Source organism: Mercenaria mercenaria, chromosome 5 (assembly GCF_021730395.1).
Source record: "Mercenaria mercenaria strain notata chromosome 5, MADL_Memer_1, whole genome shotgun sequence".
NCBI classification, from domain to species: domain Eukaryota; kingdom Metazoa; phylum Mollusca; class Bivalvia; order Venerida; family Veneridae; genus Mercenaria; species Mercenaria mercenaria.
The window spans coordinates 9,071,354-9,143,442 of record NC_069365.1 but is presented as its reverse complement, the minus strand read 5'-3'; the positions used below and the strand labels follow the sequence as shown (position 1 = coordinate 9,143,442).

The following is a 72,089-nucleotide window of genomic DNA, read 5'->3' as shown; positions in this document are numbered from 1 at the left end:
TATACCTTCATGCGTAACGTCAATTGTTCGCTTTATTACGCTCCATTTAACGCTGGCACACATATCAGTTTACATCATCTACCCAATGTGACCCATTCGTACAACCAGTTTGAAACGTAATTAGATGTACGTTTATTTGTTATAAAATGGTAAACGCATGGTTTGAGCAAAATCAAAGATTTTAAACAGTTTCTAAAGCTACAGTCACACATACGGATATGTCCGTGCGTTGAGGCACGGTGCGGATGGGATTGGTCTGTGATGACCCCGGACACGGATAAATACGGAACAGTAGGTCTTAGTACTGGAAAAATGGTGATAAACGGGGTACAAATAATACAGGGCGCGAATAGGTACTACTCTGAACTACGTTTTACTGCGCCTGGCAACTTGCCCAGTGTGTGGACAGGTCTGCCGTGAACTACGTTGAACTACTCTTAAGTACGGGCAGTCTCGGGTAACTATGGTCAGCTATGGATCAATAAGGCAAGGTACGTTTCAGCACGGACAACTAAGTTTTAGTACGTTTAACTACGGATGAATAAGTTTCAACCAAGTTGGACTAAGGTCACGCTCAAATGGCTACGGATCGCTCAAACTTTTGTGCATGTTCAAAAGTTGGAGAAACTTGCAAGTTTGGCATAAGTCTTGAATACGTTTTTACAAAGTGTTGGTACGGATTGGTACGGATTACTACTTTAAGGTACGGCTTAGGTACGGATCGATACGGATTACTACGTTTCTATCCATGGCTGGACGCAGCTACCCGTGCCGTATTTGTGACTGGGGTGTAATGCGCGTGACTTAGTCCAACTTGGTCGAAACTTATTCATCCGTAGTTCAACGTATCAAACGTAGTTATCCGTACTTAAACGTACCTTGTCGTAGTTTGACATGATGTAAAAGATAATCGTAATGAAAACGCTGGCTACACGTGGCCTATTTATATGAAACTTAGCGACCCGTTACTAAACCTTAATGCAAACGTAGTCATGCGTATTGATCCGTAGCTTAACGTAGTTATCCGAGGCTGTCCGTACTTAAGCGTAGTTCAACGTAGTTCACCGTAGATCCGTCAACGCGCTGGGCAAGTTGTCAGGCGCAGTAAAACGTAGTTCAACGTAGTACGCCGTACCTATCCGTACTTATTCGCGTCCTGTATGGTATCTTTTTGTTCCCCGTTTCTCACCATTATTCCCGTACTAAGGCGTACTGCTCCGTACTTATCGGTGTCTACTCCCCCACAGATCAATCCGATCCGCACCGTACCTCAACGCACGAACATTTCCGTATGTGTGACTGTAGCTTAATACCCCAGTCACACATACGGCGCGGATAGCTACGTCTAGCTACGGACAGAAACGTAGTAATCCGTATCGATCCGTACCTGAGCCGTACCTCAGAGTAGTCATTCGTATTAATCCGTACCAAAACGTGGTAAAAACGTATTCAAAACTTATTCCAAACTTGCAAGTTTCTCCAACATGCACAAACGTTTGAGCGAACCGTAGCCATTTGAGCGTGACTTTAGTCCAACTTGGCTGAAACTTATTCATCCGTAGTTAAACGTACTTAAACGTAGTTATCCGTGCTTTTACGTACCTCGCCGTAGCTGAACGTAGCTATCCGAGGCTGCTCGTACTTAAGCGTAGTTTACCGCAGACCAGTCCGTGCGCTGGGCAAGTTGCAAGGCGCAGTGAAACGTAATTCAACGTAGTACCTCGTACCTATCCGTACTTATTCGCGTCCTGTATTGTTTTTTTTTTGTTTCCTGTTTCTCACCATTTTTCCCGTACTAAGACGTACTGCTCCGTAGTTATACACGCACAGACTAATCCTATCCGCACCGTACCTCAACGCACGGACATATCCGTATGTGTGACTGTAGCTTTAAGCATGTATGTAATTCAAGTGATATGGTTAATGAGCAATAAGTATCTAAAGAAAAATACTGTAATAAAGACGAGTAACCACTAATATTTCAAAATGAAAGAACTTGTTGACGTGCAAAGCAATAAAGTTTTCATCGTTTTTCTTGAAATTTTATTGCTTGTCGAAATTCAAGTCCGTTATTGAATGTTGCTTCTAAAAAGGTTCATAATGCCTTTGTAAAACATGGGTGTTAAGTGCTGTGTGGCGGCCGTAAAAAGTCGCCCCGACTTCATCTCAGTGTTGTTATATCTTCTGGTCTTCGGGATCATTGATTTCAACTCATTTGTATTTGAAGATTGAATACTGATTAAGCCGGTGCTATTGGGGGTGTGGGCAGTGTTGCATTATCCATTACTGCTTATGAACAGACTCAATCAAAACGAGTCTGCAATTTTCACTGTTTGCCTTGTTCTCGGTGATTCCGAGGGATCAACTTTCCAGGTTTTATTCCATATATTCTGCTATGAACATAAAATATAAAGTTATGTTACATCCTATTTCAGATAATTGTTTTCTCTAATATTTGTCAAAGGTTTGAATTCTGATGAACATAATACAAAGATTGATTTGAATATGCTATTTTCGATTACCTCCCTTTAAGTCTCAAACTGTAAACATCCATGTGCAGTATTAAAAGTAGCACATTTTTAATCACGTAATTACGAATAACTTCTATTTGGAAAACTGTTTCATCCGTTTTTAACATAAGATTTAAAGCCTTATGGAACTTTAAACGTTAACCAGAACACGGTTGCAAAACTGAAATGTTTAAGTTGTTAAACGTTTTGTTTTTTATTTCATGTAAATAAATATTAAATGTAGTCTCGGCACGTTTCTCAATGATTTATCAGACCTATCCTAACACTTTTCACTAAATGTAAATTGTGGTTTAATCAATTGCATCATCGCTCTTAGGAGTTGTTGAAGGGTGTTAACTTAAACAAGTGCAAACTTATTACTCACGCGGTTTTGTTTTTTTTTAAATTTAAGATTATATTTGTTTCTTTCAAATAATATAGTCAAAGGTAGTATTCATTGTTGCAAGCTTATTACTCACGCGGTTTTGTTTTTTACATTTTAAGATGATATTTGTTTCTTTCAAATAATAAAGTCAAAGGTAGTATTCATTGTTGAAAACTTGAAGTTAGGATTAATACTATCATCCAGTTTCAGTTCTTTATAAAATGCTCTATACTGCTCAATTTGTCGTTGTACATGTGTGTATGCTATAGTTATACCTTTTTCCATTAAAACAATTACTCAGCTTGCAAATGCAGAATTTCAAAGTTACAGACTGAAACATCCAGAGGTTTTCTTAGTCGTAAATCAAAAAAGTATCAAAATGCCACATCAAAGAAATTTTGTTCATTTACTTGCTTCTTATTACGTAAACGTTGATTCAAGCATAAAAACAAAACTGCCAGAATCACCGATATTTGGTAATGTTAAACAAAAGCTTGAAAGTAGGACTTTCTTACTTGTGTTTAAAGTTTATTTTTCTTCTTTATTTAAACATATTTATCCAGTCTTGTATTTTCTCAAACTTATTAATTGCGAATAACAGGCTACTGTCTTTTGTGGTGAGATTTACAGAACCCATTCCGTCCATATCTGCCGAGCCTGATAACATTTGGTATGTTACAAAAGCAATGGATCGAGTAGTAAGCTAATAAGCTTTTTAAAAGACACTTTTCCGAAAAACAGGTACATACAGTGACAACAATTAATTGCAAAATAAGTGCATGTTTGAAGTCAATTCTTTTTATAAAACGTTCAAGTTTGAAGTATTTTTAAAAGTTCTGATATTAGAGTTGACTGTATACTAAGTCAATTGCGGACATGAAATAGAAATGTGATATTTAATACGTTTTGGACTGTTTGGAAATTACCGATGAATGATTAAGTTAAATGAACATTACTGATAGAGAGAGAGAGAGAGAGAGAGAGTTTGGATGCTTTTGGGGTGGGGTTACTTGTGGGATATCAAGGATTGGTGTTTGCAAGTCTTAAATAAATCTCCTGGTTTGAGTATATGTATTCTTGAACGTGAGACAGGACAGACATATTGATTTGAAGACTATTTGCATCACCAAGTAGGAGGAGTGGTAATGTAATGTTTGTGATAGGGCTAATTTTATCTTGTAACTGTGTTCGCTGCCTCTGGTATCGAGGACACTTCTTAGTCTGTAAGCAGTAGAGTTCCCAACGAGATTAGGTACTAATGATGATATATAAGATGGAGCGAGATTGTTCGACAATTTATAGAAAAGAGTAAGCATCTGTTTCCTTCTCCGTTCTTTCAGATGTTGGAAGCAGGTTTTTTGTACAAATTGTAGAAGGAGACTAGTTTTGTGGTCCCTGATGTGACTCCAGTTGTATTATTCCTTGATCAAATTCCTCCTAGGTAGCAATGTTGTCCCAGACAACATTAGAGTACTCGACAAGGGGTCTATTGAAAGCAGTGTAGATAGTTTCCAATGATTTTTTACCCAGAACAAATGTAAAAAAGCAAGGAAGAATATCCAACAGCGCCTCATGATGTTTACCCTCTGCCATGCCTTGATGCTTTCAATATGCTCATGTTAAGTGGTAAATGAAAAGGTTTGTGAACTTTACGAGATAGTAATAGAGATTCTGATAACATTGACATCAAAAGATCGTAGTCTGTTATTCTATTTATCATGTAAGTCATATAGGAACCTGTCTAGGATAACATATTTCCTGATCTTATTTCGTAACAAATTAATTTTTGAAGCAAAATTAACCTTATTTAAATTTTACGGATTTGAAAAGTCATCTGCTTCTGTTATATCTGACAGTCAAGTTTAATCCTGCATAGTGCATCTTTCTGACATTCTTATCAAACTCACAATGAAATATTCTCTAATAAAAACATCATCCCATTGAATCATTCAGAAAATGCTTTATTTCCACATTTTAAGGAGGTAGGTTACCTTAATATTTGTATGTGCGCATGTCCAACCGGAAGCTAACGTGATGTCTTACGACGACGTTTACGACAAACTAAATGTGTTTGTATATCCATTCTTCTGAAAAAAAAATCATGAACCTGCCTCCGATCAGATGCTTAATGGTTTAATAATGCAGAAATTATGAATAAATTGCCGCAGAAACGCTTCAAAACATTGTTGCCTTAAAATGACGTCATTAACGTCATGACGTTACGTATCAGTTACCGCGCAAAATTAATAGGTTTTATTTTGAAAGTACGTAATTCTGTGCATTTTCTTTATCTGAACTATTTTTAAACAGCCATTATTTGCTGAAATATTTTTTATGAGTCTTTCGCTCTGAATAATGATCAATATTTTGCTTCTTTTATGTAGTTATATTGAAATGTTATGCGGAATGTAAGAAAATGGATGATGGTAACTGATGTTATTGGGAATATAGCTGGGTGAAAGGTTACTTATTACGGCCATTTTCAAATACAAATTGGGCAGTTTGATTTGTAATACCTATTTTCCAGTTTCCGTTGATAATTTGTTACTTATATACTAAAACTAAGCTCTAAAATTGTTCAAATTTCAGTAAAAAATTGTGGTTTCTTGAATTAAATTGATGTTACCATGGAAACGAAGCCCGTGACCTATATATCTAAATGTAAAATTCAAAAGCGTTGACACTGGTCTATTTAAGGAACACAGCTTCGGCTTTTTATTTGCATTTCAACAATATCCATGAGAATAATAGCAGCATGCAGAACGATTGTCATACGAGGGTACTGCTGTAAGTATTTCAAGCTGTGAAATTTGTTTAAATAAATGCAAATAACACGAAAATATTACTTACGTTAGAAATAAGATGTTTTAAAGCTACATTAACAAGAAAGATAATTCTATTTAATATTTTTTATAAGAAATTACGATAAAAAGCAAGATATAAGCTATTTTAAACATCTCTGTTGCCATGGTTACTTTAAAATTTAAGAAAAATAGGGTACCATGTAAAGTGCTTGGTATTTTGCTAATTATATTACCCAAATATTCTATGTTGGTCATTAACAGAATGGCACTGAAGCCGTCGAAAACCCCGTTTTAATACATAGTTGTTTAAAAATGAGAGAAAATGCGTTACCATGGAAACACGAGCCCCGCGACATATACATTTTAAGCTTATATTAGACTGCTAACGCGCATACTAGTAAAATTATCAATTATGCAGACTTCTACGGATAGCAATGAAACCAAAATACACTGAAAAGTGTTAAATATCCGTATTTTCCTTCTTCTTTCAATATAAAATACCTTTGGAGGGTCATGTACTTCAAACCTGGATAAAAATTGTACTTGAAGGGACAGAGATAAACGAAATTGAGATTGTAGCAGTTAAAACATTAAATTACACGAAATACAAAAAAAAATGCTGCTGTTCAACTAATTTGAATTTACCCTGGTAACAAGGTAACCTACCTCCTTAATACAAACTCAGTCAGACAGCTACATGTCCTAATGTTCCAAGCGCTGAAAATTGCACTTCCAGACTAAGTCAGTTTTATCTCCAAATTTACAGTTTCAAAATGATAATACACATAAATAATTTTGCATCTACTTAATCAAATTAAGCCTTTAAATAGGTATAAATCAATAATGCCAAAAATATAGTGTTGGACATTGTCATTTCTTGCCTACCCAGTTTGGAAAGCGATGTTGCTCATTGCGGACCTGGAGCGGTCTTCCGCGTATGTCCGAAAGTGATTAGCAATTGGAGCGCACGGCAAAATACGCAAATTATTGCATGTCCTCACGCATTTAGTGTATAATATGTATGATATACTGACTAAAGTTTAGGGTTAGTATTACCATGGTTACAAAATATAAAAATATATCTATACATTAAAGATACTTATCATTCAAATCGCTTCAATCCGGTATATACCGGGTGTCAGTAAATTATCACCGGCGCTCCAGGTCTGCAGTGAGTCACAGTCTAATATACATCTGTCCGATCACGTGCCATTGACAGATATCCCTGTCTTTCCCTAGGGAATAACCTTGTCTAAAATAGTATTTAAGTGACGTCATATAGTACAAACATAATTATGACGTCATAACCTATATACATACTTCCATGATATACACACATGTATTACTCATCTCGATTTTATTTTAACGTGATAGGCAAGAAAAATGTTCTTACATGCCAGCCTGTGAATGCCAGCTGTTTCCCAATCCTCGGGACATCATTCAGCACCGTCCCACGGGTTGGGCTTAATTCTGTATTTAATATGTTTATTTGTTTCTCTTGTTTAAATATTGTTATCGTAAAAAGCCATTGTTTTTTAAGTTGAAACCGCTAAGCGGTTCAACGTATTATAACTGTATTCTGGAGACTGCAAAAATATCAATAATGACAACTTTCATTGAAGCAGATTAATCCGCCGTTCTATGTCCGCACTACTGTTATTGATTAATTACCGACCGCTTATCATTCTACATATAAATTTTTTGGTAAAAGTTCCTGGTAAAGGTTTAACAATCGTTTCAATGCACATGACAAGTCCAGTGGTTTATCACGGCCAGAAATTTGTACAAACCGGACAGAAGTTGCGAAATTGTCATTTGTGCAGGAAAGAAGCGTTTACCATAATGTCCAGTTCTGGACAGGTATAGTGACCATGCACGGACACAGCCAATTTTCTCAGAGGGGGTCCGATCCCCTGGCTCCCCCCCTCCCCCCCTGGAAATTTTGAAATTTAGCACTTCATTTTTTGCATTCTGGGGCAGTTTTATGGACTAACCTGTTACATTTGGGAAAAATGATAAAATCAAGCTTTCTTGAAGGTAAAATTCTTAGTTTCTTTTAGATAAATAATATGAATTATGTCGGGGTCGTATGTAGCAGCAGCCGCATATACTTTACATGCAGTCCTAATGTTGCCTTTTTCGAAAAACATTTTCTTTCCTTCTTGTCTTCTTTCCTTTTATAAAGATTTTCCAGAGGGAAACCCCCGGTCCCCCCCCCTCCTCTGGATCCGCGCATGGTGACATATCACGCTTTCTGTTTATGCAGGTAAACTTGTGTTTGGTTAAATTTCAACAGAGCACAATTGTCTGAACAGTGTACAAACTCATTACTGTTTTTTCAGGCAAGGGTGGAAAAAAGTGGTAGAAAATGAAAGCAGTAACATTTTTATTAAAAAAAAAATAAACAATGAGACAAACATTTCCAACATCTTTGGACGGTTCAAAAATCCCATGTTAAACATACGATAAAGCCCGAAACGCGTGAAAATGTTCCGAATGTAAATCGGGTGAAGTAAGTGCTCTATGCGTCTAGATTAATTAAACTGGGCGAGTCTACTTACTTGTTACTTGAGGATGAAAAAAAACGTGTTTTTTAAATGTTGCTCTTAAACAAGGGTGGCGGTTGAACTACTAAAAGTACAACAACAGTTAATTCACAACAAATCGTACGGTATGTTTTATAATCAGTAGAAGCTAGTCGTATTTACGCTTATGAGACCTGTTTCACCCACAAGTAAAGAATTCACAGGTCCATCATGAAATATTTTCCCCAGCACGTATATACTTGTCCTATTCAAAATGATCGCGATCAATAAAAGAAAATATATGTAATTATACATCTTCGAAAATCTCGGATCGCAAGCTTTCTTACAGTGTATATCTTTAGAAAGAGAAACTATGACACACTGGGAGTTTAAAAATAGCATTTTCTATGGATTTTTAGCGAAAAGTAACGTTTATATCTTTCAAACTATTAAATGTTAAAGGGGTATATGGTCGCATACCATATAACTGAGTGCAATTAAATATCTTCAGAAACCATGTGTAAATGAATCACTGAATCAAAAAGAACAAATAAAAGAAACATCCAACATCACCAAGCAGTATACTTAAAAATCACGACACATACGGCGCCGCAGCAGCAAGCGAATTCGCTGCGGAAACCACGCTTTTTTACCTTCTTTCTTGATTATTTTACACGCACCTGTATTTATTCATAAGACAACATCAACACTCAAAATTTCAGCTAAACATTCAAGCAATAATAAGTGAATTAAAGTTTTACTATTTATTAAGTTGTTGTTGTACAATTTTGGGTGGATAGCAATTTATTATAGACAGACGCTATATAGGTGATTATTCGCCCAAAACGGAATAGTTCGATATATGTTCTTGTTGAAAAATGTGATAAGTTCTTCATTTATGTATGTCAAGCCCATAATATACGGTTGTAAAATTTTAATCTGCTAGATGTGGGGCTTGGCTCTTTATTAAGCTGAAGATGAAGGGTTGCATTGCCCAGCTCGTCAGTGTGTTTCAAGACACGTGATGGTCAGAGAAGAATTTCTAATATATAGTGTAACATTGATGCAAATGGTTTGAGTGTTACTTGAACTGTTACAGTCGGGTGGTTTATTGCACATTAAATGTGGGTTTCAACCTTTCTGTGCTTTTAGTGCTTTGATTTTGTCTTGTGCTGATCTTGTGATTTTTTTCTTTTTAAATGTTTTCTGTAAAGCACTTTTGAATGTGTGCATGTGCATGGAAAGATTGCTATATTAATGTGGTATAATAACAATAATAACAATAATAATATGCGGATGTTTGACTGAAACGCAAACATAATTTTAAACACAAGTTTACTTTTCGTCAGCTATCATTAACATAGACTTCACGTATGGTAACTCGGAAATGTGTCTAATTCAGAAATGTCGAGATATGATCGACGGTATGTGTCCCATTTGGACTTGCATATTGTGTTGTTTTAGTCAGTATTTTTGATACTGCATATTGATGTGGCTCCGCGTGTCAGCTGTTGTTGATCATTTATCTTTAGTTCCCAGTATAACTAGCAAATCATGAGCCTTGTAAGACTGAAACAATAATTCACTGTGTTAAATCAACAGTGACATTCAATTCATTTTCGGTAGCGGTTAAGTTATTTGTGCTGTCCTAAACCGCTACCGAAAATATTTGAAATTTTAATATTTTCTATTGCTCAAACAGCTTGCATGCATTTACCTCTCAAATCAATCAAGTATAAACTGACTAAGTGATGCACGAACTACTTTGAGGTATAAAACACCTTTGATAAAAGAACAGTTTTGTCTTTAAGATATGGATTTAATTGCACGTATTGATTCTTGCAAATATGTGGGAAATTTGCAAATGGAAGGAAATGTTAAACTTTTTTATGATTAAATATATTTCAGCATGGTTCAAAGCTGTTCAAGCAATGGAGACGCTTGGATTGATTGGGCTGATAATCACTGGAATTATTTCTCTGTCTCTGTTGTGTTACAAACAGACAATGACAACGAAAAACATAAACATTTTCCTCCTTGCAGTTTCAGGTATACCATTTCAGTTGGCTTTTCAACCAACAATCTAATCATTTTTGATAATTTACTTCATTTTTACGCGCATAGCAACATTACTGTAAAAATATGCAGCAAACGACAGCTATCTCAAGACAGAACTAAGACAGGGACCTTATTTGCTCCACTTACGCGGATGTGGTCTTAACCGTTATACAATCCGCTAGTTTATCAATTCTTTTGCGTTGATGCAAGACAAGAAGAAGGTTTTAGAAACATAGTTTTATGTGTAGACAGAAATTTAATTCATAAAAATAAAAATTTATTTTGACGTACATATTTTAGAAAGTGACAGTTGCAAAAACATAAATCTAATATTGTTTGTTACTGTTTTTTAGGTATTTGCATTGTGATTGGATTGATAATATTTGGAGTGGAGAACACAAAAGATTTTAAGGACGTGTTTACCATTTTTGATGCAGTCAACAGTGTAGATTCAAACGGAACCCTGAATACTTCCTTTATTCTGTGCGCAATCGCTGCTGGCCTTTGCCTCTTCGTGTGTCTTCCTGTATTTGCGGTTGACAAACGCACACCTTTACCAACAGCGCAACAGCAAGTGTTTCAGGCACCTGTTCAATATTCGAATCAAGGCCAAGTTATATTTCCGCCTTCGGGTCAGGCACAAGTTTATATCGGCACAGCCGGTCAGCAACCAATTGGTTACATGCCAACGTACACGTATGGACAATATGGTTCGCCACCGGCATACGTACCACAAACATCCGAAGGGCAATATGAAACACCCTTTCCACAGCAGACAGATGGCATACCACACAAAGCGTAAATCTTAGATATGATGTACCAGTTTAAGACCAAAGTACAATTGTCATTTAAAAAGCTTGCCAAATGGCCGTTCAAATTATCACACGGCATAGAATATTATATTTATCAGAAAAAAATCATTATCCTTTAATATATTTATCAAATGGCATTCAACAGTCATAACCAAACGTACTCGAGGTACATGTTATATTACCTTCAAGTGGAAAGTCTTAAAAACCTTATAACATCTTAAGTATTCTCCAGTTTGGTTATTCAGGTCAAGCTATAAAATATTTTTACAAACGTTAAGATTAGAACACAGAAAGTATGAGAGATATGTTTGAGATGGATATTGAAATGTGCAGTGATGTTCTAACGAAAATAATGCGAGATAGGCTTTAAAACTGAGCTGCTGGCTAGCTCGGAGTTATACTTCTCTTACTGCAGTGGGACTTCAAAGGTCATCTCCCATGCAGCACTTACATCTGTTTTATATTACAGTGCCAGATCATTATTTTATTGCTTTTTTTAACCTGGTATATTGTTTTGAATTATTCATTGTGTCTTTCAGTTAAGCTATTCATACTTTGTTGAAACCAGTTAGATGTGTTTTGTTTTTCTTTTCGTTTCGATTATATTAACATAATATTTTCGATTAAAATCAGCTGAGTCATTACCTTTTACGCTTTCTTGTCTTGTCAGACTAGGTTCTTATGAAAAATTACGAAAGTGGTCACGGTGAGTACCGGATATGTGACTTCCAAGTTAAGCTGCTTAAGCCTTAACCGCTTTGAATTTCCACTCTTTGTTTGCATTTCTTTTTCATTTTTCTTTCTTTTTTTCATTTTCTTTAGCAAAGGACTTGTGATAAAAATGAATAAATTGTGGATGTATAATGTACTTGCAACATATTTTGTACATAATTTGTGATACATACAGAGCTTTGGGAAAATATGAAATATCCAGATAATACACAAACAAATATATTGGACTGGAAAAAACAGGCAATATCTACACAATGCACCACTAAATATATAAGACTGGTCCGCAATCATCCGAGTAAGCTGATAGATTTACCTTGTTAAACTTACTAGCTGAGCTAGTCAGTTACTATTAGCAACTAGTAGTTAATTAGACTATTAAATACGGTTGAAACAATGTGATTATTTGCTCAATGTCGTCAATGCTTTATATACTTCATTCGTCACCTTTTCAGACAACATTTTGGCCTCTGTAAACATTTTGACAAAAAATTACAATCAAAACAATTTTTTGAGTCGGTTCGACGATTCATTGCTTTCGCCCAAATTCTCATTAACTGACCGAACAGCACAGTACTGTGACGTAGTTCCTTTGAAATGTCTCAAACATGAAAGAGTTTACCGCATTAACGAAATTAAATTAAATGTCAGATTTGATATGATCAGGAAACGATAAGAATGAATTAATTGTGGATATATAATGTACTTGCAACATATTTTGAAAATAAATTGAGTTACATACAGAGCTTTGGGAAAATATGAAATATCTAGATAATACACAAACAAATATATTGGACTGGAAAAAACAGGCAATATTTAGGCAATGCACCACTAAACATATAAGACTGGTCCGCAATCATCCTAGTAAGCTGATAGATTTACCTTGTTAAACTTACTAGCTGAGCTAGTCAGTTACTATTAGCAACTAGTAGTTAATTAGACTATTAAATACGGTTGAAACAACGCGATTATTTGCTCAATGACGGTAGTGATTTATATACTTCATTCGTCACCTTTTCAAACAACATTTTGGCATCTGTAAACATTTTGACAACAAGTTACAATCAAAACAATTTGTAAACAATAGCATTTGCGTCATTTATGGACGACTGCGGTTAATTACAGCAACATTGCACATTTTGTTATATACAGTAGTTAAAGGGAATCAACCATTTGTTAGAAGAGGAAGAACTCGTTGTAAAATACTATGTTTGATTTTGGACCAATCAAATACAAGCTCTAAATAACAACAGTCAAAGCGCACTTCAGATAGGTAGACGGATGGCATTGAGGTCATTCTGTATCTAGCGATCTATGTAAATAGATCGAGGATTTATCCCTTGACAATACCTTGATAGGAGAACTACTGCAGTTGGATAAATTATATAACAGAAAACGTTTTGAGACTAAAGAAAATTTGCAATATCGGAACTAGATTCCGAGCTTTAGGCCCAGTGCATGGAAGTTAAACCTTTACAGTATAGAATACAGGTTGAGCATCGGAAAGCTGAGACAGAGACATACGGTTTGAGACAGTAGGAGAGGTCTAGCTTACAGACGAGGTTCAATGTGATTGGCAAGATACAGCCAAGAAATTGGGGTCATACCTATATGGCAGTTTAATGCTACACGTTATAGCATATAGGCGCTGAACATCAAGGGGTCGGAGCAATCATATTGAGTTGCAGCTTCAATTAAGAGGATATAGTCGCCATTGTTGAGTTATTTCAACGACCAAAATAGTTGCAACCTTGGAGCATTTATTTTCATTTGCTTCCAGCTAATAGAGCATTTTATAATCCATATGACATTAGTCTTGGTAACAACGAACGGATGAATTAAGTATTCATAGCAACATGTTCTTTGTTAATTACCATAAAACAATTGAATATCAACCTAGATGGAAGGCAACAGCATAATGTAAGCGATCTTTTGACAGCAAATATATTCTTTTTTATTTTCATTAAATTCAAGCTGATTTCATTAGTGCTTAGTCCGTTTTTCATGGTCATTGAATGACAATACAATTGCATCACTTAGAAACAAGCGGCGCGACGAGGATGTCGCGACTAATCAGCCATTCAAAAGCTTCTACAAATACAATACAATCACATTCGTGTAAGCTATAACAAATACTATTTTTACCTTTTCAATATTTTATCGAATGTTAAATTGATTAGTTTCAAATCTTGTTTACTTTCGATTTGCCGATCGACTTCAGAAAAGTTGCTCCCTTTATGTTTTGAACTAAAACAACAAAACGTTCCGATTTTCCCAAAATAAATCAAAATGAACTATAATGTGTATTTAATGATTGTTGTTGGCATGCAGATATTTGGCCATATCTGTTTGGGTTGAAAAATGACAGAGCACGGAACGAAGGGCGCCGTAAAGTGCAACACTTTGACAATTGAATAATTCTTTTCGGTCAACATATGGTAAACGGGTGTTCAATTTATTTTGGAGTCCTTGACTGCATATTGATGTTTTACCACAGTTGCCAAATTCGTATGGCATCAGCTAAATAAAATGATAAAGTGGAGATAAAATGTAATGAATATGAAAACGTGAATATCCTTACTGCATACTTGCACTTGCAAACATCAACAAAACCAAAATAATAAAGTGACAATGAAATTTAACGTCACTCTAATCACCGGACAACTTGTTCTGTAGATTCTCAATAACACTTGTTCTAAACCTATGCTCAATGTATGCATGTATGAAAACAAAGAAAAATATCAAACAGGGAATGCCACGCACCAAAAGCGCAGCCTCCTCAAAACGAACCCCCCAGCACGCGAACGCGTGCACCACACACACACACACACAAAGCTTACACATCAGGACAAAACGAACGACACACACACACACACTCAAAGCCAACACATAAGGACAAGACGAACAATAAGCATACACACACGCGCGCACACAAAGTCAACACACAAGGACAAAACGAACAAACTATGGAACACAGTGGGGCACCGTCTTGGAACGGCCAGTGGCAAAAACACCACTGGGGAGCTTAAACCGGTTTATGGTGCGCACCCAACCTCGCTCTTACCCCCACCAGGTTCCAAAGACATGGGACAGTGTAAATAAAAGTAATCCCCTCCAGGTGAATCTCTAACACAGGTAATTGAAACAAAAAGGCATGGCATGTAAAACACAAAAATGCTCGTGTATAAATATATAAAAAGCAAACCCTAAGAACCAAAAACGTATGTACTCAATGCCTTTTCAGAAGACAGAGCAACAAGAGAAACACCCTTAAGGGCCCGACGAAACGGGTCAGAAGACAAATATCAAAACAGTTAAGTCCTGGTAGGATTTAAAAACTGCTCATCATAGAGTCCTCCCCCTCTTCCGTCAGACGCAATCAAAGAGGGAAGCGTAGTGTCTAACTGTAAACGGGTTGAACACTAAACATGCGGTATGTCTCAAAACAGTTGGGTTGTAACCTCTTTTAATAAAACGTTTGATAATCTTTCCAAATACTTTGGAAAATTACCATGACCCAAGACCTTACGAAGTTTGTAAACCACATCCCCATAAAAAACGGGTTTAGAAATACCTTCTCGCAGAAGTGTCTTTAATTACTATTGAATTTTAAAACTAAATCAGAATTACGATAATAAAATTTAGTAAAATATTTACGCAATTTGTAATAACGGTAGCCTTGCTGAAGAAGTTTACTTGTAATTATTGATTACGTTCATTGAAATGCTTGACATGACTACACGCTCTGGCAAACCGAATTAATTGAGAAATATATACCCATAAGATGTAGCCTGAGGTACATCCCATCCAAATGGGGAAAATTTACAATACTAAAATTAAAATCATCCCTCTTGTCATAAATTTTGGTATGTAAATATTGTCATAAATAGAGAGATGTAAATCTAAAATGAAGCATCAGTATCCGAATTGTTAGTTTTAATTAACTGAAGCTCCCTAGGATAAATAGTACCCACTAAATGACCAAAAAAACGGATTATCCATATTAAGAATATCATCCAGATAGTGTGATGTATTATTAAATGCAGTTATAATATCTGCTTGCGTACTGGAAAAAGGCTCAACATAAAGTCTCTTTCATAACAATATAAAAACAAATCTGCGACAAGGGAGTGCACAATTTGTTCCCATGGGAATCCAACAACTTGTCTAAAAACTGCATTCCCAAACCTGATGTAAATGTTTATCCAATAAAAAGGAAAGGGCTTTACAAACTTCGTCACAGGTCCACATAGTATAATGTTTAAAAATATGCTAGTAAAAAATGCTTTATCAAAATTGCAAGCGATAAATGTAGCATTCTCTCTGGCAAAGTCTTTTGAAATAGGGCAGTTAATTTGTCATTTATTAAGTTATGTGGTAAAGTGGTATACAAAGTAGAAAAATCGTATGTATGACTGTAGATACCTTTTAAATATTAATTTTCAACTTATCCAGGATTTCGCCAGAATTTTTAATCGACCAAAATAAGTGTTTACCAGAGTTTTCGTATACTTTATCGCAGTATCTTTCCACGTGGGCTTTCACAGCAGTTAGACATGATGTTAATAGTTTTGAAATATTTGTAGTTGTACAAGAGCTTGAATTAGCGATAAAGCGAGCTTTATATGGTTGTTTATGCAATTTAGGAATCCAGTACATGGTCGGTAGTTTAATTTGAAGACACATAATTGAGACAAGTAATGTTCTATGCAAATGTGTACATTAAAGATGGCAAGGACAACTTACATTACAAATCTGGAAATCTGACCTGCTACCTTTGAGGGTCTTCACAAGCTTCTTATCCAAATAAAACGAGCAATTCCATGTTTTTTTTTGCATTTTAAGAAAGGCTGGAAATTTTACGCGGTTTGCTTAGATTAAAGTAAATGTCTTTGCGGAACGTTTTCACTACATTTACGTTCTATCTTTGTCTTTGGATATTGCATTGATCATGCGATTTTTTTTATTCTATACCTAAGTTTGGGGTTAATTAGGTGTTTATTTTACAAGAAGTTCTTGATAAGTACACATCTTGCTTTACTTTTTAATGTTTCAATTTTTGTCACACATAAATAATTCATTTTAAGTTATGTACAAACGAAATTTAGACTGTGTAGATGTGTAGCCATCATGGTATTTCATGTGCGATATTTCACATGTAAAAAGTATTACACGTAAAGCAAGAGCTATCAGTATGACAGCGAGATCTAACTAACTGTTCTCGGTAAAACAAAACCGTTTGTATAATCACAGAGGAAACAATCTTGATATACAGTTAGACAGACTTCCAATATAACAATAACGTTAGAGTTATTATACTAAAGATAAATAAAGATAATTAAGGTTGGCGAGAAATTTAAAGAAATCGCGTTTACCGTGACCTTTAAGATAATTGTTGAAGCCACTACACTTACCTTTTTGTTTATGTCAATTTACATTAAGATTGCAGCAATAGTAGGACACAGCTTTCAAGAGTACTTTTAATGAGTGTTTTCTTTGGTTTGTGGAATAGCATCATCTTCTTTTAGATGTTTCCCGATTTTGTACCGTTTTGGGATCTTTTTGTTAAAAAAAGCATAAATAGAAATAAGAAAGTTAACATTTTGGCGAAAACAAACCTTGTAGACGACGAAAGTACTGGCGATGTTTATCTACAAGTGAAATGAAATGACATTTTTGAGTTTTAAGTTCGCTGTTTAAACTCCGGTTTCTCGCTCCCTAGCCTAAATGTCGAGTCATGAATCAACTTGGGAGTGAAGTTCAGTCGTAAGCTAGAAATAAGGTCTTTAGCGAATAGACTTACAATATTTCTTAACTTATATTTTAAGTTTATAATGTTATTCTTATATATTCCGTGAATTTTGCCCCTGAATACCAATATTTCCTCTGTGGGTGGATGGTAGCGACTTTAAGGTGAGCAAATGTAATTATCAAACTTTTCTGAATATAGCCGTTAGAATATATTATACATAACAAGAAGCCATGGGCAAGGCGATCATTGCAAAATCTTTCGCTCCGTATCAGTTAGATAGGTAAGCCAGTCATTTTGCAATTTAAACACTGCTAGGCCGGTGTTTTGTGGAGAGGACAAAGCTGCTTAAAAGTACTGTTAGTGACAAGTCTGAATTCTCTCTTTCGGAATGTAAACATGTGCTTCAATAGCTTTCCTACCATTGACAGATCATGCATATTAAGTAAGATTTAGAAGCTAAGTTAAAGCGAAAAGTTCATGACATAATAATTAACAACAACAACTTATTATCATTAATAATCATTAGTAAAACAAGTGCGAATAAGATGAATTTGTTGATGATTTTATCAATAAAATAATGGTCTTGACTTTTTATGGGTATACCATGTTCTGAGTGGAAAGCAAAATTTTAACTTTGATGTTTGATTGTTATTACAAAATATTGTTGGAATATGTTGCACATGTACATACGTTTAATCAGTTCTTTGTTTCATGAACATCAACCGATCATTGTTTAAAATATTGAAAACTTTAAATAAAGATTATACATTAAAACCTCGGTAGCCTAGTGGTAGAGCGTCCCCTGCGAGTGCGGAAGGTCGTGGGTTCGATCCCCAGCCGCGTCATACCAAAGACGTTTTAAAAAAATGGTACTAGCAGCTTCCTCGCTTGGGGCTCAGCATTAAGGGGATAGTGTTAGGACTGGTCAGTCCGGTCAGTATAATGTGAATGGGAGGGGTATCATGCCACGTGTCTACGGCGTGATATTCCAATGAGGCACCACTATAAAGTTAGGCATTGTGCTCACTGCTACAAGTAGACACCGTCGTTTATATGACTAAAAAATTAATAAAAAGACGTTAAACCCGAACACACACACACAAACTAAAAAATAAAGTAATGTATGCTGCACTGTTTAGGACATCATAAAAATGCATCCTCTAGATTTTTTGATATTAATCCAAAACAAATCGAGAAATCGAGAAATCGTAAAATCATTAAACTGAGAAATTGTGATGTAAAATTGAGAAATCGTAAATAAAAATGGGGAAATCGTGAAATAGTTAATTTGTGAAATTGCGAAGTAAAAATTGTGAAATCGAGAAATCGTGAATTTGAAATGTCATCACCGGTCTTTCGTAATAACCTATTCTGAGTTTCATTGATGTCGCAATTTTTTTTTTTTTAATTCCGAACTTTTGCATTGTGAAACCGCTTTTTTTATCGTACGAAATGCGTACAAAGTTCGTACGAAAGTAAAACCGCTTTCATACGAAGTTTTGTGAAACAGACACCTGATGTGTCTACGTGGGTCATATGACAACTTTCAATTAAACATACCTGTATAAGTTGAAACCAGCGGTAGAGTTATTATCATTTTATTCCATGTGATTTCTTAAAAAGGAATCAATGACAATATATTGATAAGATGCACCGACAAGATAATGGACTGTGTATTTGAAAGCAAAAGGAATCTTTTTGTGGTATAGGATGAGTTAAGCGTTGGAAATATTCATAACAGTAAAAACTAACATTAGTTTTCACGGTTGTGCTATGTATAAATAAAAGAAAATGAAAGACCAAAACGTTAATAAATGAAGCATTATTATCATATCGCCCTTAACATAAAATAGCCAAACTTCAAATCTTTCAAACAAATGGAAATGAAATGATATTTTACCGACAGTTAAGTATATAAAAGTTGAATTAGCGAGTTCATTATCCTGTTCGTTTGATCTCGTCTATGTAACGCATGAGGCGACATAATCTCATTAATTAAAATCATTTGAGCCTGCATACTGCATGTAAGTGGATATACCATCTCTTGAAATTTACTTAAAATATGGCTGTCAGGAACAGTGGATTTTCGGCGACTTCGGTTTATTTTAAAATCGGCACATTAGTTCTGTTGGTAAGCTTTATACTTCATGTTGTGGGCTTTTCGACTGCTAGATGGGATATCATCAACCATTCCTATTCCGGTACTATTAAAATTCAAAGTTTTCATTACGCTGGATTATGGAAGCATTGCGGATGTGTAGAATTTGGCGTTGAAACATGTGTGTGTCATTCCAGAAGCGGAGATCCAGGTATTAATTTCTCGTCCAGTTTATTTCTTTAACTGTGCAATAAGGACATATTCTAACTATATATCTACAGAATTAAAGCAATATCATCATCATCAACATACATGTATATTCAGTTATGAAATCTATTCTGATTAAGTTTGCATAGAATTACAGTATACCTTCATGCGTAACGTCAATTGTTCGCTTTATTACACTGTAGTTACAGCTTAATTACGCTGGCATACGATCAGTTTACATCATCCACCCAATGTGACCTATACGCACGTAATAAGTTTAGTTTATTTGTTATCAAATTGCAAACGCATGGTTGGAGCAAAATCAAAGATTTTTAACAGTTTCTAAAGCATGTAATTCAAGTGATATGTTAATGTGCCAGCCTAATATGTATCTAAAGAAAAAAGACTGTAATGAAGACGAATAACCACTAATTATTCAAAATGAAAGAACGCTGCAGAGTTTTCATATTTTTACTTCAAATGCTTGTCGAAATTCAGGTCAAGTCTGTTATTGAATGTTCATAATGCCTTTGTTAAAATGTGGCTACCATATTTTCTGTTATGAAAATAAAATATATTAATTTTAAGTACATCCTATTTATGATCATTGTTTTCTCTAATATTTGTCAAAGGTTTAATCCTGTTGAACATAGTGGAAAGTTTAATCTGAATATTCTGGTTTTGATTATTTCCCTTTATGTCTCAAACTGTAAATATCCCTATGCAGTATCAAAATTAGTGCATATCTAAAAGCGTTAAACGTTAACCAGGTATATGGCTGTAAGTATAAATGTTTAAGTTGTTAAACGTTTTTCCTTTCATGTAAATGAATTATTATTGTAGTCTCGGCACGTTTCCCAATGATTTATCAGAACTTAATTAACACTTTTTCACTAAATATGAACTGTGGTTTATCCATTGTATCATCGCTATTGACAGAGAAGTTAAAACAGAAGGGCGTTAAATTAAAAATGTGCAAACGCAACAATATGGTCAGTGGTATTATTAATTTAAGTTGAAATTAGGGTTAATACTATCACCCACTTTCAGATCTTTCAAATGCCTCTGCACTGCTCAGTCTTAGAGTATTTTGTCGTTGCATATGCTATAGTTATACTATTTTCCATTAGAACAATAATCAACTTGCAAATGCAGGATTTCCAAGTTACAGAATGAAACATCCAGAAGTTTTCTAACTCGTATATCAAATATTTACGTTTGAAAATGCCACATTACAAGATATTAAACATGACAAATTTAGTTCATTTATTTGCTTTTTTAGGTAAACGTTGATTCTAGAAATAAATCAAAATTGCATGAATCACCGATATTTGACGATGAGAAACAAGAGCCTGACAAAAAAAGAAAGTAAGGCATCCGTACTTTCGTTTAAAGTTTATTTTTCTTACTTACCATTCAAATCGCTTGAATCCGGAATATACCGGAGTCTGTAATTTATCAAAGGCACACCAGGTCGGCAGTGAGTCACAATCCAAAATCACATTTGTCCGATCACGTGCCATGCATAGATATTCCTGACTTTCCCTACGAAAAACCTTGTCTAAAAAATAGTACTTAAATGACGTCACATAGTACAGGCATAATTATTACGTCATAATCTATACTTCCATGATATACACAAATGCATTACTCATCTCGACCATTTTTAATTTGATAGGCAAGGAAAAAATGCTTACATGTATGCCTGTGAATATCAGCTGTTTTCCCATCCTTGGAATAGAATAAATGTAAAAAAAAAACACGCTAACGCTATGTGTTTCATTCAACACCGTCCCTAGGGTTGGGAAAAACCTGTCTTACACGGACAGGCATGCAAGCATGTAAAATCGTTATTGCCATGATGAAAGTAACACACTGACGTTATTAGGTACTTTTATCTTAAAACTCGGAAATGTGTCTAATTCAGAAATGTCGAGATATGATTGACGAAATGTGTCCAATTTGGACATAAATACTTGGTTATTTTTAGTAAGGATTTTTATACTGCATATCGATATTGCTCCGCGTGTCAACTTTTGTTGATCATCTACAATTGAATCTATAACGCTAAACTTTCTTACTTCGTCCTCAGTATAACTAGTATAACTAGCAAATCGTGAGCCTTGTAACTTTGAAACAGTAATTCATTGTGTTCAAACGACAGTGACATTCATTTTATTTTCGGTAGCGGTTAAGTTATTTTTGCTGTCCTTAAACACGCTACCGAAAATATTTGAAACTATAATATTTTCTATCACTCAAAAAGCTTACATGCATTTAAATCTAAAATCAATCAAGTATGAACTGATTAAGTGATGCACTAACTGCTGTAATCATCTTATGTTTTAAATGTACTATGAGATTTAAAAGACCTTCGGTAAAAGAAAAAGTAGATGTATAGGATTGAAGTTCGCCAGTTAATTATTAATCAAACTTTAGTTATGAACGAAGGCACAATATTTTCGAAATATTGCATTACTTTGAACGCGCAAGATACTTAGGTAGAGCCAACGGTCTTCCTGGATCTGGCCTAATAATCTGAATCAATTACAAAAATAACAAGGCCATCAACTGCATTGACCGCCCGGCAATCTACAACCCTTGCTAGTAAAATTTCTACATAAATTATTATAGTAATATAAAAGTTATCAAGTTACAACTGTTCCATTTTAAAATTTTAAATATATTAGTTAAAATTAAGGATAACATTTAAATTTGTTTTTCTTATATTGAATCACTATTCAATATCATTAAATGTTCAAACAGTTTTGTCTTTAAGATATCAATTTAATTTTACATATTGATTCTTGCGTAGAAAGTTGCAAATGGGAGGAATAATTATGTTAAACTTTGTTTATGATTAAATTTCTTTCAGCATGGTTCAAAGCTGTTCAAGCAATGGAGACGCTTGGATTAATTGGGCTGATAATCACTGGAATTATTTCTCTGTCTCTGTTGTTTTACAAACAGACAATGACAGTGAAAAACATCAACATTTTCCTGCTTGCATTTTCAGGTATACCATTGCTGTTGTCTTTTCAACTAACAGTCTAACCATTATTGATAGTTCACTTCATTTTTACGCGCATAGCAACATTACTGTAAAATATCACATCTGTCAGAATGAGTAGTTTATTTCATATAACCAGATTGAAGTGGTCGAACCTACTTTTTGAGCCAATCCGCAGACAAACATTTACAAAAGAAATCATGATTTTCCAGCAATCTCGTACCTCTTTCTCTTCATTCAAATCAGCTCTATGAAATTTGTTTACTTTCAGAAGCTCAGGCAAACATATCTATCATGAAATTTTAGACCTCTTTTGTCTCGGATACACTTCCTATACGCAGGTAACTGTACCTAGCATGCATTTCCACTACCGTCCATGAACAGGCTCAATCAAACCGAGCCTGCAACATTTTCGTTTTTGTCGTGTTGAGCAACCTGTGAAGTTTCAACTTTTCTCTATTTTATTATCACAGCAGCGTTGTTTGTGCCGTGTGGCGGCCGTAAAATGTCTCCCCGTACATTCAATCAGGGCTGTGATATTTCGATCTTCTCAGATCGTTCAGCACGACTTTTATGTCGTGTTATTGGTACTGTTTAGTTTCTCAACATGACCATTTTTGCCTGGGTGGTTCCAATACTCCCGCTTTTATAGCCTTCGGTATTGTATAATCACCCCTTGGATATGGTGGGTGCTTTTTGATTTTGTCTTTTGACAGTTCCTGTGATACGCAGGCTCCATAACCTCAGATCCCCTTCCTAAATTCCAGTTTGTTTGGTTCTGCCCATTGTTTTCTCGTTTGAGGCAAACCCTTTACTTTATCTGGATACCAAACGCAGCTTTTCATGGTATCATTGAAGGTTCCATGTTCACCGCCGTTTGAATACATTTGCGGATGTCTCTAAATTGCTTTTTGTACTTTTAGCATTTGTAAATGTTGAGTTCTGCTCAACCCGGGGCTAGAGGGCGTGGATGGTAGCATGCATTTCCACTACCGTCCATGAACAGGCTCAATCAAACCGAGCCTGCAACATTTTCGTTTTTGTCGTGTTGAGCGACCTGTGAAGTTTCCACTTTTCTCTATTTTATTACCTATTTGGACCTACTATTAACTTTAAAATAAATATTGTTTTACCAGTACAATGTCAATTATATTATAAATTGAAACTGAAAGTTCTATCTTTGTTGATCTGTGCATTAAAATTTGATAGCTTTCAATCCAACATATGGATGCGGTCAAATCTAAGTGACAAACTTTTTGCAGAATCTTCAGATGGAAAACGCAAAATTCTATAAATCTTTTGTTTGATGAATTTTTTATCCGAAATAAAAAAGAGAATATTTTCTTACCATAAACCTATCCAAAGTAAGAGCTAGTACAAATCTAATTACAAAGTCATTTCAGATTTTTATGTAAATTATTTATTATAACCAAAATACTTCGTCTGCTCAATCAAAGATAAAGTTTGACCTAAGAGCTTACTAAAAGCTTATGAGCCTCTCTGGAATGAATATTCCACCCAAATCTTACCGTTTAAAGACATTTAGTACAAACGGTACAAACAAACATTTGCATAACATGACCATTATCAAAAGCAATCCCTCTGTATATAAGGAATGATTTAAATGTTCAACACTGCATACAGAATGTTTCAAAGAGGCTAAATTTCTGTGTAATAAATAGAAATATCAACCTGGGAAACTACAATTGGTTCTCCTAACTTTTCCAGTAACGGGTGTAAATTCCCCGAGACCTGAGACCATTCTGGGATTCAAACAGCAACTTGTGTAAGAATGAAAGGCCTGTGGCCCTACATCATCTGAAAGATGATGGAAGCTAGTAATAATATCTCAGATTAAATACCAAAGAAGTTTAAATGTTAACATGTATGTGCAAAATATGCCTCTAAGCAATCTGACAGCCAATAAACTACGAAATATAAAACAACGCCCCTCATAGCAACTTTTCCATGAACGTTATATCACGATTCTCCTTTCCCTCACACTGAAAGTGTCAAAATGTGGTATAAAACTTCTATACCAACTCATATATATGTAAATTGTGCCATAATTTAGAGTTAAAATAACAAATATATTAATGACAAAGCAGTTTGTTCATATTCCTTGCTAACTGGCCTGAAGGTCTAAAGAAATGTATAGTGTCATCAAGCTAAATCAACTATAATCTCAACTGAATATCCTCACAGGGAATACAACTTAGTGCACCAACTTTGACGATTTAAATTATGTTAGATTTGATGGTTATTGTTAATAAATGTAACCTTCCTTCCTAACTTGCTTCCAGAACTGTCATTGTGGTAAAACTAGTTGAAATAATCGTATTCTACTATAATTGTGGTTTGAGCCTGTTTTCGCATTCCGTTGCAAAAATATCTATAATTTTGAATGTTCGTAGATTTAATTATTGATAAAATCATTATACCTCAATTGATAATGTTAAGAACAATGTACAATTATAGTTTAGATTTTACTAAATCTATGAAATAGTCATGTCATTTACCCATTCGCGATACCGAACTGTCTTCGGTCAAAACTTAGAAGCGGTAGACTTATATATACAAAGGCGGCCATTTCCCACCTATGCGGCAAACTACTCATTGTCCGAGGGCTCTCAATTCAGTTTTTTTTTGCATACTAATAATGTTAGAAATCCAACAGAATTTGATAACGAAACGATGCAGGACTTCAGATTTGATTATCTATACTCAATTATAGGTAAAGGCAGTCAAAATGCAAGTGTTATGCGTGGCCTTCTCATTCAAAATTAGTTCAAATATGCCATTTTCAGGCAAATACGTTCAGTTTTCAAACCCTTTAATAGAATATTTTGCACCATATTATTAAAATACATATTCCTCCATACAAACTGTGTGTACTGTGTTTATTCGAATAACCAAGGGAGCAATTTCATGTTAACAAGAAGAAAAAAAATACTTATGTCTGTCGGCTTGGCCTAAATCTATAAAAATACGAGTACAATATATATAAAAATATCAAATGCCGTTATTTCTTAAACATCGTTCTGTTTTTTACATACCGGTTAGAAACATAGAACTTTATAAAGCATAAAACTTGTCAATATGCATTTTATGCACAAACACCTGCAAATATAGAAAATTTCCAGTGGATGTATGCATGTTACCCAAACTGAAGCAAATGCAATGATTTAATCAAGTATTTACCACATTTCTAAGCCATATTAATTCTTAATCACAGTCATATGGAATGAAAATGAAAAAGAAAACATATTGACAAAAGACTTTTTGAGTTATCCGTCCATATCAGGACCCAAAGTACAATTAATTTTCTGTAGAGTAACATACAAATACATCAATGGAATACTTTCACACAATGTCCTGGAGACAAAAGCAATTATCTTTTCTTAAAACATCTATCTGAAAGAAATATAAAATCCCTATTAAGTTATATGTTGACCTGCTTCTTTACTCCTAACCTGTGCCAGAATTGATAGTGTATTGCATTTAGCCAGAGTGGAGCGGTCAAGCCTTCTTTTTGTACAAATCCGCAGACAGTCATTTGTAAAAGAAATCATGATTTCCAGAAATTTATTTCTTACCCCTTTCTCTTCATTCACATCAGCTCTATAAAAATTGGTTGATTTCAATAGCTCAGGACATCTGTTTTTAAAGAAATCTATGATGAAATATTAGACCTCTTTTCTCTCTAATACACTTCCTGTACTTATGTAACGAGGGGCAAGTAACTGTTCCTTATTACATATTCTTTCGCGTTTATACAAGAAGACAGTTTTGGAAACTGCACATGTCAAGCAATGATTTATGTATAGAAAGAAAAGTAATGCATAAAATTACAAAAATTACCTTGACATACACATTAGAGAAAGTGACAGTTGCAAAAACATAGATGTAACATTGTTTATTTCTGTTTTAGGTGTCTGCATTATGATTGGATTGATAATATTTGGAGTGGAGAACACAAAAGATTTTAAAGACGTGTTTGCCATTTTTAACGCAATCGACAATGTACATTCACACGGAACCCTGAGTACTTCCTTCATTCTGTGCTCAATCGCTGCTGGCCTTTGCATCTTCTTGTGTCTTCCTTTATTTGCGGTAGAGAAACGCACACCTATACCGACCCCTTTACCAAGAGCGCAACAGCAAATGTTCCAGGCAGTTGTTCAATATTCGAATCAAGGTCAAGTTATAGTTCCGCCTCCGGGTCAAGCACAAGTATATATCGGTACAGCTGGTCAACAACCAGTTGGTTACATGCCAACGTATACGTATGGACAATATGGTTCGCCACCGGCATACGCACCACAAACATCTGTAGGGCAATGTCAAACACCCTCTCCACAGCAGACAGATGGCATTCCGTACAAAGTGTAAATCTTAGATATGGTATACTGGTTAAAGCCCAAAGAACAATTGTCACGCTTCATTTATCAAAACTTGTCAAATGGCCGTTCAAAATATCACGCGGCAGAGAATATTATGTTATTTATCAGAAAAAAAAATCTTTATGTTTTGATATATTTATCCAATGACATTCACTAGTCATAAAAATATTACTTGAGGTAGATGTATTATTACCTTCAAAAGGAAAGTCTTTAAAATGTTATGCCATCTTATTAATAAGTATTCTCCATATTTTTATTATTCAGGTCAAGTTATAAAATATTTTTACAAACGTTTAGAAAGTATGAAAGATATACCTGAGCTAGATGTAATTCTAACGAAAATAATGCGACATAGGCTTTAAAACTGAGCTGCTGGCTAGCTCAGAGTCATATTTCTCTTAGTGCAGTGGGACTTTAAAAAATGACCACAATACTGATTTAATTAATGTTTCTGTTATTTTATATACATTATATTTTCTTTTTTCACTTGTTTTTATAACTATTGATAAGAAACACTTTACAAACCTAAGGCGTAAATGGATTTTTATTTTACTGAGTGGGATTTTTCGGAAATTATTTCCGTGACAAAAATGAAAACAATACAAAAAGGGGGTTTGCCTTAGTTGATTTCTAACACCGCAGACCATGTTAAAAGAGCATAAAAAGTGCAGTTTGCAACGCTTAGTTAAAAAGTTGAAAAGATTTCTCCAAGGGTATAAAAACATGTAGTATCGGGCCAAAAATTTAGGGTAAATTAGGATACCGGAAACATTTTTTTTTAATAGCCTTTATAATATACATTTATTTCTTTTTTTACTTGTTTTTCTTATAAGTATTGATAAGAAAGACTTTACAAACTCAATAGCCTTTATAAGGCCTTTTATAAAGCCTGTATTTAATACGGGCGAAAAAAGCATTTATTAGGAGCTGTTCTAGAACCGCCACGAAAACTGTCGTTTGGTAACCACTGATTTCCAGAAAGAGCTCCATTGAAAATAAAATGACTGTTTTATTGTGAATGAAATAAGAAGAATCTGTTTCCTATAGCAATATATATGTGATATCAAGATATGACATTCAACGCCAAGTAAGACACTTTGCTCAACATTAATACGTATCTTACCGTATATATAAGATAAAGATGGTAATTTTCAAACAATTCGAGTTTTGTATTCCTTTATATAGCCGTACCTACTTTTGAAATGTCTCAAACAAAGGGTTTACCGCATTAACGAAATATGATTAAATGTCAGATTTGATATGATCAGGAAACGATATGCATTGTCGAATCTCGTATATTTGTGCCATACGTGATAAAAAGCAAATATTTTCTTCCATGAGACATAAAATATCGGTGAATCCTGATCGCTTGGTAGTATTTTCAATTATCATGACGTCAGTTCTTACATTGCCACGTACACGTGAGTATCAAAGGCGAATAAATGATGGTTTTTACTGAAAAAGAACTACATTACTTATTATATTTGTAACGATGAAAAGGGAAACAGCGGTTATCATTCTGTGACACTTCCAAATTAGGTTGCTGACAAATAGATTTAGTGGCTATCTTTATAAACAGACACTGGGTTCAGATAGCCTTGAGTTACTTCACTTAGCTTCGAAGTCCGTGTAAGCATTCATCATAGTAACCTTTACATATTTTTAAACCCAACTTTTGTATGATTAAACAATACCTAAGAGGTATTATATAAATCCGTACAAATTATTTGCGGATGAAAATAGAAATTACTATAAAACAATTCAACTAATGCCTTGAAGGTACATTTCGATATTTTTATATATAATCATACATTAACTAAACTTGAAAGTTATGCACATGGAATGATTGTAAAGAAACAAGTTGAGCAAGAGGTTTCATAGGGTTCAGAGCTTGTCAGAATAATATATATTTGACATACAATGTATTATAACGTAACAAATAAGGAAAGATAGTGCTTGACTCATTTTAGTTCTATAATTGCTATAATTATAGTTGAATTGTCATAAATAATATGAGTTTGTCATTTATGGACCATTGGGGTTAATTTAAGTAATAGTTTGAAACCAGCATCGCACTTTATGTTATATACAATACTAAAAGTGAACCAACTTTTTGTTAGAGCAAGTACTCCTTGTCAAATTCTATATTCAAATTTGACTAATCAGAAACAAGCTCTATAAATAGCATAAATCAAAGCGCAGTTCTGCATGGGTATAGATAAGTAGACGGATGATATTAAAGTCATTCTTTATCCAGCGATAGAAGTTAACACATTCAGGATTTATCCCTTAATATTACCTTGATAAGTGAACTATTGCGACTACACTCTTAGGGCGGATAAACCATATCAAAGAAGACGTTTGAGACTAAAGACGAATTTTAGTATTGGAACTAGGTTTCGAGCTTTAGGGCCAGAGTCAGAGGCATATGGTTTGAGATAGCAGTAGAGTTCCAGCATACAGACGAGCACATAGGTGCTGAACATCTAGGAGTCGGAGCAATCAAAATGATTTGCAGCTTCAAGAGGACATAAGCTGAACATCAATGCGATAGAACTTGTATGTTGTTTATTCAAAGACATCGTCTGACGGGAACTTAAACAAAAGAACCAGTCAAGTATATTATCTCCAGTCCATAGGAGTCCGAGTTGATTATCATTAATCGAAGGTTGTTAGTTTGAAACAACGAATGATTTGCCTGATCTCTGAAGTTATCTGAAGTTATCTAAGAATCATTTAGGCGAGGTAGCCCATAATATATATATATATATATCATATATTAGATTTTAATATATATATATCATTTTAATAGATCTCAAGTCTGCGTTACATACTCCTCGTTGACAGCTAGTCGAATAGTCACCTAGCGATGCCTTACTAAAGGCGTAGGCACTTACACAGGTCATATAACTTGTATCTTGACATAATGTATCGGTGATATCACGGGATTGGTTATATTGTGTATTTATCAGAGAACGTAAGTGAAATTATGGTTTTTCTGAGTCACGGCATTGTTTACCTGCTATTTTGCATGGTTTTCTGGAATGATTGAGAGAAGTGATCAGATTGGCTGGAAAACAAATAGCAACGAGTAATGCTCGGAGCACATCTTGCGCTGTATGCCGTTCTTGACAATAGTTTCTAAATAACAGAAAAATACAATTCTCTTACCCTAAATCACCAAAGCCGATCTATTTCGTCCAAGATAATGCGTTACTGATCCGATTTTTCAAAGTAATGTTTGGTCGCGGTGAATAACAAGTTTTATCACTGACTTACTTTACAACTCCAGAAACATCGGTCATTTATTCCAGAGCTTGTTAGGTTAAAATTTTTACTATTTCTGTTAAATTTCCTGACAACTAGCGAGTCCTATTTATTCCACATGACCATCCAATATGATTTCTTTATTGGCAGATCTTTTTCGTATTGAACGGTTAAAATGGAATAATCGCATGTTTAATCAATGAAAAATAGTTGATCTATAAAAGTATCCGCATGACGCCATTGTGGGGTTATTCCAACTACCAACATAGTTGCAACCTTGAACCATTTGTTTTCTTTCCAGCAAATAGAGCATTCTATAACAAACATGACATTAGGCTTTCTAAAAAAACGAAGTGATGAAAAAAAATAGTATTTAATCATATATAGCAACACGTTCATAGTTAATTAGCATAAGAGATCAAATATCACACTAGAGGTAAGAAACAGCACAATGTGTGCGATCTTTTGCAAGCACATATATTCTTCTTTTTCATTTTCTTTTACACTTCAAGCTGTTTTCGTTAGTTCTTAGTTAGTTTCTTGCGGTCATTGAATGGCAATACAATTGCATCACTTAGAAGAGGATGCCATGACTACTCAGCCATTCAAAAGCTTCTACAAATACAATACAACCGCGTGCGTGTAAGCTATAAAAAATACTTAATATTTATCAAGCATTTTTACCTTGCACATTTTTATCGAATGTAAAATTAATTTGTTTCAAATCTTGTTCACTTTCGTTTTGCCGACCGCCGTTTCATTAGAATTGCTCCCTTAATGTTTTTGAACTGAAACAACAAAACGTTCCGATTGTCACAAAATAAATTAAAATGTAAAATTTTAATATTTAAAATAAACTGCGTTCACAAGGTGCATGCCAAACATTGCTTATTTGTATTTGTTATAACTTACACACACATAGTTGTATTTTATGAATGGATGTTTAGTCGTGACATTCGCATCGCCAATATCGTTTCTGACTCATGCAATTGTCAATGTTTGTCAATATCTCAGAAATGAGCACCGACATGTGAATGATCTATATGTATATTAGTGTTGTAGTAGTTTCAAAAGATTCCCTTATAGATTGTTTTGGGGTTGCTTTTATAAGCGATTATCTAGATTTTATATTTGATAATCTAATTAATCAACTTACGAAGTTCCTTTTAGATACTTAAAAGAAGTGTCTTTTCAACAGAAGATATGTTTTGCGGCATAGATCGCATCAGCTCCCTTTTCCGGTTTAATGCGTAAACAAAACATAATAGGCTTCTTTTAAAAAAGAAACCTTGGAGAGGTCCAGTGTTGCTGCTTTTAAAGTTATATCAGGGACATAGATAACAATTGTTATCTCTGTCTCTGGTTATATGATAGGTTGTGCTATATACGAAAAACAGTTTTCCTGACGCAGATCACTGTGAACTATTAGGAGTCATCAATCTGTTGATGATGGCCAACCTTCGTGTCAAGTAGAGAGATCCTGGGCCTAAGCTTTCTTGGGTTATAGACTTGAAACTGTTTCTTTGTACAGGTCACTGTAACCACGACCTAATGACCTCAGAATTAATAAATCATCTTCAGATTATGATCAACCTCCGCCAGTCCGAGGACTGTAGACCCAAACATTTCTTATATACTGAATTTCATTTTCATTCATGCTCAAAAGCTACCACAGCAATAATTGCACGCTGAAGTCTTTGGCTCCAAGTCCGAAGTTGGTCCTGGTAAAAGCTGCCCAATTGGCATCTTACCATTTTGCGATAACCTCACCTGATAAGCTTATTTCACGGTCAACTGCCCCGTTCCTTTGGGCCCCTGAGAATAGCTTCCGAGAAGCTATATAAAAGCTTGGAAGAAAATCGCAATCTGACGGGCGTCTGTCGGAAGTGAAAAAATATATCATTCTTTTCTAAATGTTTTTTTTTTCAGAGATTTGTATTGTTAATGTGCTATTTGAAAAAGAAATTTTATTTGTTCTAGTTTATTACTCAGTTTGTAAGTTTGATATACCGTATTGCTGTCTTGTTTTGCTACCTTTTCCTACTATCCGGTGGAAGACACAGAATATCTTCTAAACATAGAAGACGCACAATCGAACATCTCGGAAGAGCTCTTCTCATTCCGGCACATCTTCCATGGCCCAAACGAACGGGGCAAACGAACCGCCAGTTTAAAAATAAATTTATCTAATTAGACGAAATATATTTAACGTGATTCTATGCATATGCATATCTTTGAATACTGCGAACAAAGATATTTTTTATATTTTGCTATTAATAACTGAACTGTTTCCAAGATTTGTAACAATAGCATAATCCTATGTTTCTTTATTTTAAACGAATAATTATTTTTGTCTTAGATTATTTCGAAACGTACGTGTGCGCAAGCGCATTGGGCCATTTTAGACTGGCTCACCCTTATTTGCACCAGAAAAGTGAAATATAGCGCGGTAAAATTAGTAGATTAGTCTAAATTTTCCAAGTTTGAAAGCCAACATTACGGAGAGGTCTTGATAGAACTTTCCAATGAATAGCTGTTTAACTTGAAAAATAATCGACAAATTGCTCGTGCAATTAGGTCAAATACTCGCTGCACCACTAGTCATCCGTTCAAGGAAAATGGACCCAAAGAAGAGGTAACATTTGGTTCAGCAAAATGAACAGAAATAGGGCCTTAAAACTCTGGTGATGAACAACACTAGTGAAGACTCGGGTAATGTATTGGATATCCGGTAACTGTATGTAATTTTTCCCGATTTTCCATCACGAGATAATAACAAAGAGGAACTTAGTATGCCAAATGAAATAACTTGCTGTTTAAATGCCGGTCACAAAAAAAGAAAAACTGAAAATGTTATTATCCCCAATTCCTATATCTAGAGAGTTGAGGTCACCAAAGTACGTAAGCATAACACATGGTATTTTAATCCATAACAAGAGGGCCAAAATGGCCCTAGGTCGCTCACCTGAGAAAAACACCATAACAGTGTAAACATGATTGACCTAGTAATTTTATGGAAACAATTTTCATTAGGATTGGTCCAAAAATATGGTCTCTTGAGTTAAAACAAGTATTTTCTCTGATATGACCTAGCGACCTAATTTTTGACCCCAGATGACCTATATTCGAACTTAACCTAGATTACATAAAGACAATCATTCTGACCAATATACATGAAGAGCAATTGAAAAATACAGCCTCAATCACATACACAAGGTTTTTCTTTAATTTGACCTAGTGACCTAATTATTGATTCAAGATGACCGATATTCAAACTCAACCTGGATTTCATCAAGGCAATTATTCTGATAAAATATCATGAAGATCAATTGAAAAATACAGCCTCTACTGTATACACAAGGTTTTTTCTTTGATTTGACCTACTGATCTACTTTTTAACCCAAGAGAAACCATATTCAAACTCATCCTAGATTTTATCGAGGCAATTCTTATGACCAGTTCTTAAGAAGATCAGTTGGAAAATACAGCTACACAAGGTTTTTCTTTGGTTTGCCCTAATGACCTAGTTTTTGACCTCAGATGACCAACTTTGAAATTCGACCTACAGTTAATCTAGGCAATCATTCTGACTAAATTTCATGAAGATCAATTGAAAAATACAGCCTCTATCAAATTGCATGAAGATCAATTGCTCAGGTGAGCTAAAAACATATATTTTGCCTTTAATCCACAGATATTATATGCCTTTCATAAGAAAATGTGCACCTGCTCGCAAATAAACCAATAACAATCCAAATATAAGTTATATATAGATATCCAATTGTTCTGGTGACCTATTTAATTGACGTGTAAAAACTTTCAATTCTGAATGTGTGAAGAAACATGGATGTAAAGATTAAACTTTATGTTTGTTTTCTTTTCGGTATCATTTCAGCTTATACAGAGTCCTATACAATGTGTTTTTGTAGGTTCTACCATAGAAAAAAGCCAAAGAGACCCTTTGGGTCTACATTCTTTAAAGAAGCACTTTTATCAGCATATTCTGCTGAAAAAGAATTGGCTTGTAGTAAAACAGCAGTATGACTATTTAGAGTGCCTGTTCAAACACTTAGATAAGGGTACATTTTCCCTAAAAACTAACAAGTCAATATAATCTGGAAAGTAGATCCCTGTGAAAATTGCAGACTCGGTTTCATTGAGTCTGTTGATGAGCAGTAATGGAAAATGCAACACTGCCCATGTCCCCTAGCACCGGCTTAAGCAGTATTCAATCTTCTAATCTGAATGAGTTGAAATCAATGATCCCGAAGGACCAGAAAATATAACAACACTGAGATGAAGTCGGGGCGACGTTTTAAGGCCGCCACACAAGTCAAGTCAAGTAATACTTATTTAAGTTGGATAGTAACAACATATAACTGTAACTTGGTCCCGACACTATGCTTTAGCATGAGGAAGATCTAACCCTTCTTAAACATGTAGAAACAATATCATAGCTTGGATTATAAGGTCAAAATGCTTATTAAAACTGTTAACAATGTTTATAATTGTGTTCTGAGGTTACTGTTATCATTTTCAGCTGCTTCCATATCATTTTAAATATAAAGCATTTACAAAAATGAAGTAAAATTGCTACTACCATTATGATGATTTAACGGTAGAATCATTACATTGTGTATTGATTAATATAAATTAATATGACAGATTACGGATTTTCTCACTCAACCATCGTTGCCTTCAAGCCATCCTCGGCCACTCGAAGATCAAGATTTGCATGTCATTATCTTACTGCAGTGTCTGCTTTATAAGTTTATAAATTTGAGTTGGTGTTTGCAAAAATCTCTACATAACTAAGCAAATGTCTAATTATCTATAAGAGCCGATCACTTAACATGTCTTTTCAATTGACATTGCTCACTTACTTTAAACTTTCGGTGAATTACAAATATATATCTCACATTTCACTATACATGGGATTTTCATATTAATTTAGTGAGGAAATTACAACGACACATATTAGAAACAAATATTTTGCCATTTCAGATATGACATTGTATTTATCACTCAGCTACACTCCTAATGTACAAATCATTTAGTTACACCAAAAATTTATAAAACATTAAGCTACACAAACAAATATCATTTTACAAGATTTATATGCCCTAACCTTACTGCGGCTTCTGTTTATAAATTTGAGCTGTTGTTTGAAAAAATCTCTGTATAACTAAGCAAATGTCTAATTATCTATAAGAGCCAATCACTTAACATGCCTTATCAATTGCAATGCTCACTTAGTTTAAACTTTCGGTGTATGTCGCCTTGGCGTGGGGCTGCTATCAGGTCAACAGGTGGACTTTCAGTCGGATTCAAATCTGGGCAGACAAAAATAGTACTCTGCCAGTTGTGCGTAGATACGGTAAATATAACGTTCGTTCTACGCGCTTCGCATGTCAGCAAAAAGTTTACAAAAATGTATGCTCAAAGATTGCGAATTACAAGTACCGTATATATCTTACATTTCACTATACACAACAGGCGGCATTTACTACAAGCAGTGATTCTCTTTTTATTATATGTTAAATTGAACTATACGGCAATTGAAATAATGTAAAATAGCTATGTAAGGAATATGTATTTCATGGGTAGACTGTATTAAAATATTCACTCACAAGCATTTATAGTGTTCAAAAACTAATATATAACAATACACATGTAACACATTCGGATATGTATATAAGTGTCGAACAAAACTTCCGGGTATCATATTAAATTAGTGTAATAGATACTATCCTTAATTCAGAAAAAACACAAAGGCATTGATCGAATTACTCTAGTTTCGCAACTATACATTTAATAAAATCGGCGTAAACTTTAACTGTATACTGAATTCTCATATCGAAGTGAACTATGACAAGCAGATTATCAGGATGCTCGACGTCTTCTGTTTGTTTTATAATAGGTGGTGCCGTTCTACTTTTAGGATTTATAGTTCATGTTGTAGGATTTTCAATAGCAAGATGGGCTATATTTTATGGTACTAACAATACTGGTAACAACCACAATTTTGGATTATGGAAGCGGTGTATATGTGCGCCACTCAATGAGAGGGACGTGTGTACATGTGTATCCAGAAGTGGTGATCCAGGTATTCATTTAATTTGAATTATGCGTGTCTACATAGCTTAGTAGGATCTATTGCGTCTGTCATTCTACCAGATCGAATATCTGATCATAGTATGTAAGTGCAAAATTAAATATTTATTAGATATTTAATGTTACACATGCGTTGTGAGACTTTTTAATGAAATTAATAAAATAGGTTTGCATGCTCGGATAATTATTGTTATTATTATTGTTGTCTAGTGCATCAATAAGTTCATAAACATACACCCATCTAGATATAAAAAAAATCTTTTCCGCTGGAAGTTCACTGTACCGCTTTAACTTTACTAACAAGATATACCATTGAAATGCACAAGAAAGCATACTTAGACAGGTTTATGTATAAATTTTATTTCATTTTAATAATGAGATCAATGCATCATTCAAAGCTCCACATTAACTTCGCTAGCAAGCTATACCTTTTAACTACACTGGAAAACATATTTACACTGTATATGTGTAAATCTTACATCATTTTAACGATGAGATCAAAAACATCATTCACTTCATCTTCAGTGATGAGAATTCATGTACATGGTAAGTTATTTACCATTTGACTGCAGAGCCAAAGCACATTTACCCTAGTATATGTATAATAAAATCTGTAAAAGGATCCTTAAAACTTATATCAATTCATAAGATCAAAACAAAATCATTCATTTGATGAAAATGTATGAGATTTTCATATTAATTTAGTGAGGAAATTACAACGACACATTTTAGAAACAAATGTTTTGCCATTTCAGTTATGAATTGTATTTATCATTCAGCTACACAGCCACTGTACGAATCATTTACTAGTAGTTACACAAAAAATTTATAAAACATTAAGCTACACAGATGGTGTAATGTGCCTATATATTTTTGGTAGTGCACAGTAATCGGATACATTTTCATTGTTAAGAATATAGAAAGTCAACTTAAAAGACAACTTCAACTGTCAATATATCACAATACGCATTTTGTACGCCATGATTTACCTCATTTTTACATTACCTTTTGTTTGGATTGTAATAATGTTACAAGAAGAGCTACTTGATTGATTCCATTATTATTATTATTCGTACAATGTACAGTAATTATTATCATCATTTCTACTAAACTGGAATCTTATTACATTGTTATTCAATTTCTTCCAGCATGGTTCAAAGTCGTCCAGGTGATGGAAACGCTTGGGTTGATAGGACTGATTTGTTCTTGGATTATTTCGTTGGTTATTGTGTGTTACAGGCAAACAAAGAGGATAGCAATAGCCAACATAGTCCTCATTGTCTGTTCAGGTAGTATCATTGTGTTTGCTTATATAGAAATAAGACATTACGAAATTGAAAAAAAAACACGTTTCAGATATCAGTGATATAGGCCTAAATAGTAGTGTGAAATCCAGAGTACCGATTACGTCCCGGGACGTAAAACACATCGGGACGTAAACCGCATAGAGGCTGCAAATTTCCTCCGGGACGTAAAACACATCAGGGCCCGTATTCATAAAGCACCTTAGGATTTAAGTAAGGAATTTTTCCCCTTAACTAAATTCTCCTTAGGGAAGAAATTCCTTAAAATTCTTATTCATAAAACACCTTAAGTTTTTCCTTAGGCAAGAATATCCTTAAACTCAAATTTTCTCCTTAGGCCAAAATTATGCATTTAAGGAAAATCTTAATATCGCAACTTCGGAATCCCGGACATCCCTAGCGCTCAAAATAGTAACAGTGACGTCACTCGCGTGACCGAAATGGTGGATTAACTCAGCTTCCTGCTTGGATGCAGCGAAAATTTTCATTTCCTAACGATAAGCGGAAAAGTATAGACAGCGAGGTTTGCGGTTATGGTATGATATGAAGCTGAATTTTATATTGCTCATGATTCAGTTTCATTTGCATACCTTGTTCGTCGACATTGCCCTTCACGACCACATTCATGTTCAAAAATAGAAAACGAAAGTACGGTTTGACGGCAGGTAAACTCGAGAAACAAAGCAGGCTCCAAAATTTACGGCTCAGGAACACGGGTATTTGGCGCGGGGTATTTGATACTTTTTTTTTGCTTTGACAGTAGCTGAAATAATGTTGTGTTCTCAAATTAAGCCAGAAAAGAAACATTAAAAAGTAAAAATTGTTTAACAAATGGAGAAAAGTACGGTGGCATAGAGGGGACATAGGAAATATTTTATTTATCACGTGCGCACGTGTTAGCTCCAAAATTTACGGCTCAGGAACATGGGTATTTGGCGCGGGGTATTTGATACTTTTTTTTTTTTTGCTTTGACAGTTGCTGAAGTAATGTTGTGTTCTCAAATTAAGCCAGAAAAGAAACATTAAAAAGTAAAAATTGTTTAACAAATGGAGAAAAGTACGGTGGCATAGAGGGGACATAGGAAATATTTTATTTATCACGTGATAACTATCAAGTGCGCACATGTTAGCTATCACGTTCGCATGTGGTAGCTAACACGTGCGCACGTGTTAAATAAAATATTTCCTATACGAACGTGATAGCTATCACGTGCGAACGTGTTAGCTACTACGTGTGAACGTGATAGTTTTCACGTGCGCACGTGTTAATTAACACGTTCGCACGTGGAAGCTAACACGTGCGCACGTGATAAATGAAATATTTCCTGTGTCCCCTCTATGCTACTGTAGAAAAGGGAACCTTTAGGAAAGAAAGTAAGAATGAATGCAAATCAAAAGCTGTGGCATACAGATAAAATTTAAAGAAAGTGAAATTGAACTGTGCTGGAAATATATACAGTAAATTCTTCTTATAACGATTCCCCTGGTCAGTGGGACTTTCAAAGTGTTTGTTGTATACACATATATAACAAAATATTTCTCAGATATATATGTAAACTGAAAAAAGGAATAAAACAAACAAGAATTATAAGTAAGTTAAATGTAATAAAATTTGCGACCACCAGTTTCAAATTTATTTTCCAATGTTGTAGTTTTATATTTTCATTCCATGATCTATTTTTTATTTATGACTAAATAATTGAACACAGTGACTGTCTTAATTATATTAGTATTAGTTAAAGGAAGTTGATTATCTCTTACTTGTGTTGTAGACTTGTGGTATGTATATATATTTGGATTCATGGTGAACTCAACAATGTTGTAGATATATTCCCATTTATTGGACCAGTGTAGTACAAGAAAAACATAAAACGGTAAAATCAGGAACATGAAACAATACAAATTGTAATACAACAATAACAAATGTGGGAATATGCAGATTTCACAAAGTACATCTCGCACAGCTATCACTAAAAGAAAAAATGCCAAATGAAATAGCTTACAAGATACGTCTATGAATGGTACACTTAACAGGGTTGCCAGTTGCCACTTAGTTGAGAAAATGAAATTCCCTGACTTTTTCCTGACTTTTCCCTGACTAAACCATACTTTTCACTGACTAATACCACCATATTTTTCGGCCTCCTACTACCCTACAGCTGTCCAATCCACCCTTTTATATTTATTTTATTTCAGATATAACAATTTAAACTTTCATTTTCAAATACCAAGATTCAAAAGTTAACATAAAAATCGATTGATTCAAACTCATTTAAATTATGTTCATAAACAATTACACAAAAATGTGTTTTGAAATTAACTTATAAAATTTAATACTGCTTGAAGACTGCCATAGCCACTGAACATTGACCAAGATTTTCATTTTTCCCAGACTTTTCACTGACTTTTCTAAAATTTTATTTTTCACTGACCATGCATTATCAAGATTTCCGTTACACAATTCACTGACCTTGTAAAAAAATCATTTATCACTGACTTTTCAAGGTATTAGTGGCAACCCTGCTTAAATTTAATAAAAAAGTAAGTTGTCCAAAGGTAAGGACTGTTTACTAAAAAGTAGTTCTAAATAAATGTGTTCACTCGTAAATGATTCTAAAAAACGATGTATAGAGGGCCATGCAGATGTTAGTTCGCGCCAAAAAGTTGTTATTCATGCATAAAGCATAGCTGACCAATCAAAACGTATTCTATCTTACAAAACATGTTCATACGCAAGGGTGGACACATGAATGGATATGAAAAAAACTAACACGGCGTACAACATATTACAATGGAACACAAAGTACAGACCTGATACAACAGAATATGGAGTACTGATACAACGGCTTTAAGGACATAATTATACATACAAATATAATAATTAAATTATTTCATATAAGTAATTGCTACACTTGTCTTAGCTGGAAAACCATATTTTGAAGTAAAAAAAAAATGATTTCTGATCACATGGTAAGGTAACTATATCCTTGAAAAGGGAATTGAATCTATCCACATACATATTAGGTGTATGATATAACATTAAATAAAGAAGGATTAGAATCAGGCCAAACAAACAGTCGTTATAAGCAGTGTTTACTGTACAATGTAAGAGTGCTTATAAGTACATAATTTTTTTTTATTGTGTACATTGTGGAATCATAATGCGTTTGAGGTCAGTGAATTAGACCACACGTAACGTTGTGACAGTTTGCAAGTTTTTAGTTCTCATTTGTTGAATTTAAAGTAGTACCGGTATGCTCCACATGTAAGACTAACAAGAGCTGTCTGTAAGACAGCCAGTGCTCGAATATTCAGACTGTTGTCCCAGAAACAAGAGTTTTATTATAAAATGTTAAAATATCTATAGAGTTTCAATCAAGTATGAGATAGTAACTTGCATGCAAAACTTAACCAGTAGGATTAAGTTAAAAAGGGGCATAATTTTGAAAATTTCATGTCAGAGTTATGGGACTTGACCAAGTTTTATAATCCCTAAGAAATGTGTGAAGTTTCAGTTCAATATCTGCATTAGTTTTGGAGATAGTAACTTGCATACAGAACTTTAACCAGGATTATCTAAGTAAGTTCAAATGAAAATTTGGCCAAAATACATGTCAGAGTTATGGGACTTGACCCAGTGAAATTGGTAATTGACCTAAAAATGAAGAAAAAAATATGTTTCAAAGCAATATGCCTTTGAATGATAGCCATATGTACTTCGCATGCAAAACTTTAACCAAGGTGTGAGTAGAATAGCTAAACCATTCTTTGAATAGTTGAGCTAAAAAGGCAATTAAAATGTATCTTAAAAAACAACAACAACAACAGTAACATGAATACTAGGGGTACTGCTAGCTGCATTAAAGATTAATAGTCATGTTGAAATGTTTTATTATGACAATTCTTTTTAACCTAATGAAAAATTTCATTTTAAATCTTCCTTGTGGTATAAGCTTCTGGACAAAAAAGATCATATCTGGCAATTTACTTTAAATTATTAAAGAACATTTAACAGTAGGTTGTGCAAAAGTATCACTGTACCACTGTACAATGAATATCTTAAAAGCAACATTTTTACCTTATTGAAAAATGTCCCAACACTAAATTTACTAATATTTTTGGAGGATTCCATCATTTTGCCTTTTTTTCCTAGGAAAGTAAACAAATGTACATGTATATAATTATTTTGATTGTTGTATTGATTAATTGTTCCCTAAAGTTATGTTAGAGACACTAAAATGTGAATAATGGTGTTTTTAAGCCTTTTGTTATTAGTGAGCTTACAACATTCAATATTTTCTTGATAAATACAATACATTATAATAACATGTGTAGCAATAATACACAGTAGGGGAAACTTCCCGTTCGGGAAATCAATTTATGTTTTCTTCTACTTCACAAACAGAATTTTTTTCTAAATACAGTAATTTGTTTCCTGTTGGGGAAGCAAAATTATCATTTTTTGACTTGTTTCCATCAAAAGGCATGAGTATACATAGTGTCATTAAATGAAACTTACTTTATCTAAACTTCTACCATTCAGATTTTTTTTATATTTAATTGACAGGCTTCAGTCAGTTCACATTTCCTTGTAGTAAATTTTATTTTAAAGAAAGTATTTTTTGTCCTGTCTACAACTTTTTAATAGTAAGATACTCTCCACTGGGACTTGAACCCAGACCTCTTCCTACATGGAGTAAGAAGCATTCTTACATTGAACTATGGAGAGGAAAGCTAAATGTTTTAAAACTGGAAAATACAATGGTTTTGGTATATTCTGAATTTCATTTGTAATCAGAATAAATTTAAATATATTAGTGAACAATTTATGTTTTTGCCTATTTTCCTTGAACAATAATTCTATTTAAAGAACTTGAAAATATTGAAATTAATCCAGAAATATAAATTCTTAAACCAACATCAAGTATATGAAATTATTCATGAAATTATCTTAAAGAGGATGAGAATATTATTTCTTCATAAATACTTTAAATCAATGTTGTGCAGCATTGTTCAAACATTTTTGAGAACAGGCACTTGTTGTAGTAGGAAATTAGTTCAGTTGCAAAATCATGTTACACAGGTGAAATTGAGTTGTTACTTGTAAGAACAAACAAACTGGACACTTTGTTCGTTTTTGTTTTTTTTGTTTTTTTTTTTGCAATAAGGAACAGATGAAAAAAGCAGTCAACTGTAGTGTATCAAATGTGAATAAATTTTTCCATTATAGTGCAAAGTAGTTTGGAACTTCTTAGATAAATTTAAAATTAAATGTTTTCATAAGTTTTTTATTGTTGATTATGCATACCTAAAATAACTACCAGGAATAATATAAGCATTTTAACATATATTCCAAACAAGTAATTCTGATTTTTAGCTCACCTGAGCAATGCTCAGGTGAGTTTTTCTGATCGCTCGATGTCCGGCGTCCGTCGTCTGTCGTCCGTCGTCTGTCGTCTGTCAACATTTAGCTTGTGTATGCGATAGAGGCTGTATTTTTCAATTAATCTTCATGAATATTGGTCAGAATGATAACCTTGATGAAATCTAGGCCGAGTTCGAAATGGGTCATCTCGGGTCAAAAACTAGGTCAATATGTCAAATCAAAGAAAAACCTTGTTGCTGTATTTTTCATTTAATCTTCATGAATATTGGTCAGAATGATAACCTTGATGAAATCTAGGCCGAGTTCGAAAATGGGTCATCTCGGGTCAAAAACTAGGTCACTAGGTCAAATCAAAGAAAAACCTTGTGTATGCGATAGAGGCGGTATTTTTCAATTAATCTTCATGAATATTGGTCAAAATGATAATCTTGATGAAATCTAAGCCGAGTTCGAAAGTGGGTCATCTGGGGTCAAAAACTAGGTCACTAGGTCAAATCAAAGAAAAACCTTGTGTATGCGATAGAGGCTGTATTTTTCAATTGATCTTCATGAATTTTGGTCAGAATGATTGCCTTGATGAAATCTAGGCCGAGTTCGAAAATGGGTCATCTCGGGTCAAAAACTAGGTCACTAGGTCAAATCAAAGAAAAACCTTGTGTATGCGATAAAGGCGGTATTTTTCAATTGATCTTCATGAATTTTGGTCAGAATGATTACCTTGATGAAATCTAGGCCGAGTTCGAAAATGGGTCATCTGGGTTCAAAAACTAGGTCACTAGGTCATATCACGTAAAAACCTTGTGTATGCGATAGAGGCTGTATTTTTCAATTGATCTTCATGAATTTTGGTCAGAATGATTACCTTGATGAAATTTAGACCCAGTTCGAAAATGGGTCATCTTGGGTCAAAAACTAGGTCACTAGGTCAAATCAAATAAAAACATTGTGTATGCAATAGAGGCGGTATTTTTCAACTGATCTTCATGAAATTTAGCCAGAATGATTACCTTGATAAAATCTAGGCCGAGTTCGAAAGTGGGTCATCTGGGGTCAAAAACTAGGTCACTAGGTCAAATCAAAGAAAAACATTGTGTATGCAATAGAGGATGTATTTTTCAATTGATCTTCATGAAATTTGGTCAGAGTGATTGCCTTGATGAAATCTAGATCGATTTTGAATATGGGTTATCTGAGGTCAAAAACTAGGTCACTGGTTCAAATTAAAGAAAAATCTTGTGTATGCGATAGAGACTGTTTTTTTCAATTGATTTTTATGAAATTTGGTCAGGTTGATTGCCTTAATGAAATCTAGGTCGAATTTGAATATGGGTCATCTGAGGTCAAAAACTAGGTCACTTGGTCAAATCAAAGAAAAACTTCTGTATGTGATAGAGGCTGTATTTTTCAGTTGATCTTCATGAATTTTGGTCAGAATGATTGCCTTGATAAAATCTAGGTCGAGTTTGAACATGGGTCATCTAGGGTCAAAATATCTAAGAAAATGCTTGTTTTATCGCAAGAGACCAATTTTTTGGTCCAATCTTAATGAAAATTGGTCAGAATATTTGTTTCCATGAAATCACTAGGTCAAACATGTTTTACACTGTTATGGAGTGTTTCTTAGGTGAGCGACCTAGGGCCATCTTGGCCCTCTTGTTATAATGAACTTGTGCAGATGTTTGTATTGTAGTTAGCTATGGATGGAATCCTCAAGTCTAAATTTATTCAGTCTAAACATTGTACAGTTGTGATCTTTTAAGATCCCTACTGGAAGGGCTTTGCCTAGTAAATAGGTGATAAATCAAACTGCTATTTCATCTGATGATCTAAAAAACATCATATATACACTGGAGTGTAATTGTATATTTCTTAAAGTGTTACCTAATTTAAATTTTTGAAGGATGATTGAACTGTCCATATCATTAGACAGGTAAAACATGAATGTCATTGTATGATGAACATTATATGCAAGGATTTTTCCCTTATTAAAGAGCCACCTGTAAACTGAAAAGTCACCTTGGTTGGTCTTGAAGTGACGTGATATTTTACAGTTCATTTTCTTTAATTTACTTCAGTTTAACATTTTCGTTTATGTCGTGTTGAGCAACCTGTAGTTTTCCATTTTTAGCTCGACTATTCGAAGTATAGGCGAGCTATCCTACTCGCCCCGGCGTCGGCGTGAGCATGGGCGTCACACAAATGTTAAAGTTTGCGTACCACCCCAAATATTTTCAAAGTCCATTGACATATTGCTTTCATATTTTGCATACTTGTTTATCATCATGACCCCAGTCTGTAAAAAGGAGGAGGCAACTCTATCAAGCATTTTGACTGAATTATGGCCCTTTTTCGACTCAGAATAAATGTTAAAAGTTTGTGTACCACCCCAAATATTTTCAAAGTCCATTGAGATATTGCTTTCATAATTTGCATACTTGATTACCATCATGACCCCAGTCTGTAAAAAAAAAGGAGGAGGCAACTCTATCAAGCATTTTGAATGAATTATGGCCCATTTTCGACTGAGAATATGCTTATTGTAATGTTAAAGTTTTACTCATTGCTTATATTATACTATCAAGCACTGAGAATAGTTGAGCGCGCTGTCCACTGACAGCTCTAGTTATGTCTCCCCCAGGAGACATATTGTTTTTGCCCTGTCCATCCGTCCGTATGTCACACTTCATTTCCGAGCAATAACTGGAGAACCATTTGACTTAGAACCTTCAAACTTCATAGGGTTGTAGGGCTGCTGGAGTAGACGACCCCTATTGTTTTTGGGGTCACTCTGTCAAAGGTCACAGGGGCCTGAACATTGAAAACCATTTCCGATCAATAACTAGAGAACCTCTTGACCCAGAATGTTGAAACTTAATAGGATGATTGGTCATGAAGAGTAGATGACCCCTATTGATTTTGGGGTCACTCCGCCAAAGGTCAAGGTCACAGTGGCCTGAACATTGAAAACCATTTCCGATCAATAACTAGAGAACCACTTGACCCAGAATGTTGAAACTTCATAGGATGATTGATCATGAAGAGTAGATGACCCCTATTGATTTTGGGGTCACTCTGTCAAAGGTCAAGGTCACAGGGGCCTGAACATTGAAAACCATTTCCGATCAATAACTAGAGAACCACTTGACCCAGAATGTAGACACTTCATAGGATGATTGTACATGCAAAGTAGATGACCCCTATCGATTTTGGGGTCACTCCATTAAAGGTCAAGGTCACAGGGGCCTGAACATTGAAAATTATTTCCGGTCAGTAACTTGAGAACCACTTGACCCAGAATGTTGACACTTAATAGGATGATTGGTCATGCGGAGTAGATGACCCCTAACGATTTTGGGTTCACTCTGTGAAAGGTCAAGGTCACAGGGGCCCGAACATTGAAAACCATTTCTGGTCAGTAACTTGAGAACCACTTGACCCAGAATGATGAAACTTCATAGGGTGATTGGTCATGCAGATTAGATGACCCCTAACAATTTTAGGGTCACTCTGTTAAAGGTCAAGGCCACAGGGGCCTGAACATGGAAAACCATTTCCAATCAATAACTTGAGAACCTCTCGACCCAGAATGTTGGAACTTCATAGGATGATTGTTCATGCAGAGTAAATGACCCCTATTGTTTTTGGGGTCACTCCGTTAAAGGTCAAGGTCACAGGGGCCTGAACATTGATAACCAGTTCCGATGAATAATTTGAGAACCACATGACCAAGAAAGTTGAAACTTCATAGGATGATTGAACATGCAGAGTAGATGACCCCTATTGATTTTGGGGTCAGTCTATTAAAGGTCAAGGTCACAGTGGCCTGTTCATGTAAAATCATTTTTTGGAAATAACTTGAGAACCACTTGACCTACAATGTTGAAACTTAATAGGATGATTGGACATGCAGAGTAGATGACCCCTATTTATTTTGAGGTCACTTGATCAAGGTCACAGGAGCCTGAACAGTGACTTGAGAACCACTAGGCCAAGAGTGTTGAAATTTAGCGGGATGTCTGGACATGCCAAGTAGATGATCCTATTTGCAGCCAACCATCAGTGTCTTTTTGACTTTCGCTCCTGCCCCTTATTGACTTCTTGCCTATAGGACTTTGCATTGGGGGAGACATGCGCTTTTTTACAAAAGCATTTTCTAGTTTATTTGAGTGATTGGTTAAACTTACCATGCCTAAGAATGATTTCTTGTAATTTCTGGACAGTCAAAAAAGTTATGTAATCTTTTTAACAAAGGCAAACTAAAACTACATATTTGCTTATTTGGCACAGTACAACATCAAGAATATGTTTAGGTTTGTACATACTTTCTAGTTTCTTAAAATGGGTGGTTGTTGCTACTGGGCTAAACGAGGCTTTAACAGGTCTAGGATTTTGTCCTTTTTACAAAAATTACAGGCGCGGAGATACGCAGCTGTGTAAAGAAAACCTGGCAAGCATGCACAATTAATTCGGCTAATCTGAAGCATTTGTATCTATTTGGTTACAGTAAGGAGCCTATATCATTTAACGAAGGATGTTGTAGGCAACTCGTTACATGTATGTCTAAATGTTTCAGGATTTTCATCTAAATATATGCGTCTTTGTATGTATACCGGTGTGAAGTGTTTTTCAGGGTTGTGCGCCGTATGCTTCTGGGCTGTAATGTCCACCATTGAGCTTTGTGTTCACGCGAGCACGAGCACATTAAATTCGGGTTGTTAAAAAATTAGGAGTAACCTAATAACCATAGTAACTCGCTATTGTCTTAAATTTGAACAAATCAACAGACTGAAATGAAATAACATTACATGTAATATATGCAACAGGACATCACAACATCTCTTCAAATCTTGTTCGGTCTTTAGCTTTGTTTTCATAAGAACGTCTGTAGAAACCTGATTAAACCATTAAATAATGCATAGAAATTTTCGAACTACTGAAAATAACGAGGGTTATTGCAGGCTCATCATGAAAGTGAACATAAAAGCAAAAATTCTAAAGGAACACTTAGAAAATTTTCAATATCACCCCTTGGATGTTTTTATGATTTATACTTTTATACTGAGGTTATGACAAAAGTCTGCGGTGTTTTTTAGCTGATGTATTTAGAGATGAGACCGTTTACTTTGTTGGTATTGTATTCGCACTATAAGCAGCCCGATAGCTCAGTCGATATTGTATTCGCACTGCAAGCAGCCCGATAGCTCAGTTGGTATTGTATTTGCACTGTAAGCAGCTCGATAGCTCAGTCGGTATTGTATTCGCACTGTAAGTAGCCCGATAGCTCAGTTGGTATTGTATTTGCACTGTAAGCAGCCCGATAGCTCAGTTGGTATTGTATTCGCACTATAAGCAGCCCGATAGCTCAGTTGGTATTGTATTCGCACTATAAGCAGCCCGATAGCTCAGTCGATATTGTATTCGCACTGCAAGCAGCCCGATAGCTCAGTTGGTATTGTATTTGCACTGTAAGCAGCTCGATAGCTCAGTCGGTATTGTATTCGCACTGTAAGTAGCCCGATAGCTCAGCTGGTATTGTATTTGCACTGTAAGCAGCCCGATAGCTCAGTTGGTATTGTATTCGCACTATAAGCAGCCCGATAGCCCAGTCGGTATTGTATTCGCACTGTAAGCAGCCCGATAGCTCAGTCGATATTGTATTCGCACTGCAAGCAGCCCGATAGCTCAGTTGGTATTGTATTTGCACTGTAAGCAGCTCGATAGCTCAGTCAGTATGTATTCCACTGTTAGCAGTCTGATAGCTCAGTCGGTATTGTATTCGCACTGTAAGTAGCCCGATGGCTCAGTCCGTATTGTATTCGCACTGTAAGCAGCCCGATAGCTCAGTCGGTAAGTATTCGCACTGTAAGCAGTCCGATAGCTCCGTCGGTATTGTATTTGCACTGTATGCAGCCCGATCGCTCAGTCAGTATGTATTCACACTGTAAGCAGTCTGATAGCACTCAGTCGGTATTGTATTTGCACTGTAAGCACTAAGCAGTCCGATAGCTTAGTCGGTATTGTATTCACATTGTAAGCAGCCCTTTAGCAGTCGGTATTGTATTCGCACTGTAAGCAGTCCGATAGCTCTGTCGGTATTGTATTCGCACTGTAAGCAGCCCGATGGCTCAGTCCGTATTGTATTGGCACTCTAAGCAGCCCGATAGCTCAGTCGGTAAGTATTTGCACAGTAAGCAGTCCAATAGCTCCGTCGGTACTGTAATTGCACTGTAAGCAGTCGGATAGCTCAGTCGGTATTGTATTCACACTGTAAGCAGCCCTTTAGCAGTCGGTGTTGTATTCGCACTGTAAGCAGTCCGATAGCTGTCGGTATTGTATATGCACTGTAAGCAGCCCTTTAGCAGTCGGTATTGTATTCGCACTGTAAGCAGTCCGATAGCTGTCGGTATTGTATATGCACTGTAAGCAGCCCGATAGCTCTGTCGGTATTGTATTCACACTGTAAGCAGCCCGATAGCTCAGTCAGTATTGTATTTACACTGTAAGCAAAATGTCCACCAATAGGGGCTCCTAAGCCCAGGTATGGCTACACATTTTTTCATACTGTGACACTGGCAGTACTTACCCAGTACTGATCAAAGTGCTCGGAAATAGTTGTGACTGTGACAGATATAAATTCTGAATTGACCTACCTTACCACAGTAGTCAGTACATACGATACCTTTTGTTAGTCCCATTTTGATCTGGATTTTCTAGCTATTATGATATTTTAATGTATAAATTTATGACGAAATTTACACATTCTTCTATCCGTAGCATTGTAGATAATTTCTGGCAGCATTTTCTACGCTTAAAATGACTGCAAAATCTTGGTGGATCTTTGTCCTGCTTTCGTCGAAAATTCACCGGAAGTTTACATACATGTACGCGGTCCGATACGATTATAACTGCTGTGATATTTGTAAATCAATGTGCTTAAGGTCATAGGCTACAATTTTCTTAAGAATCTTACCACAAATATCTTGTTTTTATATCGAAAAGAAAGGAGTCGGCTGCTAATCCGCCATTTTTGTTTCCCCTTAACTTTGTCCTCAAAAGTTAAGGTACCTCTGTAGGTACCTTACTTTTTAAGGGAAAAAATCTTCAACTTAAGGAAAAAATGATCGACTTAAGGAGTTTTTTAAACTAAGGTGCTTTATGAATAACACTTAAGATATTTCCTAACAACTAAGGAGAAAATGCAGAAAACTAAGGCAAATCTCAATAACTAAGGAATAGTTTTTCCTTAGGTGCTTTATGAATACGGGCCCTGGGGTCTGCAAGTACACGAAGACATTAAACGATCCAAATGTTAAAGTAGTCTGAAGCGTGAAGTACGCCGTGACGAATTTTATTGTTTAGATTACAGCCACATATACCATAATGTTGAATAAATTGCTTTATAATGCTACATGTCTCATTACATGTTTGTATTTATTTTGTAAAATCAAAATGACTGAAGAAATTCTTTTTCAACAATACACCACGGAGGTATTTAGAATAGAGGGACGAATTCTGTACAGGCTATTCCTATGTACAAACTTAGGATTTAAATTAAATGGTAAGCGAAGACATATGAAACAATATTAAAGACATGTGACTGCACTATTTGTTTAAATGTAAATCATAAATATTTCGTACTATGAGTTTGATAATGGAGTCATAACATTTCTGATGATTGGAGACATTATATAAACTTATCCTTATATACACTACAATTTAATAGTGTACAGTATTTACTGGTAAAAAATAGTTCAAAAGTACCATGAACAGTTACTGGTAATTTCATGTTTGTAATAACTAGAGATTAAAAATTCGTTTAAAAGCCTGCAGGATGTACCTCTGATGGTGTTGTTTATTTCTGAGCCCTGTATATAGGCATAGGAAATAGAGATCAATATAATTGCACCTTTACTAATCCTACCAGGTGTTCTGTATTACAAAAGTGCTTCTATTGGGACATTTTGATACTAGCAAAACTGTATTATCTGCACTATTAATTCCTTACTGGTACTTCAATTTATTATTGGCTTGTTAAAAGTTAATTTTTTTACCATATGTAAGTTGACAGAATCGTAGGAACCATGTTTTGAGGGGTAAATCAAACACAAATGAATAAATCCTAAATGCTTTTGTTGTGCAAAAAAGTATGATATTTTGTCTAAAACAGTTTTCATTTTCCACTCAATTGTGTAATTGCAAGGGAAGTAAACTAATAAATCTCTTTGCTTGTAAGTACTAGCCCAAGGCAAGAGTTGTCATTCTTTGTGGATCACAACTTTAAATTAAAAATTAAAACTTCTGTTATTGATATTAACAAAACTATCATAAACTTCACATTTGTGGAATCATTTTTGGTTATTTCAAGGACTTGGAAACCAATTTCTAGACTTCATTTGATGTATTACTATCATTGAAAATTTTAGGGTCTATCTCTACTGTATACGGATATTTAAAACATGTTTACCGTTTCCAAGAACAACAGAATGGTAATTAGAAAATGTGCCGGAATCGTAAAGTCATCATATATGAAAACAATACATTAAGTCGTCGTGTAATCTTTTTTATGCAAGAATAGCGACAATACACGTTTGTTTTGTGTATTAACGTCTTCAGAAGCCCTTGGAATATGATAAGCCCTATATGATAAGCCCTTCGGTCTCGGTCACAATCAATCCCGCGGGCTTCTGCAGATGTTAATACACAAAAAAAGACGTAGATTATCCCTACATTCAGTGTTGGTTCTACACTTTCTGATTCTTTTGAGCAAGAACGTTCCACAAGGTTTCATATTTTTCTGTTACAATTTTTAGCATTAAAATAAATAGCATAGTGAAATTTTGATACTATGGACAGATTGTTCATTACATGTCGATAATATTTTGTATGTTATCGTTCGGAAAATACGCGTACAACTGAACGCAAACTACAGTGATTGAATAGAATTCAAACTTTGGCTACGGGAAATGGTTTTAATTTTTTTCCAAATTTTATTTGATAAAAAATTCTTTTATACCACATATACAATGTTAAAATATGCTTGAAGTCATTGAATCTTTCGTTCAGTAATTCATCTGACACTTGTCGGCGCTGTCCGAAATGTTAGACATACAGAAGTTGTACTTCAACACAGTTAAAAAATATGCAGATTTCTTTAATTTTGTGTCCACTCTGTACTCCTTATCTCCTTAAAGGATTTTAATATGACTTGTGTGTCTGTGTGTCTTGTGCGGTGCCATACAGTGTTGTTATATCTTACTTGTCTGTTTATCTATGTTAGTTAGTTGTGTGTATGTTTGTCTTTGGTACATAAATGTCTGCGCTACTGTGGTTTACGCTGTAGGGTAACTGTGATTAAGGAAGGTAGCATTACCTTTGTATATTCATCCTTGTTCTACTTTCCCCTTCAACCACCCCCACCCCCCACCATGCCATGAATATACTACCACTTTAGATTTCATACAGTTTGCCGGGTTGTAGTGATAAATATAGCCAGTCTATCCCTCTGATCCGTGACATTCCGTGCAAAGCATGATTGCAAATTATCTAGATACATGTACACTGTTGACTAGTGTACAAAATTAACCAACTACAGTTAATGCGGTCTCAATCAAATTGAATTTGCAATATTCACTATGAGCCTGTCATCAGTGCTTCCGAGGAATCCACTTTTCAGATTTTGATAATATATTTTGTTAGTATTACGTTAATTAGTATATATCTTTTTCAAGAATTTTACAAAAGCAGTTGATAATTTTAGGTTTTATTTATCAAAAACATTCTTACATTTTTATGCCCCCGAAGGGAGGCATATAGTTTTTGAACCGTCTGTCCGTCTGTCCGTCTGTCAGTCTGTCCGCAATTTTCGTGTCCGGTCCATATTTTTGTCATCGATGGATGGATTTTCAAATAACTTGGCATGAATGTGAACCACAGTAAGACGACGTGTCGCGCGCAAGACCCAGGTCCGTAGCTCAAAGGTCAAGGTCACACTTAGACGTTAAAGGTCATTTTTCATGATAGTGCATTCGTGTCCGGTCCATATCTTTGTCATCGATGGATGGATTTTCAAATAACTTGGCATGAATGTGTACCACAGTAAGACGACGTGTCGCGCGCAAGACCCAGGTCCGTAGCTCAAAGGTCAAGGCCACACTTAGACGTTAAAGGTCATTTTTCATGATAGTGCATTCGTGTCCGGTCCATATCTTTGTCATCCATGGATGGATTTTCAAATAACTTGGCATGAATGTGTACCACAGTAAGACGACGTGTCACGCGCAAGACCCAGGTCCGTAGCTCAAAGGTCAAGGTCACACTTAGACGTTAAAGGGCATATTTCATGATAGTGCATTGATGGGCCTGTCCGGTCCATATCTTTGTCATTCATGCATGGATTTTAAAATTATTGGGCATGAATGTGTACCACAGTAAGACGACGTATCGCGCGCAAGACACAGGTCCGTAGGTCAAAGGTCCTAAACTCTAACATCGGCCATAACTATTCATTCAAAGTGCCATCGGGGGCATGTGTCATCCTATGGAGACAGCTCTTGTTTAACGATGTTTCAGCAAATAACTTCTTATTTACACTGTAGTATGATTTTTTTTTTATTTTTATGCCTCGAAGATGGGCATATTAACTTCACATTGTCCGTCCGTCCGACTGTAATTTTGTAAATTCTTGTCCGGGCTGTAACTCGATCTGCTATCCATGAAGGTATTTTGAAATAGTTTGGCATAAACATTAACCTTAAGGTATAGGTCCATGTTTCGGAGAAAAAAGTTCGAACGTCAGCAAATCATAGAAAGAAAGCATTGTTTTACATGAAAATTTAACAGCGTATAAAACATTTATATTATTCTACAAAACCATTGTCAATTTACTCATATATATATTGAATTCCGGAAAGGGACTGCATGAAGGGGACAAACTTCTGGACAGTCCAGCGCCTTTAAAAACTCACCATTTTTTTTAAAAGCTGTTACAGGTCTTCGTTTTGATGCATTTGCAACATCGTGCGAGTGTTTAAACTTTACATAACTGGGTAAAACATCGTTTTGACAATTGTTTACATTTATTTCTTTACAAAAGCCATTCTTATTCAAGCGCGTAGTGAAAATCTGGCAAACATACACACTTCAAATTGCTAATCTATGTCGTTTCAATACGAAGTCTATATAATCCAACAGAGATTGCTGCATATACAATCATTGCTTACTTCATATTCTGTTTTTAAAAAAGTGGAATGGCGAACTCAATGGGACATGCAAAATGTGATCGTTAAAAATATATAATACATGTTCCTTACCAGTAGGACAATTTTTGTATAGGTTTGAAATTTATTTCATTATCCTTTTATTTGGTTACTTATTTTGTAATAATCCTGAACATGTGAAATATTACAATCTTACAATTTTAAAGAGGCGAACTTGTATAATAAAATTTTAACACAATGTCAAAAAAAAAAATGAAACAAATTTTGGCCTTCAAGTCTAAAAGGGATTTCGAATATGATATTTTTGTAATAGTACAGACATAATTTTCGCACATAATAATTATTAAGTTATTTTCAGACGTCACAGAATATTTGCTATGTCTAATAATTGTACTTAAATGTATACAATTATCAATTAGTCCATGGTCACATTGTTGTAGAAAATAAAATCCTATAGAAATCAAATAATTACGCCCGATTAAATCTTACGCTATTGCCCCACAAGTCGTAGGATACTACTGTGACATCCAGTTCACAGCGAGATAAATATCGTCTTTCTTTTATAATTGGTGGTTATATATTTTTAATGGCCTATTACTAACTTAATTATATATATTATATTTCAGAAGACCTTAATCTACATTCAGATCAAGATTTCAGTGTAATACTTGGTTTTAGATGTTGTTCAGATATATCAACGAATCAATATGTTATTACAATGTCTACCCAATGCTAATGTTAAAGCCTCGTATAAAACTTCTGAAAAAAACAAAACAACCTTTCTTTGGTTCGCTATATCTTAATATGTGTTATTTCAATGTATATATATTTTAACATTGGGGCATGGAAATATGTTCTTTACAAACCATGTTTGTTTTCATAGATCAAATAAGAGCTAAAATAGGGACATTTTCAATTACATTTTACCGAAAATTAAATAAATCAGTGTTCGTTTTAGTTGAAATTAACTGTTCATATTATTTCGCTATCGTGAAATCACAATGACGAAGCACGAAATCACAATGGCGAAGCGCGAAATAGTGAATTTTTCGGAATTTCGCGCTTCACAATTGCGCTTCGAAATCGTAATATTGCGTTTTGTGCTTCTCCATCATGCGCAGGTGATGAGGGAAGCGTTGGATCCGATCCATGACGGCAAAGAGCGAGATCACAGCGAAATTTTCTCAAAGTCGCACTTCGCCATTGTGATTTAACATACGACGACGAATTACGGAATTTAGCGATTTCGCAATTCGCCGTCGTGACCTCGAACGAGATCACGATAACTAAGCATGAAATCGAGAGTTTTTAGCAGTTTTTAGCAGTTTGCCACCGGTCGCACTTTACAATCATGATCTAGCTCTTCGCCATCGTCATTTCACTGCGCAGGTGATACATGAAGCGCGGAATCATGAAGGCAAAGCTACACTTACAGTAAAATTCATTTTACTATCGTATATTTACCTACAGACATATCCCTTGAATGATATATCCAATTATAATAATATTTCGAAAGTTTGTTACCACGAAACATCTGTTTTGAACAAATATTTTTAGCTTCAAAAATATCAGGAGGATACCCTGACCCCCACATACCTCTGCGTACTATGAAAATGCCCCAGCTACGTGCCTGTTATTTAAAGGGTGACAACTTATTTAGAATATTTTAAATATCCAACTCTGTGGGACAGAACAGTAAAACATGTATTGGACAGGTATGTTGTGTGTCAAGATGCTGTTCATTTACTAAAAAAATATGTTGTTTTGTGATATACTGCTAAACCTTAATGAGACGACGTTTCGTGTGTAATACTCAGACCCCTAGCTACAAGGTCAAGGTCACACTTAGAAGTCAAACGTTAATAGGGTTTGTTTCGTGTCCGGTTCGTAACTTTGCCATTCAGCAAGAGGTTTTGAAATTACTTAGCATGAATGTTTATCTTTATCAGACGACATGTCATGGGCAAGACTTAGACCCCTAGCTCCAAGGTCAAGGTCAGACTTAGAGTTCAAATGTTAACAGGATCTGTTTTTGTGTCCGGTCCATATTTCTGCTATCGATGAAGGGATCTTGAAATTCCTTAGCATAAATGAAAACCATAATCAGACAATGTGTCATGCGCAAGACCCAGATCCCTTGCTCTAATGTCAAGGTCATACTTAGAAGTCATAGGTTAATAGGATCTTTTTCGTGTCCGGTATATAACTCTGTTATCCATGAAGGGATTTTGAAACAACTTGGCATAAATGTTTACTATAATGAGGCAATGTGTTACGCTCAAGACCCAGACCTCTAACTCCAAGTTTACACTTAGAAGTCAAGTCAAAGTTTTATAGGTTTTATAGGGTTTGTTTCATGTCGGGTTCGTTACTATGTCATTCATCAAAGAATTTCGAAATTACTTGGCATAAATATTCCCTATAACGAGAAAACTTGTTATGCATAACAAACAGACCACTAGCTCCAAGGTCAAGGTCACATTCAGAGGTTGACAGTTTACATGGTGTGTTTCTTGTCCATTCCATAACTCTTCCATCGATTAAGAGATTTTAAAATTACATGGCATAAACGTTCCCTATATCAAAATGACGTGTCAGACACAAGCCCAAGACCCCTAGCTCAAGGTCAAAGTCACACTTAGACTTTGTATCCTTCTTGTGCAGTCAGTAACTCTGCCATTCATCAGAAATTTCTTGTCACAATTTTTCCCTATGATGAACTGGTGTGTCATGCTCAAAACCTAGACCCTAGCTCCAAGGTCAAGGTTACCTTCGGAGAACTTGTTTAATCTGGTCGCAAAATGAGTCATACCTAAACTATGCTGGCATATTTTGCACAGACAACTAGCATTTTTGTTCACACTTCGTGACTTCGGGGGCGTTAGTCACTAATAGTGCCAGCTCTTATTTGAGCTTTAGTTTTAAATACTTAGTATATTTTGAGAGTTGTATATACTTGTATTTTCCCTATAAAATGTCAAGGTCAGTAGTGGCTATTGTTAAGTTACCTTTAAGACACACCACAAAATAACTATAATATTTTGTATTTCCATGATGGTAATTATACATTTTTTATATGAAGAAATGAGAAATAACAAGTATCTAGTTACAATTTGACAGTTACAGATATAGGGCTAAGACAAATGTATTTAAAGCCCTGCTCCCGTCCTACCTTTTAACCTTGAATTGTCACTGAAAAAACATGAAAATCCTGACTATGAACAGTGGCGCCTGTCAAAATAGAGTCTATTTTATAAAAAAAATTCTATATGAAATACCTGTGGTTATGCGTGCTAAAGTGTGGCACGTGGCCGTTAACTGTTCCCTATTGTAATCATGGGTTGCATACACACAAAAGAATTTGAATAGCAGCGGAGCAGGGCTTTAATGTCTAAATATATTATTCAATGAATGTAGTAGTATGCACGATTATTTGCACCAAGTTCATGTGAGAGGAAAAAGTGGACCACTAGGTATTAGTGGGTCTTTAACACTCCTAATTTCTTGAATACCGATGGATAAAAATAAATGCTATAGCCTACAATTAACGGTTAATGCGAACACGATAATGTTACACACCGATAGCCACACGAGAACTACATGCAGTTATAGACTTGCCACAGTTCGTTACTGCGAAAATACAAAGTGGTAATATTGGACTGGGAATTCACGGCATGCCACCCCCTCCCACACACACACACACCCTTTCTACCTCTTACCCCTTCCACTTCCTCTATCTATATTTTGCATAAAATTAAAATGTACTTGTTGGATTTTTTAAGTAACCCGGCTGTAATATCTTTCCTTTACAGACTGCCTTGTTTGATTTTGACCAGACTTGCACACCACTTATTTCGTTGGTTTAAATGGATTGAACGATATTTGGATGCAGTCTTAAAAATGTGAACATATTATATAATACGACATAGGCACATTTTGGGATATCATCACAAAAGTTTATTTACTATTTTGAACAAAATGTATACAATTTGAATGATTATAGCACTGTAGGCTAAATGGTACAATTTTAATATGTGTTTCCATATTATGCCTAAGTCATACACTCAGAGGGTAAGGAAGATGACGCAGTCCGCAAAATAAGAAAATGGACATATGCACATGCGCAAAAATACATACATGGTCCTTGCCCTATTTTAAGATTTGTGACAAATTGTATATAAGTCCAAATGGATGTATTAGTTTATTATTTTTCATCTTAGTCCGCATGGTAAAGGTGGCTCAGTTACCATAACTATGTTGGGTAACTAAACCATTTTGGACGATTCGTCACATTTCGTTTCCCTAAAATATTAAAATAGTGTTTCGGGAACTTTAGCCCGAAATGTGATTATAACATGTATCCAATAACTGAAATAATAATAGTTGATAGATGCTGCCAATTTGTTTGCAAGAAACAAGCTTCATAGTTCTTAATTGGCTCAGATACCTGAATTGAGCTTTCATTGGAGGCAAGAAACTTGTATTTTTACAAATGTTACATACGATTCATAAACAAGGTCTCCATATTGCTCTTAGCGCTTTCAATACATCGCGCCTATTGAAAGTTAGCATGCCGAATCAAAAGAACCAAATTGCTTTGAGTGGCCGTATCCTGCTCACAAAATCAGTTTGAACCCCCAGTACTTCGATTCGTATGAGAAAAATAAAACAAAACAAAACCGTTTGAATTTTGCATTAAATCTGTTATGAATTTCGCATTAAATCTTCTATAAATGACATTATCTTCGAGTTCAAAGATATAAAAATCAATTTCGGGTACATCGCCATGGATCTTAAACTCCCCTACAGCTCTTTTTCAAAGAAAAGCACAGGCACCAGTATCGGACCTGGGACAAAAAATATTGCCTTGTTTTCTTCCTAAATGTGTTCAAAATGAAAAATATGTAATGAAATATGAGCCCCCTTCAAAAGATACATATGTCTACTGAAGGCCAGAATCTTGAGAATCGAGCCTGTGAGCAATGGGTTCATTCTATGGGCCGTTGTGAAAAATTTCTCTAGACAATTAAATAAACTACCTATCACTTTTTCCCGTATACATTTAGCTACAAAATGAGACCAACCCCAAGTCTCTAGCCCTTCCCGTTCATGAAATATCTATCACGAAACGAGTGCTTTCCTGCTGAAAGTCACTGGTAGATAAAAATGCGGCACAAAGAATCGGTACGTAAACATAGACTAAAGTATGGTTGTCCGCCGAGTACGGCTCAAGTTCAATAAAAAGTACTAAATAGTATAAATAAATACATATGCAAGGGGCACTCACAATCGTCAGTAGCATCTCAAACACGCGATATTGGCGTTTCAAATTTTCCACGGTCTTTCAATTGAATGCTACGCCATTGAACAGAATTCATTAGGTATTTTCAAACGCAATTTCTGATTGGCCAATAGCGACACACCTCCGACAGAATCGCAACGTTTCGCACAAAATTACTCGGATATTATCGTATCAGTTTCAATGGCGGAGAATACACTTGAAAGACTGACGGAAAAATAAAAAAGTAAATATCGCATGTAGCAGATGCTACTGACGGTGGTGAGTGGCCATAATTTACATATTTAGTAATACTTGTTACTCATGGCAAATGAATTTGACCCTTGCTAGGCTGACAAACATCTTTTAGTCCGTGATTTCGTACCGTTTCATTGTGCCACATTTCTATCTACCTGGAACTTGCAACAGAAAGGCACTCGTTTTCTGATAGATATTTCATGAACGGGGAGGGCTAGAGACTTGGGCTTGGTCTCATGTTGTAGCTAAATGTACACGAGATATAGTGATAGGTAGATTGTTCAATTGTCTAGAGAATTTATTTCACAACGGCCCGGGAAGTGAACCCATTGCTCGCAGGCTCGATTCTCGAGATTCTGGCCTTCAGTAGACATATGTATCTTTTGAAAGGGATCATATTGCACTACATATTTTTCATTTTGAACTCATTTAGGATGAAAACAAACATATATTTCTCCCAGGTTCGATGCTGGTGCCTGTGATGAAAAGTACGATGAAAATGTCTGAAACGATTCCTGAATTATTCAAAACCAAATGTAATAAAATCAAATCAACTTACAAAGATTATTTCCCAATTTCAAAAGATGGTTAGGTTAGGTAGGCTTTGCTGTCAGCCACATTCGTCGGTCAAATTTACGTTTGCCAAATAACACAGCAATACTTTAGGCAAGGCAAATGGTGTTGATTTAAATACAGATATACAGAAATCTGACGGAAAAAATTCTGAACATTAGATATTATTTTTTTACATCTACTGTAATATCATACTTTTACATCTGATATTTCAATAATATACATATTTTTACAACAATGTTATTAGAGACTTTTTACAATTTGCGTTTTTTTTTTGTTGTTGTTGTTTGTTTTTTGTTATTGTTGTTGTTGTTTCCGTATAACATTTTCTCGGGGTTATGTGACCTTTTTCTGTCGAATCGAAGTAAAATTCAGCTCATTCATTCACTAATATTATAGAATTAGTATTTTATTAGCACTATACAGTCAGTATACTTCTAACGGTAAACAATTAGTATAACGTTAGTATAGTGGACGCAACTTGACCCCGATGGTTGACCTTTGCATTATAATACATGATAAGGCACACCCTATTATTGAAAAGGAGTGTACGTAAAACACGAGCTGCACGAGAAAAAGGAAATAAAAATTTGCGTAAATATAAATCAGTGTATTGGAAAGTTTTAACTGATAAAATGTAAGTAAATATACTTTGATACTGCACTGTATACAAACTAATTCCATATAAATATACACGGCTACCCTAAGTACCTTGATTTCTACAATGAAATAATTGATATGAACAATCAGCCTAAGGCCAACCATCGCGGTCAAGTTGCGACTACTATATAGTTCGACCGCGTGTTTTGAGCCGTGACGGAATGATACACTTTTTCAACTGGGTTATATTGATATTCGGTCCATACCTAGCTGAAAAATCTTTATAGAGTAAGTTGATATGTATGTTTTGTTTACCACGAACTTGATTATATCGCTGACGCAATTGGTAGAGCATAATGGTTTCAAACCGTGAGAGGTGCGAGTTCAAGCCCAGATTACCGCCGTATTTTTGTCTAGTATACATTTTCTTTATTTTAGTCAAGAATTTCGTCAAATCCGTCGACGGTATAATTCGTTGTCTTTTGGGTTTTTTTTTTTTTTTTGTTTGTTTGTTTTTTTTGGGGGGGGGGGGTGAGGGTTGGGGTTTTTGTTTTTTTGTTTTTTCATTTTCTTTGATGCAGGTACACTAAATTCTGCAGCAAGCACGGCTTATACTGGTAAGTATTGAAACACACTCTTTACTGCGAGTCAGTAGGATCTTCAACCCGTTTGTCTTCTCCTCGGCGCAAAATGAATGAACATCTTTGATGATTTTGCGAGCATCATCACAATATACGTAACGTGGTGAAGCTAACATGCTAACTAGGAAACACATCATTAACAATCAATTCAATGAACTGCACACTTTTCTCGTGCAATGTGTATTGAAACAAACGATTAAATGTCTTTTTTTAAATTGAACTTAAAAGGTTCGGACCTCAAAAAGCAAGTTTGTTAAGCCAAAACCATATCCTTTGGACCATGCATTCATTTACATTTTATCGATTACTTATACCGCTGTACTATATATTAATATATGTTCCTACCTTTTTTGGGCGAATCAACTGTCCTGCATAAATTGATCATGGCTCAAAAAACGTGGTCGACCTATAATACTATTGAGATAATCAATTTGCATATCATTACACATTTCGATTAATACCAGTTTGTTACGTTATACTATTACCTCATCTGCATATGATTTTTTTACTTATTCTATACTTATGGTATACTCTGTACAATTAGATGCTTATGGTTCATGTAAAGCGTTTGAGACCACCCCTTAGGTAAAATTTCATTTTGGAAATTATACCGGACAGACTAATAATATTCATAACATACATATACAGAGTTATTCAGAAGAAGTAGAAAATACTTTCTATAGGGGTCACCTTGTTTAGTAATATGTATTTTTTCTTACAAAACATGTACTTCAGCTGTCCACATTCTATTTTTTACAAAATACCAAACTTCTTTTTCAAACACATTTTTTCTCTAAGTTTGTTTTTGTTCTGTGTCTTACATACTTATCTAGGTACTCCGGGAAATGAATAATAGTTGACTGTTATATTTGTTGAAATACTGCAGATTTTTTGTCAGTTTGACAGCTCTACTTTCACTTTCATTTTGTATTTCTTGCATTTTTTTGAAATGTACAAGGTTTGTAACACTTTCAACTCCCGAAGTACCTGGGCAAATATGTTAGACACACAATGATTATAAAAGTAATGACAAAATACTTTTGAAAAAGAAGCTTGATATCTTCTACAAAATAGAACATGAACAGCCAAAGCACATGTGATATAAGACAAAATGTGTTGTTCAAAATGGAATAACCTGTCTTGAAAGTTTCTTCTACTTATTATAAACATTTTGGTGTATTCTTTATGATAGACCAAGGCCTATGTGGCATAAAAAATCTAAAACAAAAATTCACCCGAGGGATTGTTTCAAAAGACTTTACTTGAACCTTAATATAGTAGTTTCCCCCTGTTTTTCCCTGTTGTTTTCGTTTGGGTAAGAAACTATCAATATTCAATGTAAAGAAACTAGTTATCATTGTAAACTGCTTGTCTATAATAACCATGTGTTCTATAATGCTATATAACTAACAATTCTGTTGTAGAAAATAAGATTATGTTCAAAATACTGCATATGGAGTTTGTTGTATTTCAGGTGTTTGCATCCTTATCGGATTGGTAATATTTGGAGTTAAGAACAACAAAGATTTCGAAGATATGTTTAGTATAGCCGAAGACAAGACGCTTGGTGTTTCTTTTTTCCTGTGTGGTCTGGCTGCTTCAATTTGTTTCTGTGATCTGCCTCTCTTTCTGATAGGCTTAAGAACACTCGTACCACTAGCCAACCAGCAAACGTGTCAAGAATCAAACGAAAGTCAAACACAAACGAATTACAACGTAGAATGTCATTCACAAATTTATCACCAATCCGCAAACATGCATGAGCATATTGGAAGGCCAATGGCGTACATAAACGGGCAACACGAAACGCATAGGCATATTAGAAGGTCACCGCCGTACATAAATGGGCAACACGAAACGCATGAGCATATTGGCAGACCGCTGCCGTACATAAATGGGCAACACGAAACGCATGAGCATTTAGGAAGGCCACCGCCGTACATAAATGAGCACGAAATGCCCCCGAGATACACAGATGTGCAACACGAAACGCCATCGGCAAACACATATTGGCAACACGAAACGCCACTGGCATATACTTATGGACAACACGAAACGCCCCCGGCATACACAGATGTGCAACACGAAACGCTATCGGCAAACACATATAGGCAACACGAAACGCCACCGGCATATACTTATGGACAACACGAAACTCCCCCGACATACACAGATGTGCAACAGGAAACGCCACCGGCAAACACATATGAGCAATACGAAATACCACCGGCATACATAAATGGGCAACACGAAGCGCCCCCGGCATACACAGATGTGCATCACGAAACGCCACAGGCAAACACATATGGGCAACACGAAACGCCACCGGCATATACTAATGGGCAACACCAAACGCCCCCGACATACACAGTCGTGCAACACGAAACGCCATCGGCAAACACATATGGGCAACACGAAACGCCACCGGCATATACTTATGGACAACACGAAACGCCACAGGAATACACATATGGACAACACGAAACTCCACCAGCATACACATCGTGAATAACACAAAGCATTACCGGCTTACAACAATGAACAAAATACTGCTAACAGCCTACATAGCACAAGAATCATCAGAACCAGATCAGACACAGTCTACACAAAAGACGAACGGAATACCTTGCAAAATTTAGATAATTCACGGTATACCCTCGGCAGCTTAACTATAAATCAAACATGCAAGGAATTAAATACGTGTATTATATGTAAATCCGGACGAATACAATAGAACATATATGCCGTAACATAATACTCAGTATTTAGTAAATTATAATAGGCCTAATAATAATACATGTACAGGATTTCAGATCACGATATATATGGAACATATATTTAGACTCTCGTCCGTTCATTGGCGTCCTTGGTGAATATTTTTTCATCGTGGCTTCGATCCATGACCATTATGCTATTGTAACATCATTGTGTTGTAGTAGCATCTCTCCTTCACCATCGTGTAATTGCTGTCGTAACATCGCCTTCCTGCCTGAATATGTTAAATACCACATTTAAAGTGCGATGAGCTTGGGTACAAAAACAAATCATTCAGTTTATCATAAAGAAAGAGAACTACAATTTTATTTGGTTTTTAAGGTTACGGATTGGCACTTGAGATAACTCGGTTGAAAATCAGCCCAATATATACGTGATGACAGTGTCCACTGTATCGATAAGGAGAAGTAAAACTGTATCGTAGTTTCTTTACATGTATCTGACTAAAAACATAAAAAACAGAAGAGCGTTTAATAGCATTGATATTACTATTGAAATAATACCCTATTTGTACGTACAGTTGGTCAAGATTACAAATAACAGCTACAGAACAGCAAATTCTACTGCAAGGGTGTATCATGTTCTAAAATATAAATTAAAATGAGGTAAAGACAATTTCATAGGTAATGAACAAGTCACATTGTGACTGGTCATCTGACGCTGTTTACATGACCAGACAATAAATTCCCTCTTGCAGCATTGATTTCCTCCATCAAACAGTGTGTTAGCTAGTTTACAAAGAAATGTTGCAAATACCGAAAGAATTAAAGAAACCCAGGAAGCGCCAATCCGATGATATCAGTCAAAAACAATACACTAGATGAACATATATCTGTTGTAGTATTTTTTTTTATTTTTTTTTTTTTAATCTGCACCTTTTGCGCCTCACCATGACCTTGTACAGTCACATTGTACGACAATGCTCCAGAGAGGGTTATGTACAAAAACGGAAGAAGAAGAAGAAGAAGCTTTAACCCTAATTCTTGCATAAAAACTACTTTTTTCACTGGATCCGCCCATGTATAAACGGGAGAAAAATCGTGTGCAAACAAGGCAATTCACGTGCTGTTAATACATGATTTTTATTTTTGAAATGCTTTGCCAGGGGCGTATGTATGTATTTCTGCGCAGACTGATATTTGGCATCTGCATCTTGTTTCTTCCATAATAACCTCTTCTTGTAGCATTATAGATACAATGCAATCCATAGTATGTTTAGCTGTATCAGTTTCCAACCCCAAACGTACTGCCCCCATCAATGTACGCACTAGCTTCTCTTAGAGTTTACTCCCTTTACAAAGCGTCTGTTCAGTTATTGTAAATAACTGTGAATAAATAAGTATCGCGTGTAACTTGTGCTATTGCCCGTTTTTAGGTATTATATTAATGATTTTTGTTAGTATCAGTCGGTTTGTTTTTACCTGATTGTTCGCAGAATTCATATAATAAACCTCGAAAGCTAGTCACTAGCTTCGTACTCATCCGTACTCTGTTTGTTCGTACTCAAAATAATTCGAATGTAAAGTTGTTACTCTTAAAATAATTGTGTTCCTGTTTATCAAATTTTTAAGTTATATGCAAAATTATGTATAATGTAACGTTTGTAGTAACTAAAAATAAAAATAAGATGCTCAAAAACCTTCAAATCACGCTTTTAGTAGTGTTGTTGTTATGTGTGCCCCGGTTATGGATATTTAAAACATGTTTACCGTTTCCAAGAACAACAAGAATGGTAAATAAAAAATGTACCGGAATCGTCAAGTCATCACATATGAAAACAAGAACAACAAGAATGGTAAATAAAAAATGTACCGGAATCGTCAACTCATCACATATGAAAACAATGCATTTAGTCGTCGTGTAATGTTTTTTATGCAAGAATAGCGACAATACACGTTTGTTTTGTGTATTAACGCCTGCAGAAGCCCTTGGGATATGTTTGTGACCTCGACCTTCGGTCTCGGTCACAAACAATCCCGCGGGCTTCTGCAGACGTTAATACACAAAAAAACGTGTATTATCCCTACATTCATACAATGCACAATAAATTCGCCATCCAAATTCTGCTAGAATGCAGAATATATATATACAGTCAAACCTGTGTTAATGACCACCTCTGAACGGAGACCACTGGCTTTAAAGACTACATGTTTTGTTTCCCATTTAAACATTTGCAGAGTATTTTAACCTGTGAATAAAGACAACCTACCAATAAAGACCACATTTTGGCTCTCCCAAGGGTGATCTTTATTAAAATTTGTAGACAGGTTTGACTGTAAATGCATTCAGCCAAACCGTAGTAAATGTACTGGCATACATGCAGGCAAGAAGAAACTACAAAATGGCATTTACAGAACGTACGATATAAAACAGTAACACCTTAAAAAATGAAAACTGGTGTAAAATTATATATACTTACATGTAGTGAAATACACAATGTAAAAATAAAATGGACCAGTTTAAAGTGATTTAATAAAAGAGCACTACAAATGTGCACTTATTCCGAAAATATGTCACAATAACCAGATTTGCATTTTGTATTTTGTATATATGTTGTTATCTGATCTGACTTTATATATATTATTATTGTTATTATACCAGATTTATATAGCGCCCTTTTCATGATAAACACTTTCAAAGGCGCTTTACATATGGATAGCTCTTATTTCAAACCACAAGACGACAAATTCAAACCGCAACCTATCCTTTATACCTATGTTTAACATACCCGTAACTTCTAGTCAAGAGTATTGTACGCAAGGTACGCAAGGTTGTAGTTTGAATCGCCTGATGTTTGAAATAGTACAGACACAGAGCGATCTGATCAGAGGGACAGAGTGAGAAAAGCCCCCAGAACAGATAGAGAGAAATCCGTTTTAGATACAGACATGTCCGGCTACGGCTAACTTAGCCTAGCTCTTTGCGAATAGACATTCTGGTTCATTAACGTGCCCGGTGTATAGCAACGATACACGCAAATCCGTCTTTCCTGGGAAGAACCAGTACAAGCCTTTTGTATGATCTTTAAAAAGTTGCTTTGATCCAGTTGTGATGTTATATATACTCAGCAGAAAACTACCACTTCCTAGTGAAAGGCCTTACGTGAGTCCTGCAGAGCTATTAGTGGGACATGTCCTATTTATGTAATATGCCAGGCCTAGTAAGATGTAATGATCAGAGCGAGTATTGAATATATTATGCATATTATGCCAGGTAAGGCGCGAGATAATATGCAGAGCCAATAATGGGACGTGTCCGACTCACATTATATGCCAGGCATCACAAGACTTTTTTTGCAGAGCCTGCAATGAGGACATATCCGATTAAGATATTATACCAGGTATGGCAGAACGTGATATACAGAGTTCGGACATATCCGATTCATATAATATGCCAGGCATGACAAAAGATAATAGGTAAGGGTAGATTCCTCGGAAGCACAGAGCACCACAAACACAGCCTCAGAGCCACGGAAGACATATTATGCAGAGCTAGTAATGAGACATGTCAGGATCATCAAAACTTAATGTGCAGGGCCATTATTGGAACATATCCGCTTCACATAATATCACAGGCATTGCAGGACATAATGTGCAGAGCCAGTATCGGGACATGTCCGGTTATCACAACATGTCAGGCATAGCAAGACGTAATGTGAAGAATCATTATTGGGACGTGTCCGCTTCACATAATATCTTAAACATTGCAAGTGCTGAGCCAGTATCGGGACATGTTTGCTTCACATAATATGTAAGGCATTGCAATACGTGATGTGCAGATCCAGTAATGGGGCATGTCCGATTCAAATATTATGCCAGACATGGCAAGACGTAATGTGCAGTTCCGTTAATGGGATGTGTCCGCTTAACTTAATATGCTAGACATAGAAAAACGTTATTTGCAGAGCCAATTATTGGGGCATGTCCAATTCAAATAATATGCCAGACATTGCAAGACATAATGTGCAGAGCCAATTATTAGGATATGTCCAATTCAAATAATATGCCAGGCATTGCAAGACGTAATATGCAGAGCCAATAATGGGAGATGTCCGAGTTATATAATATGCCAGACATTGCAGAGCCAGTTATTGGGACATATCCGATTCACATAATATGCCAGGCATAGCAAGACGAAATGTGCAAAGCCTGTATTGGGATATGTCCGAATGATATAATATGCCATACATGACAACGCATAATCTGCAGAGCCAGTAATGGAACATGTACGATTCACAATATATGCTTGGCCTGGCAAGACAATTTCCAAGAAATTGAGATGAAGAAGTACAAGGTCTTAGAGTTACTTGCAAACGTCTATCCGGCTTCAATATCAACATAAATGTCACAGCTATGCTATTTTATTATTTATACATTGATATTCTTCTTTGACAAAAGTTGAAATTATATTACCTGGGTTATGAATTCAATTAGAAAAGTTCCAGAATGTAGCAGATTTTTAATGATTAAATTGACCATCTTTTAAAAGTAATTTCAGTTTTGTTCTAGTCGCGTAAATGATATAAGTTATATGGATGTATTTTAACGCTTGCGGCGCGACAGGATTTCACAATTTAATTTACTACTCGAATATACTCGATCAATCTGAGTCTAGGAGGCGATGATCTTTTGATAGATGCCGTGTGGTGGCTGTAAAAAAAGTTTTCACGCACTTGGATTCCGTGTTGTTATATTTTCTGGTCCTTTGGCACCATGGTGTCTATTCAAAATTTGTACGGTTGAGATCCACTTGACCGGTGTTAGGGCTGTTGCACATGTCACTACCTGTTATTAATAGACACAATCAAATTAATTCTGCTATAATTTTGCTTGGTCTTTACCCCCATTGATCTACTTATAGAAGATAAAATGTATGTGTAGATTTCTCGGAAGCACAGAGCACCCTAAACACAACTATAGAGCCATGCGTCGCAAAGTAGGTCCACAACAAAAAGAAACTTAACGGAAAAATATTGTAGACGAGTTGCTTCAAAAATCCAACAGCAAATACATTGCAAATATATGCAAAATACAGAAAAATGGGGATGGGTAGTAAAAGGGTCGGATGTTATGGGATCATGAATTACATTCAATCTATTTGTATACTGGGTGTTTTGCACACGTTTGGAATGTCTTAAAATCTCAGTGAGTTATTTTTTTATTTTTACGAAATGGGTTTACCAACTTCTAATTATTTAATTAAAATGCTTTCTTATTTTTTTCTGTACATTATAACGTTAAATTGTCATGTTTAAAGCCGGTGATGGAACATCTAGCATTCCCTTAGCTGTTTACTATTATGTCTAATCGTTAATCTGAATATTGCAGTCCAATTATGATTAATCATCATCTCAATGTGAATGTAGGACAGCCCCGTTCCCCGGGCAAAATCATCTTCGGCTCAGTTTGACTCAGGCGGACAAACTTCACTTTTATTCTGTCGGATACAATAACAAAGATTAAAAGAAAATAAACAATATCCTTTTTACATATGATAAGTAAATTTTTTAAACGGATGACAAAATTGAAACAAGAGGGTCATTGACCCTAAAGCGCTCACCTATGTACAAGGCTTCAAGTGTGTTTTTATAAGGCTAGAGTTAGGTTTCTTCAATGTTAGCCTATATTATGTACATGACACAACACACTTTTGAACCTAGGGCAAAAATTTGAACAATTATGGTAGACATTACAAATCAGATATCACACGCCAAAGATCAAGGCTCTAGCTATTATTGATTCAGAGAAGAAAAGTGACCACGCCCCCTGGCAGCCTTTTTTTTTCCTTTTTGACGAATCGGAAAAATTGAACAATCTTGGTAGTGGGTCACACAAGAACCACTTGTGTAAAATTAGTTTAAAATCAGGCTTGCAGTTTCAAACAAGAAGATTTTTTAAAGTTTCCACTATATACATATAGGGAAAAGTGACCACGCCCTCTGGCGGTCATGTTTTTTGACGAATCAAACTAATTTGAACAATCTTGGTAGAGGATCACAATGACCATTGGTGTAAAATTATTCTAAAATCGGGCCATTAGTTTCACACAAGAAGATTTTTAAAGTTTCCACTATATACATATTGAGAAAAGTGACCACGACCTCTGGCGGCCATGTTCTTTGACGAATCGGAATAATTTGAACAATCTTGGTAGTGGATCACACAAGAACCATTTGTGTAAAATTATTTTAAAATCAGGCCAGCAGTTTCACACAAGAAGATTTTTAAAGTTTCCACTTTATACATATAAGGAAAAGTGACAATGCCCTCTGGCGACCATGTTTTTTGACAAATCAAAATAATTTGAACAAGCTAGGTAGAGAACCATTTGTGTGAAATGATTTTAAAATCATGCTTGCAGTTTCAAACAAGAAGATTTTTAAAGTTTCCATTATATACATATAGGGAAAAGTGACCACGCCCTCTGGCGGCCATGTTTTTTGACGGATCAAAATAATTTGAACAATCTTGGTAGAGGGTCACAAAAGGACCATTGGTGTAAAATTATTCTAAAATCGGGCAAGCAGTTTCATACAAGAAGATTTTTTAAAGTTTCCACTATATACATACAGGGAAAAGCGACCAAGCCCTAGCGGCCAAGTTTATTGACGAATCGGTATAATTTGAACAATCTTAGTAGAGGGTGACATAAGGACTATTTGTGTGAAATTATTTTAAAATCGGACTATCGGTTTAGGAGGAGATGTCGTTTGAAGATTTTTCTATTTTTAGCTCTGGCGGCCCCTATGTGCAATCAAGCGTAACCGTTTGAACAACTTTGGTAGAGGACTATCCAAGGAATATCCACGTAAAGTTTCATCAAAATCTATTCAGTGGTTATGGAGAAGATGTCGTTTAAACGCAAACGTTGACGACGGACGAACGACTTGACGGACGGACGCACGGACGCACGACGGACGACGGACGCCGGACACAGCGTGAACACAAAAACTAAGGGGTATTTTTACCTTAGTCAAATGGAGCAGGGGGATTTGTCAGGATAATTTTATTCGACTCTAGTGCTTTCAACAAGTTGTTAAATATGAGGCAGCCTATGTGCAAATAAAACCTTACTTACCTTAAAGCTAATGTTTACAATGTGGGCATGATTTGGATCTGTATTCAAGCTTTAACTAGAAGATGCTTTTTGTAGAAAAGCACATGTCTCCCTAATAGGCAAGAGGTCAATAGCGGACAGGTGCGAAAGTCAAAGAGAAACTGATTGTTGGCTGTAATATGGATCATCTACTTGGCATGTCCAATCATCCTACTACGTTTCAACATTTTGGGCCTTTTTGAAACAGTTTTCCATGCTCTGGCCTCTGTGACTTTGACCTTTGATTGAGTGATTCCGAAATAAATATTGGTCGTCTACTCTGCATGTC

The 72,089-nt window shown here is 35.3% G+C and overlaps 3 protein-coding genes across 4 annotated transcripts in view; all 3 read left to right on the top strand.

The window, feature by feature from the left end:
• LOC123556398 (uncharacterized) overlaps positions 1-11,745 on the top strand; it is a 12,299-nt gene extending 554 nt beyond the window's left edge. The window contains exons 2-3 of the mRNA XM_053542616.1: positions 10,133-10,273; positions 10,636-11,745. Coding sequence (XP_053398591.1) covers positions 10,133-10,273; positions 10,636-11,084 — 590 coding nt within the window. The 3' untranslated portion in view covers positions 11,085-11,745. The remainder of the gene's footprint in view (positions 1-10,132; positions 10,274-10,635) is intronic.
• A 7,796-nt stretch (positions 11,746-19,541) lies between these two features.
• LOC123556397 (uncharacterized) lies at positions 19,542-28,452 on the top strand. Its single transcript, XM_045347061.2, has 3 exons — positions 19,542-19,884; positions 22,756-22,896; positions 26,822-28,452. Exons 1-3 carry the CDS (start codon positions 19,638-19,640, stop codon positions 27,280-27,282), a joined length of 849 nt encoding a protein of 282 aa, XP_045202996.2. The 5' UTR covers positions 19,542-19,637; the 3' UTR covers positions 27,283-28,452.
• Positions 28,453-36,088: 7,636 nt separating this feature from the next.
• LOC123556396 (uncharacterized) lies at positions 36,089-66,725 on the top strand. Of its 2 annotated transcripts, XM_053542615.1 has the most exons (4): positions 36,089-36,666; positions 37,823-37,963; positions 63,405-63,810; positions 64,042-66,725. In XM_053542615.1, exons 1-4 carry the CDS (start codon positions 36,429-36,431, stop codon positions 64,436-64,438), a joined length of 1,182 nt encoding a protein of 393 aa, XP_053398590.1. In that variant the 5' UTR covers positions 36,089-36,428; the 3' UTR covers positions 64,439-66,725. The 2 variants fall into 2 exon arrangements, with proteins under 2 accessions (XP_053398590.1, XP_045202995.2); XM_045347060.2 differs by having other exon boundaries at positions 36,090-36,666; positions 63,405-66,725.
• The last annotated feature ends 5,364 nt before the right edge of the window (positions 66,726-72,089 follow it).

What these genes read in the sequence shown, in the direction of transcription:
- LOC123556397 (XM_045347061.2), top strand. Translation starts at nt 19,638, where the DNA reads ATGGCTGTCAGGAACAGTGGATTTTCGGCGACTTCGGTTTATTTTAAA. An exon ending in TTCCAGAAGCGGAGATCCAG is followed by an intron (nt 19,885 to 22,755) that starts GTATTAATTTCT and finishes AATTTCTTTCAG; the next exon opens with CATGGTTCAAAGCTGTTCAA. An exon ending in TTTCCTGCTTGCATTTTCAG is followed by an intron (nt 22,897 to 26,821) that starts GTATACCATTGC and finishes TTTCTGTTTTAG; the next exon opens with GTGTCTGCATTATGATTGGA.
- LOC123556396 (XM_045347060.2), top strand. Translation starts at nt 36,429, where the DNA reads ATGACAAGCAGATTATCAGGATGCTCGACGTCTTCTGTTTGTTTTATA. An exon ending in ATCCAGAAGTGGTGATCCAG is followed by an intron (nt 36,667 to 37,822) that starts GTATTCATTTAA and finishes AATTTCTTCCAG; the next exon opens with CATGGTTCAAAGTCGTCCAG. An exon ending in AGTCCTCATTGTCTGTTCAG is followed by an intron (nt 37,964 to 63,404) that starts GTAGTATCATTG and finishes GTTGTATTTCAG; the next exon opens with GTGTTTGCATCCTTATCGGA.